The sequence below is a fragment of the Chanodichthys erythropterus genome, chromosome 8 (genome assembly GCF_024489055.1).
Source record: "Chanodichthys erythropterus isolate Z2021 chromosome 8, ASM2448905v1, whole genome shotgun sequence".
Lineage (NCBI taxonomy): Eukaryota > Metazoa > Chordata > Actinopteri > Cypriniformes > Xenocyprididae > Chanodichthys > Chanodichthys erythropterus.
The window spans coordinates 30992133-31064221 of NC_090228.1; the positions used below are offsets into that span (position 1 = coordinate 30992133).

Sequence of the window (72089 nt, forward strand, 5' to 3'; positions counted from 1 at the left end):
TGGCCCACCATCCCTCCCCCTGATCCTCCTCCGGTCCACCTCCCTCCTGAGTTTTTTGTGTTTTTGTTTGTTGTCTGGTGGAGCGTCTGGTAGCCGCTCCTTTGAGGGGGGGTAATGTCACGATCACCTGTGAGAGTTCCCTTCAGCCTCTAGAGGGCACTCCTTCCCGGACTCTCTGTTTCACCCATTTCATGAACTACATTTCCCATACATACTCCTCGGACTAATCACCATTCGTCATTGCACTCAGCTGTTTGTTATTTTGTCATTATTGTCTGTGTATTTAATCTGAGTTGTTTCTGTCTGTTCTTGTGGTTCATTGTTGAATGTCACCCTGGAGTCTGTTCCCTGAATTTCATGTTTCCCAGTTTTGGTTTGTAGTTTCTTGTTTCGTGTTTCTTGTTTTATGTTTGGACTGTTATTTTGGATTATGACCCCTGCCTGTACTCTGGATTACGCCTTATGGAATTGCCCTCAATAAACACCTTTGCTGCACTTGGATCTTCCCTTTGCCTTTACGTTCCGTGACATACTAGTGTTACTTGATCTCAGTGCTGCGTTTGACACTATAGATCATAAAATACTCCTAGATCGACTACAAAATTACACTGGTATTCAGGGACAGGCATTACGGTGGTTTAAGTCATACCTATCAGACCGTCACAATTTTGTTTATATAAACGGGGAAAAATCTAAGATAACGATAGTAAACTATGGAGTGCCGCAAGGATCTGTGTTAGGACCTCTGCTATTTTCAATCTACATGCTGCCACTCGGCAATATTATAAGAAAACATGGGATTAGTTTCCACTGCTATGCCGATGATACTCAGTTATATATATCATCACGACCAGATGAAATCTCTAAATTATCCAATCTGACAGAGTGTGTTAAAGAAGTAAAACATTGGATGACTAGTAATTTTCTTCTATTAAATTCGGATAAGACTGAAGTATTACTTATTGGACCAAAAACCTGTACACAGAATCTCTCAGACTACAATCTGCATTTAGAAGGATGTACTGTTACTCCATCCACGACAGTTAAAGACCTAGGTGTTATATTAGACAGCAACTTGTCCTTTGAAAATCATATTTCATATGTTACAAAAACAGCCTTCTTTCACCTCAGAAACATTGCTAAAATACGGAATATGTTATCTGTTTCTGATGCAGAAAAGTTAGTTCATGCTTTCATGACGTCTCGACTAGATTACTGTAATGCATTATTAGCTGGCTGTCCTGCTTCCTCAATAAACAAGCTACAATTAGTACAAAATGCAGCTGCTAGAGTTCTTACCAGGTCAAGAAAATATGATCATATAACACCAATCTTATCATCTCTACACTGGTTACCCATTAAGTTCTGTATCGATTATAAAGTATTGCTAATGACCTATAAGGCTCTAAATGGTTTAGCTCCTGTATACTTAACCGATCTTCTATCGCCCTACAATCCTTCACGCTCTTTAAGATCACAAAACTCTGGAATTCTGGTTGTACCTAGGATATCTAAGTCCACTAAAGGAGGGAGAGCGTTTTCACATTTGGCTCCTAAAATCTGGAATAGCCTTCCTGATAATGTTCGGGGCTCAGACTCGCTCACCCAGTTTAAATCTAGATTAAAGACGCATCTCTTTAGCCAAGCGTTCACATAACACATCTCATACCAGATCAACTGCACATGACTATCTTTGCTTAAAGTTATGAACACCAGCTACGCTAATTGTTCTCCTTTTGCTTTTCTGTTTTACCTCGGGACACCCGCCCTGAGGTGACTAGAGAGTACATCAGCTTCAGTTTGTATCCAGCCTCTTAAGAAGACCTCAGATGACCATCACCTGTGAAGAGACGGCGCCAGCTCCTGCGAGGACTTCAGGAGACGCAATCATCTAGATCAACATTCACATTGCACAATCTCTATATCCTAATTTATTGTTAATGTAATTCATTTTCCAGGAGCTCATTACTTCTACCTTCAGTTAAACTGCTAACAGTGATTGTAATTACATAAAGTATATTATTTGCTAACTACATTCTTTAAATTGTAATGTTGACATCCATTTTCTGTAAAGCTGCTTTGAAAAGATATGTATCGTGAAAAGCGCTATACAAATAAATTTGAATTGAATTGAATTGAATTGAATGTGTCTGTCCCAGCAAGGCTTCTGGGCCAGATGGCATCTCTGGATGGTTATTGAAATCCTGCAGTGTAGAGCTGGCAGAAGCCTGGTGCCCCATTTACCAGAAGTCTTTAGACACACATACAGTTCCCTCGATTTGGAAGAGTTCTATTATTATCCCTGTACCAAAAAAAGGTTAGCTGTAAGGATAATAATGACTATTGTCCATTGGCACTTACTTCAATAGTAATCAAGTGTTTTGAGAAAATTATGATTAACTTTGTATAAACAGAGGTCAGCTGTCTTTCAGACCCATTTCAATTTGCATATTGGAGCAATAGAAGTACAGTGCTGTAGCCATAACACATTTCATAAACAGGCATCTAGAGGATTCTAGCATGTATGCACGTCTTTTATTTATAGATTTAGGCTTGGCTTTTAATATGCTGCCGCCGGGTTTGTGAATTGGTGTGAGGACAACCATCTAGCTCTGAATGTCAATAAAACAAAGGACATTGTGTTTTACCCTAGATGAGTTGGTGCCCTGCTCTCGGTTATTGAAGCACTGAGATTGGCAAGAGCAGCTTCCAAATCCACAGTACTCATCTTGCTGGATCTGTCTGCTGCTTTTGACACAGTCAACCACCAGATCCTCCTGTCAACCCTTTAGTGGGCATCTCAGGATCTGCACGCCAATGGTTTCAAGTAGGTCCTTCAGAGTGTCTTGGAGAGGAGAGGTTTCTAAGTCACAAATTCTTGCTACTGGCATTCCTCAGGGCTCAGTGCTTAGACCACTTCTCTTCTCCATATACATGTCATCATTAGGATCTGTCATCCAGAAACATGGCTTTTCCTATCACTGCTATGCTGATGACACTTAACTCTACTTCTCATTCCAACGGTAGCTGTTTGCATTCCAGCCCGTCTGACAGACATCTCTGGCTGGATGAAGGACCACCACCTTCAGCTCAACTTTGCGAGCTCAACTTCTTCTAGGACAGCCAGGAACCTTGGAATTGTGATTGGTGATCAGCTAAGCTTCACAGACCATAGTACTACAATGACCTGGTCCTGAAGATTTGCTTTATATAACATTAGGAAGATTAGACCCTTCTTATCACAGTAGTGTAACAGTCCATAGTTCTGTTACTATGGGTTTAGAAGGTTGTAGTACTACTCCTGTCCGCTAGGGGCCGTTAGTGCTCTCCTCCTCTAGCTTAAATCCAGGTGAGGTAGTAGAGGAAGGGAGATTTGTTTGGTGAAAAGGAAGCATGGTTTTCTCTTCCAGTATTCCAATACAGTAGAGTCCAGATTGAGCAACAATTGTTTCAAGCTAAATCACGACTCATTATATACCAATCTAGTATTGGTATTGATGGGAAAATGAAGCCTCATGAAGCACTGAGGCTTCGCAACCCATTGCTTCACCAAAAGGTTCATTACCCGAAGCTTCATTCAGCATTGCTCACTAGTGACACCTAGCTACTGTGCAAAGAAATAGCTTACAAAATTAATCCTGAGCCTATGACCTGAAGAGACATTTGTGCATTGCCTGGGTATAAAATAAAATATGTATCTTTCTCTGTCTGACTTTGTGTGTGTGTGTCTGTGACAGTTGTCTTTGCACAAGCAGAGTTAATTAATTATTCATAAATTGTTTGGATAGTGACAGTATGGAGCGCAGCTGGAAGAAAACAAAACTAAAAGTATTTCGCATTTCATGGAGAGAGAAAATGATTGAGTACAGAAAGGCCTTAAAAACTGCTAGATCTGCCTATTTTTCAAAACTTTTAGAAGAAAATAAACACAACCCTAGGTATTTGATACAGTGGCTAAATTAACAAGAAATAAAGCTTCAACTTCTGATGTTTCCAAAGAGCATAGCAGTAATGACTTTATGAACTTCTTTATTTGCAAGATTGATAATATTAGAGAGAAAATTATAACCATGCAACCGTCTACTACAGTATCATGTCAGACATTGCATTGTAGTGTCCATGAGGAAAAATTCAATTAATTTACTGCTTTAGGAGAGGAAGAATTGTCTAAACTTGCTAAATCATCAAAATCAACAACATGTATGTTAGACCCTATACCGACTAATCTATTGAAAGAGATGCTTCCGGAGGTCATAGATCCTCTTCTTAATATTGTTAATTCATCTTTATCACTAGGATATGTACCAAAAACATTTAAGCTAGCTGTTATTAAACCTCTTATTAAAAAAACACAACTTGATCCTAGAGGATTAGTCAATTACAGGCCGATTTCAAATCTCACTTTTCTATCAAAAATACTAGAAAAGGCAGTTTCATCACAACTATGTTCCTTTTTTAGAAAGAAATAGTATCTGTGAGGATTTCCAGTCAGGATTTAGACCGTACCATAGTACTGAGACTGCTCTCATTAGAGTTACTAATGATTTGCTCTTATCATCAGATCGTGGTTGTATCTCTCTATTAGTGTTACTGGATCTTAGTGCTGCATTTGACACTATTGATCACAATATTCTTCTAAATAGACTCAAAAACTATGTTGGCATTAGTGGAATTGCATTGGCATGGTTCAAATCATACTTATCTGACCGTTTGTAGTAGTAAACGATGAGATGTCATATCAATCACAAGTTAAATATGGAGTACCGCAAGGCTCAGTACTAGGACCGTTGCTTTTCACTCTGTACATGCTACCCTTGGGAGATATCATTAGGAAGCATGGTGTTAGTTTTCATTGTTACGCTGATGATACTCAGCTCTATATTTCTTTGCGCCCTGACGAAACTTACCAATTCGCTAAATTAACAGAATGTATAGCTGATATAAAAAACTGGATGACCAGTAATTTCCTACAATTAAATTCAGAAAAAACAGAGATTCTAATTTTTGGACCAAAAACTTCTTCACGCAGTAACCTAGAATAAGGTCTAACACTTGATGGCTGCTCTGTTAAGTCTTCGTCGTCAGTTAGGAACCTGGGTGTGCTCGTTGATACCAATCTTTCATTTGAAGGCCATGTTACTAGCATCTGCAAAACTGCGTTCTTCCATCTTAAAAATATATCTAAACTACGACATGTGCTCTCAATGACAAATGCAGAACAGTTAGTTCATGCGTTCATGACCTCAAGGCTAGATTACTGTAACGCTCTACTGGGTGGTTGTTCCGCTCGCTTGATAAATAAACTACAGCTCGTACAAAATGCAGCAGCTAGAGTTCTTACTAGAACTAGGAAGGATGACCATATTAGCCCAGTTCTGTCATCACTGCATTGGCTTCCTGTTAAACATCGTATAGATTTTAAAATCTTGCAAATTACTTAAAAGCTCTAAATGGTTTAGCTCCCCAGTACCTGAGCGAGCTCTTAAAGCATTATAGTCCTTCACGTTTATTGCGATCTCAGAATTCAGGCCAGCTGATAATACCTAGAATATCAAAATCAACCGCAGCTGGTAGATCCTTCTCCTATTTGGCACCCAAACTCTGGAACAATCTTCCTAGCATTGTTCGGGATGCAAACACACTCTGTCAGTTTAACTCCCTCGGGTCGGCGGTCACGCCAGCGTGATCACCGCGTTTTTTTTTCTAACCAGTGTGAAAGAGACTCAAAATACTCTGTCAATGTTGCACACACAATTAAGAGCTATACACCATTTTAATCTGTGGAATATCTCCTTTTATTTGTATACACTCAGAGTAAAAACAAAATGTTGTGCTTTTTGTAAAATAAAGAAAACTAACATGATGCGTGATCTCTCGTCTCCCTCTGAACGAAGTCCAATCTGATAGTTCTTAGAAAATGAACTGCAACTTAGTGAATACTTATCACAAAAAAATTTGACTTGTGTCTAAAGAAACGTTGAAATGTCAGGTTTTAAATCGTGTAAGTCAAATCGAAAACAAACCTTCTGTGTTTATGTCATCTGTATGAAAAGAGAGCCATGTCAGAAGTCCTTGATTCAGCTCATTATCCGCTAATGCGGCCACGCCCACGTAGCCAGCGCTATTCAGAGGCAAATTCAGAGGCAATACTTGCATATTCGTCTCAATCGTGTATTTATTGTCTTGAAAAGTGTCTTGAATAGCCATAGTTAGCGATCTCTGGCCTCTGTTAGTTCAGTTATTTCCTGGATTGCCTATTCTTCTTTAGCATTGGCATTTGTGGACTAAAAGTGCACAGAGCACCCTCCGGCTGCAAGTATGAATTGTAAACACAGTGTCCAGCATTCACAGTGACGACAATAAATAATGAATAAATACTCCTCTGTATAGAAAATTGACATAAACATGAGAATCCATCAATATTTCTCCAAATGTGCATGCTTTTAAGCTAAAAGCCTATATGAAATGCCATAGAGGTAACATAACTGTTCAGACACTTTGTATCATAGAAATGCATTATATTTTAATAATAGAATACCATTATTTAATTGTAATAATATTTCACAGTATTGCTGTTTTTTTCTGTATGTTTGATTTACATTATGCTGAGCTTGAGACATGATCAACAGAGGGTTTTTTCACAGCCTATCTGACTGAAAGGCCTCATTATTTATGCAGGTCATTAGAGCTCTTTATCTGATTCTTTTGTCTTCTCGGGTGAGAATCACCCATTATTCATGATTATTCACGCCTCCACGCATACTGTGTTTTTTGACCAAAGATGTTTTAGAAAATTTAAATATCTCTATTGTTTTATATGAAGGAATAGGAATGATAATTTTTACATAATTTTGAAGCAAAAACTCTAGTCTACAACCTCCAATACCCAGAAGTCTTGTGAACACAGATTTAATATATATATTTTGGCTTTATTTCAGTGACTTAAGTTTTTTGTTTTTTCAATAACCACGCATAAACGTTATTCCTTCAAAAATACAAACATGTACATACATGTTCCTCACATATTATGGTAGCCTAGTTTGTGCTGAATACAGTGTAATGACACTTTTTCCATTAATATGTTTATGAATAACTGAAAAAAGCACAAATGTCAGGGCATGTCAAAACTTCTCCAGGCCCCAAATCAGCCTCAGACCCCTGAGGGTTAAATCTAAACTAAAAACACATCCCTTTAACCTGGCATACACATAACACATTATCAATTTATATTTTCAAATCCGTTAAAGGATTATTAAGCTGCATAAATTAGGTCAGCCAGAACCGGGAACACTTCCTATAACACCAGATGTACTCGTTACATCAGAAAAAGAATGGCATCTACGCTAATATTAGTCTTTCTTTTTATCCTGAGGTTTACCGTAGTCAACCGGATCCGGGCCGTATCCAGCTGAGACCAAGGACCTGCGCCTTGACACGGCCACAACGCAGCCCTGAAATATCAGCAGAGATCGAGTCGACTAGATCATCCATTGTGAAGGCCTCATCGGCACGACAGCCAGTGCCACAGTTCCTCAACAGACCGTCCATACCGGCGTAATGAATACGATCCTCAACTGGACACGACCACAACGCAGCCCTGAAGTATCAGCAGAGATCGAGTCAACTAGATCATCCACTGTGAAGGCCTCATCGACACGACAGCCAGTAGCACAGTTCCTCAACAAACCGACCATACCGGCGTGATGAATATGATCCTCAATTGGACACGACCACAACGCAGCCCTGAAGTATCAGCAGAGATCGAGTCGACTAGATCATCCACTGTGAAGGCCTCATCGACACGACAGCCAGTAGCACAGTTCCTCAACAAACCATCCATACCGGCGTGATGAATATGATCCTCAACTGGATGGAACTGAAATAAATACTTTGAATGTTGCGATCCTATCTGACTTATGATTGCAACTTGAGTCGTAACAAAGCACTGTTCGCCAGAGGAGAACTGGCCCCCCGACTAAGCCTGGTTTCTCCCAAGGTTTTTTTTCTCCATTTTAACACCTATTTGCCATTTGTTTGCCACCTGATGTCACCTGTTGGAGTTTGGGTTCCTTGCCGCTGTCGCCTTTGGCTTGCTTAGTTGGGGACACTTGACATTTGACTTGACATTCAATATTCAACAGTATTCTTGACATTTATTCAACAGTGCTTTGATCTGCCTGCATTGACACTATTCTTGAAGAGCTGCTGTGCAGCAAAAACTATGTACCAGTTATCAATGTAAAGCTGCTTTGATACAATCTGCATTGTAAAAAGCGCTATATAAATAAAGGTGACTTGACAGTATGTACAATAAAATTGATGCTGTGCTGAGTGCAGTGATTATTGTGGAGGGAGTGTAATACTGCAAACTGCAACAGAGCAGTTTGGGGTGGGAAAAGGTAAGAATTGTTACAGTTTTTTGGTGCAGCGAACAGTTTTAGTGAAGTGTTGTGCTTATGGGACTGGGGATATGGAGCAAACTGCATCAGAGCGGAAGGATTATAATTTATATTTATTAAGGAACAGAATTTTTTGAAGTGTGTTGGGGTTTAGACAATTCCTCTTCTTGGACAAAACCTCTCCAACCTTGGAAAAGATCCTTTTGCAAGGAACAGAGGATGTAGGGGAACATAAGAATGCCAGTGCCAGCTGGTAAAAGTGAGGATACAGATGCTTCTGTTGAGCCCAATATACTAGTGGATCCTCAGACCTTAAGAGATCCAGCATCTTCCACAATGGAAAAGGGTTGGGAATCCTTGACGACCATGTTCACCAGGGCCTCATTCACCATTTCATTTTTGTAATCTATAATAAAATACAAAGCTGGTGTATTGTAGGAGCCTAACATCTTATTTAAATAAATAAAAATAAATATTATGTATTACTTTGAGTATTGTGTGGATCGTTAGTTTCTGCATGTTCATGCAGTGCTCGATAATGCCTGAGAATGGAGGAGGTGTTATTGCTGTATGTCAGCTCCTTCAGGCACAGCAAGCATTTCACCTTGAAACATGAAATAATAGACATGAAAGATTGTACTGCCATATAGTGAGGATTATAATTATATTAAGACAGGTGAAATATAACAACACATTACACATACCTTATAGTGAGCAATCATTTCAAAATGCTCCCAGACAGGGGAGGATTTCCTCTTTCTCGTTGGCTCCATTAAGAGGTCACAAAAAAATCAAACAAATCCAAAAGGGCAATCCAAATCAACAAAAAAGTCAAGTCCAAGTCCAAAAATCCAAAGCAATCCAATTCATCTTATCTATGTAATATAATAAGAATAATATAACTAATATAAATAATAACAATATACTAACACTAATATAACCCAATATAATTAAATAATATAGCTCTAATAATACAATAACGACAATGACACAACTCTCTAACTCTGACTCACGACACTCTACTACTTCTACTACTCCTGAAACACCCACAAGGTGGCGCGTGTTTCGAACCCCCTTTATCTGGAAGTGACACTCAAACTGAACCGATGACGTATTCCACACAAACCGAGGCCTCGTTTGTCATCGGTCAAGTGATTTCTACATTCCCAACACAAGCCTCGAATCGACACTTCATCTGGCACACCCATTTATGCTCGACACAAGCTCTGAAGCCTCAGTTCAAATGTCACATCACTAAGTATTGGTAGTTAAATACTACTAATATGTACAAAAGGGATGTGAGGAGCATTTCCACTTCATTCACAACAAAAAAACTTCCCACACAAAAGCTTCAATGTCAAATTGTAAAATCAAATCATAATAAGAGAAAACTAATTTCACACAAAGGATCAATGCAAATAAAAAAAATCAAACAAAGTCTTTTGATGTGGTGCGTCGTGTACCTAAAGTAATTATTGATTCATGGGGTTAAGAGTGTTTCTCAACAAAAGATCAAAAGAAAGACACTCAAAATCAGACAATTATATAATCCCCTCATTTGAATTGCTACCTGATTGCCTAATCCTAACCCTACACCTACTATTAAACCTACCAATACTAGGGGGTATTCATTTGGTGGGGATGCATAATTTGGCACAACAGGCGGTGTTGGAAACACATGAACAACACGCTCAGCATACAATCTCGGAATTGTTAGTAACCGACAACACTCCATCATCCGTGCCAGGCAACACTCTGCAGTCTGTGTCAGGAATGATCGCTCTGTAGTCTGTGCCAGGAATATCCCAAAGTGTGGCAAGTAATCCCTCCTTTGGTGCTGTACTACTCAGTTTAACAAAACTGGCTTGTATTTGATTTAAAACTTCCCGTAACTCGACTCAGCTTGTAAGCAGTTAGAAAAGGAAATATTCAATAAAACGCAAAGTGCATTATGTTAGCAATAATTATCTAAGAATGTAGAAATATCTCAGCATCTTCTTTCTTCAGTTTAAATAACACTTGAATTTATCCACTAATTAAACAATGGTTTGTAACCAAAAATTCACATCAAACTTTAATCAACTCTTATGAATTTCTTAACTGTAGGCAGAGAGTATGGATACACAATATCAGGCCAGCAGACCTCAAAAAACAAGACTTTCGTTCTTCAGAACACAAATGAAGATCTTTTTGATGACAAAATGCTGTCAGTTCCCTTTCAGTCAGTCACGTTCGACGTACGTCAGTAGTGACCGACGAATTGGAATATCGCTAGAGAGCCCTATCAGCTTCAAGAGAACTAAAACAAGCCAATGGAGATTGGCATGCGATATTTGCATAATGCGCACCGCCCCCCAACAGGTGGATATAAATAGGAAGCAGATGCAGTCGCACTCTGTCTTTCGCTTCGGAGCCAACACTTTGGTGTCCTGCAGCTTCTAAAGAAGACTATTCAAGCCTCTTCATCGGCCTTTGGTGTTGGAGTGATGGCACAGCAGCGAGTGGAGCCTAATCCTGGAGAACTACATCTGTTCCGCTGTAAATCCACGCTGTTTGGTTTGCGATTTGGGCCAGTTCCTCCCATGTTTGTCACGCTCCCTGCGTGCCTCAGCACTAAAGAGCTGAAATTTCCTCTGTGTATGTGACTCAGGGAGTGAAAAGAGCTTCACAGACAGACGCTGCATCTTTTTCAAGACGTCATTCAGTCTGTGCGTTTGTGGAGGTAGTCGTTTCCTATCCTCACTGATGGCCACAATCACTTTATCTCATGTCTGCTTAGCATGCTGAGATATTCGTGTGCCGTCTCCCATACGCACTGCTACCTTGCAGAGTCTGATCACACTCTGGGCCGCTACCATGGCGTCCGAGTGGGGTCCCCGTACTCTGCTTCGCTGCCCCACTCCCGGTACGTCTGTGGTGCGTTTGGTCCTGCTGGCTCAGAGTCTGGAAGCCTGGATAGTGCTCCCCAGCCCATCCCATTGGCTCATTCATACTATCAGACTCGGCTATGCGGGCGTAGATTGCTGTCCTCCTGTGAAGGACGCAATCGAGCCGGTCCCTCCAGCTGATATGAAGTCAGGATTTACAGCCGCTACTTCATTGTACCCAAAAAGGGCGGTGGGCTATGGCCAATCCTGGGTCTGAACAAACTCGCCCCCGGGCAGAGGAACTCTTATCTCGGTCTCAAGCTAGACTCGGTCGCCCGGACTGCGCGCCTCACCAAAGAGCATGTCCAGTCGGTGTTGAACTGCCTGAGTTCGCTCAAGCACAGGACAGCAGCCCCACTGAAAGCAGCCGCGGTCACGCCACTCGGATTGATCCATATGTGGCCGTTTGAACACTGGCTCCGCGGCTGGGTCCCATAGTGGGCGTGGCAGCGCAGCACGCTCCGTGTCCCGGTGACACCGAGCTGTCGTCGCACCCTTGTCCGGTGGTCGGACCCTTCGTTCTTGCGGGCGGATTGCCCCTCGAACAAGTGTCCAGGCACGCTGTGGTTTACACAGATGCCCCTGCCACCATGTGGGGGGCCACGTACAACGGGCACACAGTGTTGGGTCTTTGGACGGGGCCTCAACTGCATTGGCATGCCTGGAGTTGCTAGCAGTACGTCTTGCACTGGGCCGCTTCAAGGAGCTGTTGTCAGACAAGCACATACTGTCCGCTCGGACAGCACTGCGGCCGTTGCGTACATCAACCATCAGGGTGGTCTACACTCCCGTCGCATGTCGCAACTCGCCCGCCATCTCTTGCTATGGAGTCAGAAGCATCTGAGGTCGCTTCATGCCATTCATGTCCCAGGTGTGCTTAACCGTGCAGCCGACGAGCTCTCACGGCAGCCTCCACTTGCGGCCTCTCACGGCAGCCTCCCCAAGAAACTGCCCACTGCTAGTAGTTTTATTCCCTGTCCGGCGGCACGCTCGGCACGGGTGCCCTGGCACACAGCTGGCCCCAGGGCCTACAGCCCCTCCATGGCCAACTCCTCTGAGGAAGGACCCCCTGACTCAGAGACGGGGCACCCTATGGCACTATGCGTTGAAGTGAAACCTGTTTGTTGTATGGTGCTCCTCTCACCGAGAGGACCCCCGATCATGCTCTTTCAGATCTGTGCTTTCCTTCCTGCAAGAGGGCTTGGAGTGAAGGCTGTCTCCCTCCACCCTCAAGGTGTATGTTGCTGCTATTGCCGCACATCACCATGCAGTTGATGGCAAGTCCCAGTGGAAACACGATCTGATCGTCAGGTTCCTGAGGGGGCAAGGAGATTGAATCGTCCTTGCCATCCCTCCATACCCTCTTGGGTTCTGACCCTGGTTCTTACATGTCTCTGGGGTCATCCCTTCGAACCTTTGCAATCAGTCGAGTTAAAATTACTGTCTCTTAGACCGTCCTTCTAGTTGCATTGGCTTCACTTAAGAGAGTAGGGAATCTGCACGCATTTTCGGTCGATGAATCATGCCTAGAATTCGGGCACGGTGACTCTGACATCATCCTGAGACCCCGGCCTGGATATTTGCCCAAGGTTCCTACCACTCCCTTCAGAGTTCAGGTAGTGAACCTGCAAGCACACTCCACCAGATGAGTGGCCTCTTCCTGGGCTCTGGCTCATGGCTCGCTGACAGATATCTGTAGAGCTGCGGGCGACGGGTGGCTAGAGCTTGCGCTGGGCACTGGAAGGGTTTTCATAACTGTGGCGCTTTATTTGGGATCCCAATTCGTCGGTCACTACTGACGTACGTCGAACGTGACCGACTGAAAGGGAACGTCTCGGTTACGTATGCAAGGTAAGCAAGGAGGCTTCCTGAGGAGTCATGAGCAAAGATACACAGGTGTATCCTTCTCTCGCATCCTAAGGGGATCTGAGAGATGAGGAAAGGAAGCAAGGATGCACGGACCCCCTGCAGTACTATTGCAGACCCCTGGTTGAAGACCCTTGATTTACAAAAAAACAAAATTTGGGGAATTTTCAGCATCAAGACTGGAGTAGTGCATTGCACTTGGCGATGTAAAAACAACCCGAACAACCATCAGTGCCTTGGTAAAAAGGGGTTATACAAGCTTATATTAAACCTCTGTTTAGTTTAGGTAAATACAGTACCTGCATTGCTTTTGCTGTTAAACGAGTGTCTGGATGCAGTCTCAGATGTTATTCTGACTCAGTTTTTGTTGGAAGAATGCTCTCTCCTGGGTTGAAAGTTACAACATAGCTTGTGGTGATGCCACGGGACATCTCCAATTCAAAATGAAGTCCTGCAGCATCGTGGTAGGACTGGATGTCTCCATTTCTCTTAGCTCTTTCCCAAATAACAACAACTCACAGAGATAGTGGCTTTTAACTTCTACAGAGATCACAACCCTAGAGTTTGGCTTGACCAATGTAAAGGTATCATTTCAATTGGGAAAAAGTTTCTTTGTTCCTCGCTGCAGCTTATTTGCTGAAATGCAGCCAGCTTCTCGTGGTGATGATGTGATGACGATGTCATCGATCCATAGTGTGCGGCTGGGACACGGTGGCTCAGAAAATGGCCTGTGCATTTTTCACATCCCACAGACTGCTTGCCGATTCATTTTGGGACCTGTACACACCGGCCAGAATCAGCAGTCCTATTTATGCCTGCATGTCAGTGACATCTACATCAATCCAAACTGTGACGACTGCCGGAATTATCCAGCAAAAGCTAGCAGATCTCTTCTGTAATGAAGAGATTGAAGCAGGACTTCACAGTGGGGATGCAGGCAGTGGTGTACTGCGTAGGTCCTGGGATCAATCGCATGGCAGGCGTGTAGCGCAGCGTCTCACAATCCATTGAGGATCTGCTGTATCCTCACTCTCATCAGAGGAACAAGAATAGAGGTCTTCACGGTGGACCCGGGACCCGGTCTACACAGGTTTGGGTCTATAGTTTAAATCATCAGCCGAGTCTAGGTTGGGTGCCAATCTTTTACTTTGGGTCCCAGGTCTGTTTAACATTTTGTGTAATAAACCTGGCTGTGATCAGATTCAGTCAGCACTGTGTGTTTTTTAAACTTGCAACTTGTAAAATTAGGAAAAGTGTGAGTCAGAAAATAAAATTAAAAAACACGAGCGACCCCAACCATCTGAAGCAAAGTGGGCAGAGTTAATGCAAACGCATGGTGATCATGGATACCTTCGTGACTGATGTGAAAAAAAAGCTCAAAGGAAATGAGTATAAAGAGGTTAAACCTACCGGTACCTCTTCTGTCTGGGCCTTGTGGACAAAGACGATAAAAAATAAGCACCGTTAAGTGTATTAAGTGTGACACATTGTTAAAGTTTGATTCAGCAAAAACAGGCACGTCAGTGACGCAATGACATTACCAATTGAGGATTGGCTATTTTATTTTGAGGTATGACTTATTCTGCCATACCATGCTTTGCAAATTCTTTCTCCTGTTTTTATAATGACATTGTGAATGAACTGTCTAAAATTTTTGGTCAGACTCGACTCTAACATCAGCAGAATGCTAACATCAGCGGCTATGGAACTGAAGGAGCAATTCTTATTGTAGTTCTAAAGTGAGAACAGTCGATTTATCTTATTATGTAAGTTGAATTGAGATACAAAAAAATGCAAAACTGCAAAGTTGCATGTGTCATCCATCAGCAAGTGGACTTTTGAAGCTGGAATAATGAGTGGATTAAACATGCTCTTTCAATCAGCAAGAGAGGAATAACATGGATGAAACTTTCTTGGAAAGAAGGATTGTATACATCACAGGGAGAAGGCTACTGACATTAGGTAATTTTTACATCTTGTATATTGACTTGTTAATAGCAAATTTCTGTGGAATTTGTGCCGATCGAGTTTCCTTCTGGTAATTTCAGTAAATATTTCAATGGTCCACATTAGACACTCTACTAACTATAAATAACTTTGCAACTACATCAACTAGCAGTCATTAGAGTATTAGTGTACATATTTAAATAGATGTCAGGAATTCAGTGAAATACATATTTAAAATACATTTTTAAATTTGTGTTTTCCAATGACATGCTGAACAAGGGTAATGTTTAGGAGGAAAATATTAATTCCAGATATCATTATTATTAAAATGCAAATAATGACAAATGTGTTAAAAACATGTAAAAAATAAATAAATAAAATACATAAAAATAGAGTTTGAAACATAAAGGTCAGTGTTTTTTTTCTTCCTATTTTTAAAATGTGGACATACAATTAATTTTTATCAAAAAATACCCCACAAATTGGTATAAAATTAAAAAAAATATATATGATCTCACAAGAATTAGATGATTAATAAATGTCAAATATAAATATGATTCATTCAATACAAATAAATAGTAAGTCTAGTCTTCAGTGTCATGTGTGAGTTGCTGCCTATGTAGAGTGATTCAAATCACTCACTAACGATCTTATCATTTGAATGTGTTTTCTGTATGTTCATTTCCATTATTTTTTTAGCACGTGAACAGGACTTTTATTTTGGCGTGGGAAATATGACGTCATAAGTCTGCGCCAAGCTCCTGCATCTGTTGTGATTCTGCTGAAGAAAGGTTTGTATTTTTAATCATTTAAAGTGTTTAAATCCATACAACCTGTGCATATAATTATATAGAGATCTTGGGAAGGAATTCATTATTTTTTTAATGTAATATTGTAATGTAGCATTAATGAACAGTTTTTTTCTTCATACATGTCCATAAATGAATAAAAGAAAAGCTGGGTCTCACTGAGCTCCCTTTAACATGAACAGTTTATCCTAAAAATTATGGATATATCTGATGGAAATTTATCAACAAAATTTCTCCAGTGTCAACACAATCTTTTTCCTTTTAACTTTAAGATAGATAAATTCTATATTGATACTTCAAATGTTACAAAAATTAGTTTGGAAATAGTTTTTATCAAGAAAAACTTCTTTAATGCAAATAAATGTGGTGTGACGTAACAGAATTAGTCTACGCGAAGTGTCCATGTTCGTGGTGTTGCTCCTGTTAAAGCACCGTTTCTTTGTAATATTCAAAGATGCATAAAGTAAAATTCTTAATTAGGCTACACACAGTCTTGGGGGTAACGAGTTACAAAGTAACGGATTACAGTAACGATATTACTTTTTTGGGTAACGAAGTAACGTAACGCATTACACTAATAATATTGGTAACTACACTACTTTACTAGACTATAGGAACGCGCTTTCCTTCGTTACCCAAGCCGTGTTTGCCTGTGTGTAAAGTTCTGTCTGTTTAAGTGGTGCGTGCATGCGTGTGCCTGTATGTGTGCCGTTGCCATAGAGATCGATTTGACGTAGCTGCTGGAGCTGGAAATGGAGATGGAGACAGGGGGTTTCGGCAGGCCCGGCGCCCCCTCAGATCTGATTTTTGCCCCCTCAGTTTCAATTTGTCCCCTTTCACCCGATCGATTTTAACTTTTTTAACGTGTACGATAACACCGGTGTGATGAGAACGTTCAATACGCTAAATTCAAACCTGCTTTCCCGCTGCTGGCGCTGAGCCAGACACTGACGCTTTTCATATTTCACATCTAAGTTTTCAACCACATGTTTATTTGAGGTTTCAGACGTTTGAATGAGGACAAGACTATATATAAAAAAGACATTTATTTGTTAAATGCAGATTCCATACACTCATATGGAAGCTGCGATAATCATTTAAATTATAATTTGACGAAGTTGTTTATTCATATCAGATACAATGCGTATGAAACAAAGTTTACTCTCTTATCCCAGTTCACCAGCCACTTACGTTTATTTAGGGAAAAATTGATGAATTTATGTAATGTAAATCCGACAGATCCTCTGTTTCATCAACATGATCATTAGGTGTTTAAACAAAACGCATTCACTTCCACATATATGGCAATCGGAAAATATCATATAATTTATGATATAGCCTAGTTAACAAGTTTGTGAATATTTTTAATAAAAAAGAAAAACAAAATAAACGCGATACCTGTAGCTTTGCTGCATGACGCGTCGCCAAGGAATGAATGTAAATAATGTTCTAAAAAAACAGGGTTTCCCAAACGGGGGTTCGCAAGGGAATTGCAAGTTGATGACAAGCAATTAATTAAATTATAATTAAATCATTACAAATCAAACAAATAGACTAAATAATATTCAAATAAAAAAAAATCTAAATTTGGTTAACAAAACTTAATATTTTATTTCTTTCCCTGATAGCACACGTACATCTCAGAGACGTCTATTTGATGTGCGTGTTTACGTCTGGAAGACGTATTATTTAGGGTGTTTGCTCATCTGGAATACGTCTATAGGACGTATCCTGTCAGATGTCAAATAGACGTTTAGAAGACGTCTTTAAGATGTTTATGATTTAGAATGTATGTAAAACTGACATCTTAAAGACGTCTATTAGATGTTTGTAAACAGCAGATGCTTTCCAGATGAAGTGATCTTTAACAGACGTCTTGCAGACGTACGTGTGCTATCTGGGTTTATTTTGCATGTGACCATTCAGTTACAGAACTGAACGCGTACTCAATTCAAAGTGGGCTGAACGAGAGTCGGACCTAATTTTGCCCATTTCGCCTCACCTTTGACTGAGCGCCTATTTAAGCGAGTTTGTCATTGATTGTATTGTTTTGTTGTTGTTGTTTTTTATTAAGAATAATAATAAACTCATCATTAATGAACCCATCATTAAAATGCATTCACGGTCGTTCATAACGTGCTTTTCCACTGGCGCGGTGCCGTTATGAATGCCCGTGCGGCCGTGAGCATTATACTTTCACTTTTGAATTAGCGATTCAAAGCCTGTTTTTTGAAACTTGTGTGTTGACACCATTTTAAAATGACCCCACCATAGCCTTCTTTATTTCTGTTGTTTACGGTGAGGCATATTTCTTTGTGCAGATGGGGTTATTGTTCTTTCATATGGTTCAATATTTATACAATAAACTCTATGCAGAAAGGTTAAGTGATGATAGGGCTATTATGTTTGTCCATGTATCTACACGGTAAATTAAGAAAAAGTAAAGTAAAGTAATAAGTAGTGAAGTTACTTTTCAAATGCAGTAACTAGTAAAGTAATCTCATTACAATTTACAGAAGTAACTAGTAACTAATTACATTTTTTGAGTAACTACCCCAACACTGGCTACACATCTTACTTTGAAATTAAAATATGAAAAAGACATGAAGAGTTGAGTTATATCAACAAGTTAAATCCAGGAAAGTTATTCTAACACATTTTTTTTTTTTTTTAAGTTGAGATGGCTAATTGCAACCATATTTTTTACAGTGTATAATTTCTGAATAGGCAGTTGTTTGTCACATTTACAGTTTTTTTCCTGAATTGCTAAAACTCTAAATTCAGTTCTGTTCAATTCACATTTATTTGTAAAGCGCTTTTCACAATACATATCGTTTCAAAGCAGCTTTACAGAGAATGCATGTCAACATTACAATCTAGAGAATGCAGTTAGCTAATAATGTAATTTGGGTAATTAATTTACAATCACTGTTTGCAGTTTAATTGAAGGTAGAAATGAGCTCCTGGAAATAATCAATTACACATTAACAATAATTAGGATATATAGAAATTTGGGAATGTGCATATGAATCCTATCTCTGAACCTAATTTTCAAAAGCCTAAACCAAATCGAATCTTTCTGTAAAATTTTAAACAAGTTTCAGTCAGTTAGACACCATTTGCAAATCTCAAGCACTTTTTTTTTTTTTTTTTTTGCAAAACTCGACACATTCGCACTTACTAAAACATTTCTCACTGTGTTGCACTTGTGTTGTAAAATACTAAACACAGGCAGGTTAATGCTGAGCACAACTACAGCACAGTTGTCACGGCTTACACACAATGACTCACATTGTTCAGACATGTTTCTAATGATGTGATCAAACCAGCTGTACAAAATAAGCCAGTTCATAGTACTGAATGATGATACCAGCAATAGATGGAAAAAATATGAGAAGGAGTGGAGGAGGATGAGAAAGAGATGTGATTATGTGATTATACTTGCAGTGCATACAGTTTATAATATCGACTCGCTGTGTGTAAGATCTGAAAGCATTGATTTTGAGCACATATAAAATGGTTTTGAGGCAATTGCTTGATTTTGCCAAAAGAGTCAGATGTTCTCTGAATGTAGTTTGAAGATTGTATGATTAAGGTTTTAAGGAAAGTGGGTGATGGTTTCATTGAATGTGTTTAAGCAGTTCAGAAATAACTGTAAGATCCTTAAATATCATTCTGACTCCCTTATCATTGCGCTGACTACTGAACAAAGGAGCTGATTGAGACGCACCCAGAGATTTAGTTTGGATGTGTTTTTCTTTCTGTTAATTTTTCTCATCTTGATCATGACAGAGTGTCCAAACACACAGAAAAACTCCTGGTGAAGCAACTGAGATCCACGTGACACACTATTATAAAGATGGAGTTTATTAAAGAGGAGAGTGAAGACGTGGAGATTGAAGAATCATTCAGAGTCAAACATGAAGAAACTGAGGAACAAACAGGTTGGTTTCATTCTCAAATCTAAATTTTATCCACATTAAAGTAAGCTCTAGGGAAATTAATGATATTCTTGAAGAATCGCTTGCTGTTCCATAGCTTGTTGAATGAAATGTCTTTCTATGGTCCCCACCTACACTTGAGTTTGATGTATTGACATACATATTAATTCCTAAACCGTGTCAGATTACCTTTTTATTTTTGTTACCATTATCATACCAGTCTTAGGCCATCCAATATGTAGTAGAATTTTTCTTCAGTAGAACAGTAAAGAGTAAATCTGAGAGTTAAAAAAACACAAAACAGGCAAAACAAAATGAACACCTGTGGTCACACTGCATGTTTAGAGCTCAGAGCGAGACGTAGTAGCAGCTGTTGTAGGTTATTTCTTTTTAATCCATTTTCAAATGCCCATGTTAAAACGAGATAATGCAATGCAACCTTGAAATTATGGCATGTTCATAGCCTTCATGTGTGCTTTCGGTAGTGCAAATTTAAAGTGAAATTAGGGTGGGAGCATGCTTAAACAATCAAAAATGTGTATATAGCAGATTCATATGCAGTACTCTAATCATCTAATGCAATAAATTCCAGGACTTTCTTTGTAATGGCTTGTACTTTTTGACTGTTTCAGCTGTAACTCCAGCTTTTTTTAAACAAATAGGAAGTTTTTGCCTGTTTGTCATCATCAGCATATTTGTAATGCTCATCGTGTTCTGCTGCATTTTCAAATGTCGGATCAAGTTTGTTGTGCTGAATGTCTTAGCTGTTGTTCCTCCACAATAAACTTTTCCTTAAAGTGGTGTTCACAGATTTTGAAATGCAAACGTATAGCTGCACAATTGACCATCAAAAGATTGCGATCTCGATTTAAACACTCATGTGATCTCATTCCTAAATGACAACAATCTGCCAGTGTCTATTAAAACGTACAAAATCACACCAGAACATTCATATCTGCATATCTGTCATGTATAAGTATGAAACAGCTTTTCAACCACACAGTAATGTTATTTCGTTTAACTTCAACCCAACATACTCAGTTCTTTCCGATACCTTGTTAAACCTTTGGTCATGCTGTTCCATGGTGTCTCCAAATACTAATGGTGTTTCCATAAAGTAATATATTGTCTATACTAATTTTCCTTCAAGCCATTGTAGATGTTCCGTCATCTTTCATTGAAATATTTCTGGGGCACTGAAGATGCCAAAAGGAAGACTTTGAAAGTTTGCCCACAAATTCAAACATCTCTGTGTTCCCCAAAGTCACAGTGTTCTTAAAAATCATATAAAGTTCTAATACATTAATTTAGGACACATTGTCAAAACTCTTCTTGTCACCCTCATTAAAGGTGAATGATTAGGTAAGAAAAGCAGAGGACCTAATATTGAGCCCTGTGGTAATCCATAATTGTGTTTTATAATATTTTACAGTGGGTACGGAAAGGATTCAGACCCCCTTAAATTTTTCAATCTTTGTTATATTGCAGCCATTTGCTAAAATCATTTAAGTTTATTTTTTTTCCTCATTAATGTACACACAGCACCCCATATTGACAGAAAAACACAGAATTGTTGACATTTTTTGCAGATTTATTAAAAAAGAAAAACTGAAATATCACATGGTCCTAAGTATTCAGACCCTTTGCTCAGTATTTAGTAGAAGCACCCTTTTGATCTAATACAGCCATGAGTCTTTTTGGGAAAGATGCAACAAGTTTTTCACACCTGGATTTGGGGATCCTCTGCCATTCCTCCTTGCAGATCCTCTCCAGTTCTGTCAGGTTGGATGGTAAACGTTGGTGGACAGCCATTTTTAGGTCTCTCCGGAGATGCTCAATTGGGTTTAAGTCAGGGCTCTGGCTGGGCCATTCAAGAACAGTCACGGAGTTGTTGTGAAGCCACTCCTTCGTTATTTTAGCTGTGTGCTTAGGGTCATTGTCTTGTTGGAAGGTAAACCTTCGGCCCAGTCTGAGGTCCTGAGCACTCTGGAGAAGGTTTTCATCCAGGATATCCCTGTACTTGGCCGCATTCATCCTCGATTGCAACCAGTCGTCCTGTCCCTGCAGCTGAAAAACACCCCCACAGCATGATGCTGCCACCACCATGCTTCACTGTTGGGACTGTATTGGACAGGTGATGAGCAGTGCCTGTTTTTCTCCACACATACAGCTAAAAATTAAGGCCAAAAAGTTCTATCTTGGTCTCATCAGACCAGAGAATCTTATTTCTCACCATCTTGGCAAACTCCATGCGGGCTTTCATGTGTCTTGCACTGAGGAGAGGCTTCCGCCGGGCCACTCTGCCATAAAGCCTTGACTGCTGGAGGGCTGCAGTGATGGTTGACTTTCTACAACTTTCTCCCATCTCCCGACTGCATCTCTGGAGCTCAGCCACAGTGATCTTTGGGCTCTTCTTTACCTCTCTCACCAAGGCTCTTTTCCCCCGATAGCTCAGTTTGGCCGGACGGCCAGATCTAGGAAGGGTTCTGGTCATCCCAAACATCTTCCATTTAAGGATTATGGAGGCCACTGTGCTCTTAGGAACATTAAGTGCAGCAGATATTTTTTTGTAAGCTTGGCCAGATCTGTGCCTTGCCACAATTCTGTCTCTGAGCTCTTCAGGCAGTTCCTTTGACCTCATGATTCTCATTTGCTCTGACATGCACTGTGAGCTGTAAGGTCTTATATGGACAGGTGTGTGGCTTTCCTAATCAAGTCCAATCAGTATAATCAAACACAGCTGGACTCAAATGAAGGTGTAGAACCATCTCAAGGATGATCAGAAGAAATGGACAGCACCTGAGTTAAATATATGAGTGGCACAGCAAAGGGTCTGAATACTTAGGACCATGTGATATTTCAGTTTTTCTTTTTTAATAAATCTGCAAAAATGTCAACAATTCTGTGTTTTTCTGTCAATATGGGGTGCTGTGTGTACATTAATGAGGAAAAAATTAACTTAAATGATTTTAGCAAATGGCTGCAATATAACAAAGAGTGAAAAAATTTAAGGGGTCTGAATACTTTCCGTACCCACTGTATATAATATTTTAGACATCTATTGTATGTAACTAACTTCTAGGCAAGTGTTTTTTTTTTTTTTTTTTGATAACTGACAGTTTGGACATTTTTTGGGGACGTGTCCTAAAGAAAGTGAAGATTTTACACTATTGTGGTTTTGAGATTGTATGTAATGTCTATCTTAGCAGCTTAGTGTGTATAGTATCTAACATACATGTGTTGTTTTGATACTTGATGTTGGTTTTGATGTTTGTTGCTTTGTGCCCTTAAACTGGGGTTAACTTGTATTTGTCTTTTTTGCCTTAGACCTGATGGCATTAAAAGAGGAGAGTCAAGACCTGAATGAAATAGAAGAGAAAGACCAGTATGAGAAACATCATGATCTTATTACTGGAGAAAAGTCATTTGGTTGCTCACATACTAAAAAGACTTCACAAAAAAGAGCAAATGGACGTTATTTCACCTGCCAACAGTGTGGAAAAAGTTTCAACAGAAAAGAATGTCTTAAAAACCACATTAGGCTTCATACTGGAGAGAAGCCTTACACCTGCCCTCAGTGTGGAAAGAGTTTCACTGAAAAAGTAACCCTTAACAGGCACATGAAAATTCACACGGGAGAAAAGCCTTTTACCTGCCAACAGTGTGGAAAGAGTTTCAACAGAAAAGAACATCTTAAAGGCCACATTAGGCTTCATACTGGAGAGAAGCCTTATACCTGCTCTCAGTGTGGAAAGAGCTTCACTGAAAAAGTAGCCCTTAACGGGCACATGAGAATTCACACTGGAGAAAAGCCTTTTACCTGCCAACAGTGTGGAATGAGTTTCACTCATAAAGGAAACCTTACAAAACACATGAGAATTCACACTGGAGAGCAGCCTTACACATGCTCTCAGTGTGGAAGGAGCTTTAGACAAAGAGCAACTTTTAATGTCCACATGAGAATTCACACTGGAGAAAAGCCTTTCACATGCCCTCAGTGTGGAAAGAGCTTTGCTGAAAAAGGAAAGCTTAAAAAACATATGAACATTCACACCGGAGAGAAGCCTTTCACCTGCAAACTGTGTGGAAAGAGTTTCAATCGAAAAGTAAACCTTAATAACCATGTGAGAACTCATACTGGAGAGCAGCCTTTCACATGCCCTCAATGTGGGAAGAGTTTTACATATAAAACAACTTTTATTGTCCACATGAGAATTCACACTGGAGAGCAGCCTTACACATGCTCTCAGTGTGGAAGGAGTTTTAGACAAAGAGCAACTTTTAATGTCCACATGAGAATTCACACTGGAGAAAAGCCTTTCACATGCCCTCAGTGTGGAAAGAGCTTTGCTGAAAAAGGAAAGCTTAAAAAACATATGAACATTCACACCGGAGAGAAGCCTTTCACCTGCAAACTGTGTGGAAAGAGTTTCAATCGAAAAGTAAACCTTAATAACCATGTGAGAACTCATACTGGAGAGCAGCCTTTCACATGCCCTCAATGTGGGAAGAGTTTTACATATAAAACAACTTTTAATGTCCACATGAGAACTCACACTGGAGAAAGGCCTTACACATGCCCTCAGTGTGGAAAGAGCTTCGCTGAAAAAGGAAAGCTTAAAAAACACATGAACATTCACACCGGAGAGAAGCCTTTCACCTGCCGACAGTGTGGGAAGAGCTTCACAACAGAAATAAACCTTAGGAATCACATGATCAGTCACACTAGAGAGAAGCTGTTCACATGTGATCAGTGTGGAAAGAGTTTCACTCGGAAAGGAACACTTAATTCCCACATGAAGGTTCACAGTTAATTGTGATCAATGTGATTAAAACAATCTTTGTCACACCAAACTCACAGATCCATGTCTTTATGGACCTATCTTTGTGCACTGGTGCACAGTTGTGATGCCCACTAAAGTGTTATCACATTTGTGGTAGTTTCTGTAATTTTATAGTTAATGTTTTTGAATATTTGTTCAGGGATAATGAACCTGGTTCCACCATCCTTTCACTAAAATATGTTATATAGAGGTCAGGAGTAATTGTGGAGTTCGCCAGCAGGGGGTAGTGTGGCACTTATTGTGCTCCAGGGGGCTTTACGTCAGTTTTGTCCGCTTTGCGGTTTTCCTCTTTCTGCTGAGCGAGATGAAAAACGGACGCAGAGTTTGCCCTGTCTCATTTATTTCTCCTGTTTCCAGGTTGGTGGAATAGTAAATTAAGCTAAGTGCCTGAAGTGTAATATGTTGACATGTCGCTGAATGTTTTAATGTCCGCTATTAAGGCTGTTTTATGAATATGTGGACTTATATGTATATATAGCAGTAGCCACATTTTCGCGCCTATTAACGTCACCTGTTGCTACCAAAGTCACTTCAGACAGTTTTATTTTTAGCTCCTTGAACATTTTTGTAAAGATTTAATACTTTTGAAATGTATGATATTGTGTAAAATGTTAAAAGCTAATGTTAAAAACAAATGTGATATATTTTAAAAGTGGTTAAAAATAAGTTTAAAATCTGTCAGCTCATGCATTTTGGGAAGAGTAAAAATGACTTTAGCTGGAAATGGAAAATGCATTTAGGAACCATATGTGATAACATAAACTGTTTTATTTTGAGTTGCAAAGAGACAACTTACAGGGTAACTGGTTGTCATTTTGATTTATGTAGTCACACAAAACTTATAACTCAGTATTTGCTGAAAGATGAAAAAAAGACAAATTGTATTTAATTTTGAAGTCGTGTTTATTTCATAATGAACATTGAGTGTTTGTAACAGAGGAGGATTTAAATTGTGAATGTCTAATAAATCCTCTTTCTGCTGAGCGAGATGAAAAATGGACACAGAGTTTTCCCTGTCTCATTTATTTCTCCTGTTTCCAGAGAGAGCATATAAGCTGTTTACGTGGTGCCAACCGGTATCTGTAACACAGTCATGTTGGAACAGGAAGGGGCCATCCCCAAACTGTTCCCACAAAGTTGGGAGCATGAAATTGTCCAAAATGTCTTGGTATGCTGAAGCATTAAGAGTTCCTTTCACTGGAACTAAAGGTCCAAGCCCAACCCCTGAAAAACAACCCCACACCATAATCCCCCTCCACCAAACTTTACACTTGGCACAATGCAGTCAGGCAAGTACCGCTCTCCTGGCAACAGCCAAACCCAGACTCATCCATCGGATTGCCAGACAGAGAAGCGTGATTGGTCACTCCAGAGAACATGTCTCCACTGCTCTAGATGCTTTACACCATTGCATCCGACGCTTTGCACTGCACTTGGTGATGTAAGGCTTGGATGCAGCTGCTCGGCCATGGAAACCCATTCCATGAAGCTAATCTTGAGCTAATCTGAAGGCCACATGAAGTTTGGAGCGGCTGACTCTGCAGAAAGTTGGCGACTTATGCGCACTGTGCACCTTAGCATGTGCTGACCCCGCTCTGTGATTTTACGTGGTCTAACACTTAATGGCTGAGTTGCTGTTGTTCCCAATTGCTTTCACTTTGTTACAATATCACTAACAGTTGACCGTGGAATATCTAGTAGTGAGTAAATTTCACAAATGGACTTATTGCACAGGTGGCCACCTATCACGGCACAACACTTGAATTCATTGAGCTCTTGAGAGCAACCCATTCTTTCACAAATATTTGTAGAAGCAGTCTGCATGCCTAGGTAGTTGATTTTACACACTTGTAGCAATGGAAGTGATTGGTATACCTGAACTCAATGATTTGGAGGAGTGTCCCAATACTTTTGGCAATATAGTGTATGTATTTGTGTGAAATTTAGGCTACACTCAAAAATAACATGATCACATGCAATGGGTCTGAGGTCACTCTTCGGCTAGAACTAGACTCGCATACGGCCGTTAACAGAAGCCAGTGATTATAGTTTATAAAGTTATAAATATGGACATTTTTCTTACAAAACCAAAAGGCCTTTATTAACCCCCTGGAGTGTACATGTTCATCCTTAATGATAATTTCACGAGTTCGTTTCCTCATAAAATCTTTAAGCTAATAAGGTTAAGCGTATTTGGCTTGCTGTCCGCTGTGGAGGGGCTCGAGGAAGCAGCTTCAACTCGAGCTTGGATATACCCCCCAGGGACTACTAGTGCATGGAAGAGGAGTACGATAGATGGGATGGCTAAATTATGTGGTGGAGTTGGGAGGTGGAGGGATATCGAAACAACTGATGCCAGAGCAGGGTGAGTAGCTGCTCTGGATGTAATTGAAAGATTAGGGTTCCCTCCTCTTGAGATTATGTTGGAGTTTCACTAATTGAAAGATTAGATGGGTTCACTCCTCCCGAAATTACATTGTGAACTTCACTTAAGTTGGGGTTAGAATTAAATGAATTCAGCATTTTGTCTGCTTACCCGAGTTTAGGTATTAACTGCATTAGAGCATTTGAGTGTTTTAAAAAAAAATTCTGCTGATGTGTACATTACTGCTCTAATTGAAAAATAATTATAAAATTGTATGAAGAAATCACAGGGATAGTTCACCCAAATATGAAAATTCTGTCAATACATATTATGACAACAACATAGTCTATATTGGTTCAGTAGGAGGGGTAAATCCTGTCCAAAAAACGATTAAACCATTGATTTTAATTTACTGAAGTAATGTCTGGGAAGTGTCCATCTGTACTTGTTTTTTTGGCAATGTAATGTCTCTTTTTTTTCCCTCTTATTTTTACTTATAGAATAGGTGAAACTGTTCATAATTGATGTGTAACTATAAATATGTACTCCAAAATACAGACTTGAAATACTGAAATGTTTTCTTACAAATTACATTTATTTATATAAGTAAGTGTTTTATGTTTTTCACAGAACAAGGACTAAGAGTAAAGGAAATTTGTACACGCTCTACAGATACTGTTTGTGAGCCACTGGAAGGATTCTACTGCATTGAGCGAAAGAAAGACTGTAGATGTACAAGCTGTATATTTGCTGAGAAACACTCTGAATGTCACCCTGGACAATATATCAGACAAGCAGGTGAGGTATTTTAGAACTGACAATGGCCACAAACTGGAAAGACAGCTAGCTTTAAAAAAAAAAAGACACAAGAACAATATCAGTAATGAAAGACTCTCATTAAGTCAGTCATTATTTTAATATATTACAGGCACATCATTTACTGATACTAATTGTGGTAACTGTACTGAAGGCACTTACTCTAATGGCTCCTTCACTACCTGTCGACCACATTCAAAGTGAGTGATTAACACAAGATTCACAAATGTTGAAACATGATTCCACTACGACCAGATATTCTAACATTGCTTACATTTAAAGATGTGAGGCTGAAGGCTCTAAAGAAATAAAACCAGGAACAATGTCATCTGATGTGGAATGTGAGAAGTTCAGTCCAGTTAGTATTGCTGGAGTCATTGTTGGAGTCAGTGTTGGAGTCATTGTTGGAGTCAATGTTGGAGTCATTGTTGGTGTTTTGGTGACTACCGTTGGGATCAAATTAAAACAGAAAAGACAAACCCCTGACAAAGGTAAAACTACTTATTTTTACAGTATGTGTATATATGAGTACAGAAAACAAAATACAGAAATTTGTGAAAACAATGCAAACATCTTACTTATAATTTTTTTATAATGTTCTGGTAATGGTTCAATTTTAAATGTGGATACTAAGTATATACAAAAAATGTTTCTTTTTTTAAAGACATTACCAGAACCTGCAACTTCTCATATATAGAAACAGTAGGTAAGAGCCATTGATGGATCATTAGGAGCTGATTTTTACAGTATGAAAAAAATGGTATTGAAAAAAAATTCAAATGAACTTGGTTTTGTTTTTAATTTTCAGTGATACTGTAAACCCTGTAACTTCTACAACCTTGCAACCTTCTAGACCATTCTTCAATTTATATTCAGAACAGGAGGAGGAGAAAAAATAATAAATAACAACATAGCAGATTAAAAAAAGATTAAAAAAAAAACTCTCACAAGTGGACTGAAGAAAAGATGCCTGGCTATTTTGAGATTTTACAAACCGTCGAACAATCCAAACCACATATCAGGGAATTACCTTTCACATGTAAGTCTGAACAATTGTTTCTGGTTGTGCTATTTGGTCATTATAACATTATTTTGACTGTCCTACACCTTCCCATATTCTACGTATGGAAAAATGGAACTGGCGCTGCCTTTGTTCCGTAAGCAGAATAGGGAATGTGTAGGACAGCATAAGCTTTTTGAAGAATACGGAAAGCGGAAGCACTTCATTTGTTTGGCGATCATTTGTTTATATAAAGCATATACATTTACATTTTTTCCAAAAATGACCGATTTCGCCAAGACCCTTATTCCTCGTCTGGTATCATTTAAAGCCCTCTGAAGCTGCACTGAAACTGTCATTTTGACTGTACAGATTTTATTTGTAAGTGGACTAATCCTTTAATCAAACACAGAGCGTGTAGAACCAAATTCACCACATCCCCCTTTTTATACTTATATGTAACTTATATTCAATCTGTTTCAGTCAAGTCTACTCATGTACATATTCAAGCCTATCAAACAGAAACTTTAATTAAACATTTGACTAACCAGAACACCATACTAAATATTTACTCACAAGTGTTCTCTGTAAACATCAGTAGTCCCTTCAAATTTCTTTGAGAATATTTTGATTAATCTGTTACAGTTTACTGCTGTCCTTTTTTTTTTTTTTCTTTTTTTTTAAGACACTGCCACATCACATGCCCATAATCAATTTTTCAGTTCAATTCAAAGTGTGCTTTATTGGCATGACAATTGTTACAAAGTATTGCCAAAGCATTTCTATCATCAACATACAGTGAATCACATGTACATATAGAAACATAAAAAGCAGAACGATTAATCAATCAACATTTAGAATTCTATGAACAATTTAGAATTCTCTCTCTCTGTGTGAGACTCCTCCCTCTTCTTGTGACAGGTATCAATGCATCTTGCTGCTAGTAGGATACAATCTCTTTTTTCACCTAATAAATGTTGAAGTTGTGTTTTATTGTTTACTTTTATGAAGTTAGGGCAAAGCATTTCAAATTTTGGATCAAATGTCTTTCTGATTTCCTCATAGTTGGGGCAGCTGGTGAGGAAGTGTTGCTCTGTCTCCAGTATGGACAGATGCGTCTCTCTCTGGGCAGCAGTTCTGCCTATGGGCCTTATAATACACCCGGCGCAATGCGACGCAAGTGTGTTTGCTAGTTTGCGTCCGGCGCCGTTCGCGTTTTCCCGTTCAGCGCCACGTCCTTAAATTAGTAAATGCATTTGCACCAGTTAGTGCGCCCATGGGCGTGCTGGTCTAAAAAAGAGGTGTGTTCAGGCGCATTGCCGGCGCATTGCTATTTTAAGGAGCTGAAAATAGACTGCGCCATAGACCAACTCAAACCTGGTCTAAAGTTTAAAGTCAGTGGCGCAATATTTTTTTGTTAGAGCGCGTTGGTAGAAACTGCGCCTCTGGGCAGTGCGCGTTGACTTTGCTTATTACACAAAGGGATGCGCATCACACAAACATGCCAAATATTAAAAACAAAAGGATTACAGTGTAAAAGAATATTATATAATTATAGAATATTATATAATATATAGAATAATATTACAAAAATGTAATGATGAATAGTCATTACGTGTATTAGAATTAGGCTACCTATTTTCAATTCAGCCTATTACTACTTATAATGATGAACGAAATTGGCTAATTAATTGAACAATCGTGCCAATACACACACATATATATTAACTGACTCATCGCGTGTACGCCATGTAAATAGCAATCCGCCATGGCGCGAGCGCATCTCGCTCTTAAAGGGAATGGGAGATGACACTCTGATTGGTTTATTGAACGTTACGCCCATTACTCATTAAGAGAATAGGGACAACCCATTTCAAAAATGTGCCCCGGCGCACGGACCGTTTTTCCGTCGTTAAAATAGCAAAAGTGGATTTGGACACGCCCTGAGTGCACCTGCGCCGTGCGCTTCACACTTTGCGTTTAGATCGTTAAAATAGGGCCCTATATCTGCCCATCTCTACAGTCTGCATGTGATTGCTCAGTCTGTACCTCGTCATTATTCTTCTTAATTTACAGTCTTTCACTGTAGTTTACTTTGTTTTTCTGTTGTTTCAATAGGTCAGGTAATTGTCTTTTTGTGCTTTTGTAATTCTGTGTTTGAGGGTGTCAGTGTCCTGAGGCTGGCTGTTGTTAGTCGTGTTAGTTTGTTTTTGCAGCCTCAGGACCATCTGAATCAGGGGGCTTTTTTCACTGTTCATTTCATGATTTTTAAGGGCTTTAGATGTTTCCAAAATTTGATGGCTCATTTCTCAATGTGGATTAATAGAGGGTATTGTCCTAATTCTGCCCTGCATGCGTTGTTCAGTGTGTTCCTCTGGACTTTCAGGATACTCTTACAGAACTCGGCATGCAGGGGTTTTGTCCTATTTGTCAAATTTGTGGCTTCACTGCCATATAGTGCAATCGGTTCTATATTTTGAGACAGATTCTGATTGGTATTTCAAATTGGATTGATTTTTGGATGGCATAAAATGCCCTTCTTGCTTTCTCCTTCAGTTCATTCATGGCCAAATTTAGCTTTCCAGTTGTACTTATTTTTAGCCCGAGGTATGTGTAGCTTGTGGCATGATCAATTGTGGTCGTACTAAAGGTGAAATTGTGTTTCTTTCCCTGACATCTAGGTCTTTTTTGAAACTGAATTTTTGTTTTAGTTGGGTTAATAGTCAGTATGTTCATCCACTCTCACCGGAGAATTCTCAGGTGGATGGTCGTGTGATCTTAGTGTCTGTTTGGATATCTCATCCGAATGTTCATCAGACTCGGATTTCTCAAGTGCCGTCGATTCCTCCTGAATGTCTTTCTCTCTCTGGTGAGAGTGGATGTAGGCTGTGGCTTGACTGGGCCAGGGAACTTCTGGACAACGGATAGAGGTAGCAAAGTTGCCTCTGCACCTGTGTCTAGTTTTATCTCCATGCCTCAGATGATGGCTGTTGTGTACCACGAATTGTCCTTTATCTGTTCCATCTCGTGCACTTGAGTGCATCTTAAAGTGCCAATGTTCATTGAATGCATTTCATTCAATATGATACGTACTGTCTTCGCTCTGCTATCATTGCCCCTCAGACGAGACACTTATTTTGGCTAAGTCGTTTTTAAATACTATACTAAAAAAACATTTTCTCCCAAACTCGTGAATCATATCGAGTTGGTACGCGAGAGGGCTCTCTTCTCCTTCTGTTCCCGCTATAGTTTAGGCTTATGCTAAATAGCAGGATAACTTAACTAAATGGATATTTATTCATCGTTTTTACAATAAACTAAAGGAGAGGGGGCTCTAACTCTGATACTTCCACTATCAACATCTACGCAACTCAGAAAAGAGGTGGCTTCCTCTGCATTAGGAAGGCCGATGTGTTTTTGACTCTTTGCATGGCAGTTGTTCATTCTAAATTTTAAATGTAGAAGATATGATACATATCTTTTATGAAATGAGGAGTATATGTTAGATATAGCCACCATAGACATTTAGAGGGACTCCCCAAAAATTAAAAAATGGCAAATTGTCCCTCAATATTTTATATTCAGAATCAGAAAGAGCTTTATTGCCAGGTATGTTGTTTACACATACTAGGAATTTGTTTTAGTGACAGAAGCTCCACAGTGCACCAGAGTGACAGCGACAAGACAAGACACATAATAAAATAATAATATACAAATATACAAGATAGACAAAGCAGACAATTTGTATGTACAGTTATGATGTGTGCAAATTTGAAATATAATGTATAATAGTGTTGTGTGTTCTGTGTTTGTCAAGTGTTCATGAGATGGATTGCCTGAGAAAAGAAACTGTGCCTGTGTCTGGTCGTTCTGGTGCTCAGGGCTCTGTAGCGTCGACCAGTTCAGAGAGGGAGTGTGCTGGATGTGACGGGTCCAGAGGGATTTTCTGTTCCCTTTTTCTCACTCTGGATAAGTACAGTTCGTGGATCACACTAGCTTCCTGTAAATGTTGTGTTAACTTGTAAAGATTATCTTGATAGACAAATCGTGTAAGTGTCATAACCCTTTGTTACACACAGAGCTTATTTTCTGCGATTTTTCAAAAGTCTATGGGAAAAATGAATAGGTTTTCGATCGAGGGAATCCATGCGCTGCTAACTTCCGGGTTGGCCTACAAAAACACGTCATCTCTGAGGTGTTAAGTTGTGACGTAAGGAACGCCATTTCCGGGTCCAAGCCTCGATCGTTCACTAGAGAATGCCATCTCGATGTCCGTTTATGAGCGCTATTTATTCATAATAAACATTTAACATTTTAAAGTTAAACATTTAAAATACTTACAGTCTACACAACAGTCTCCATGGTCACAGCATTACAGATATTAATATTTTAATGATTTATAAAAGATGAATCACTGTCTGGCCATCTGGGATTTTGGTAAGGAGATAGGTTATGATTATAATATTTTTGGTAGCATCGTGTGTGTATATTAGCACCGTTTGTTGTTTTCTTGTGGTATGAGATAGAGCGTTAGGACTCGGAAGCGCGGCCGCGTGACATCAGACTTAACAACCGAATATATCCCTTAAAAGCAGACGTAACAATTAAGTTTTGCAGCTGCGCGCATAGTGGTTGCAGAAAAATAGTGATAACAAGTGGAGGAAAATGTGCAAAATCCACAGAATAAGAGAAAAATGTTTTGTTGTGCCTCTGGATGTTGGAATCGGAATGCAAAAAAAAATATAGTCTTCATTTTTAAAGAAAACCATCGTTGAAAACGTCCTTTGAAGCTAAACGGAGACGTTTCACAGACTGGACTGATGACACCTGCAAGGATTAGTCTACTATTAAAGCAGGAATTTGATGTAAACAGTTAGTCTACATAATATTCACATATGCAGTTCAGAGAACATACATAGCAGTTACAGCATGAAATAATATTTAAACCTATAACATTTTACATTGATAACTTTTAAACATATAGTCTATAAATTTTTTTATTTCACAATTCAGACTTTTTTTCTTGCCTTTGCGTGTTTATTACTCCCAGTTCGGACTTTATAACTCGCAATTGTGAGTTTATTTCACGATTCTGAGGGGGAAAAAGTCAGAACTGCGGGATAAATTGCAATTCAGAAAAGACAGAATAACGAGTATATCTCACAATTCTGTTTTTCTTTGTAAGAAATGTGAGATATAAACTCAGATTTGCGAGAAATAAAAGTCAGAACTGTGAGATATAAACTCGTCATTAACTTTTTTTTATTCTTTTATTTCGTGGCTTCCATAGACTGATACTGCTCAACTCATTTTCTGCAACCAGCTAGGCCCCGCCCACAAAAAAACCCGTCATCGCTGTTTGCAAACACAATAATTATAATAATTATGGGGCAACTGCAACGCTTTTTAGTGCATGGAAATTAGCAGCTAAACATGCTGAACGACCGAGAGTAATATCCAGGGACGCAAGCAATTCAACTTTTCAAAATTGAATGTAAAATATGGTATAATTTACATTTGATTCATATAACTCATAACTGAATGTGATAAGACAGTAACGTTTTGCATTTGCAGCATATCATATATCAGTAGAGTGAAAGTGTGTATATTGTAAAACAAAATATTATTTGCAAATAATATTTTGTTTTAAAAGCGCAAATGTGAAACTCCGCTTGTGGGCGTGGCCTAATCTCTCCGCGCAGCGCTACAACAAGCCCACTCTTGACTGTAAACAAGTGCTTTTGAGAAAGACGCACAAGAGGACTAACCTGTTTCTTCACGTGATTCAAATTCAGATCACTTTAGGTGAGACCTTTTGAGCTGAAAATGTCTAATTCGTTGATTGTTCATGTGTTGATGTCAGTGTGACATTGTTTCGTTAGCATATGATTTAGAGTAGCCTAGAAATAATGATGTTTGACGCAACAACTAGTTCTTGAAAATGGTTATGCATATTTTTAAAACATCGTCTGTTGTCACTTTTCAAAGTAGGCTACTCGTTCAACGTTTTGCTGAAATACAAAAGTAAATTGGCCGTTTCATGAACACACACAGGCTTATAAAATTATATAACATAATTTTACTGCGAGGCGTCATTTTGATTTCAGCAGATAAACCTGCATAACTCTAAATGGCTGTTTGATCTTTGATCTTTTTGGTTTCACTTAGTAGGCTATAGGGACTTTCCAGGCAACAAAAATGCAAAAGTGAAACTAACACATTAGCTACTTGAAAAAGCAGCGTCTATAACACTTGGACGCTGTAAACCTTTGCCCGATTCACGAGTTCGCCTGCCCATCCAGTCAGTTAAAGGCACAATATGTAAGATTTGTGGATTCAAATATCTGTGTAAATCGTGCACAGACCTACTGTAGGCTCGTTTGGGATGCACCTCGCCTCACCTGAAATGTAGGCGACTGTAATTAGGGGAGGAGTGAAAAAGTGCAAACAAGTTTATATATTGTTTTTTGAAAATATGACAACAATCACATGACCCATAAAGAGATCACACTGTCAGAGACTATTTTACGAATAATTTATACACATAAAAACAGTATATTATACAATACTTTTTATATTGTATTCAACAATACATTTAAATAAAGTCACTTTTCTGTTCATATAGGCCTATTATGCATAAGATATCATGATGTACAAAGAGCAAAACTGTAAAATTTTAAGATTTACAGTGAATACCATGTTTTACCATGACTAATGTCAATCTAATATGTTTGGTACTTCTTAATGCTCTCTTGGTTTAGACCTACTTTAAGTTTTGATTTACTGTAAGCATGACTGAATCTGTTTTAACATGTTCATTTGTTGTAAGCCTTGAAATGAAAGCACGCTCAGAACAAGTCAGACACAATAGCTGTTAATGTTAATAGAATATCTCACCGCTTAATTCCCCTTTAATCAAAAATGGAAAACCCAACCCTGCAATGCATATCCAATTTCTGCCTAATTAAATGCATATGTTTGTTATTTTTTTATTCTGTTCTCTGAGGCCAAGGTTTCTCACATGAGTTTTACATGACCATTTTCACCCCCTCTGACCTGGGCCTTTCTTTGCTGATCAACCTCTTTGCATGTGGAATGAGTATGTATTTGCTGTTTGTGCTGATCAGATGGTCATTTTGGACTAGTGACATTTTTAGTTTTTTTACTTTGTCGAATATGAACCCTTTAACAATTTAACAAGTGACACTTTTAAAGCAGGACTCATAATGGTGCATTAACATAGAACATTAGTTGTAACCATTTTATTTCAACTCTTCACAGAATTCATCTGATTGCTCTGCTTAATCAAGAGGAGTCATGCCAGTTGTGAGGAGGAAGAAGTGTTTGGAGTGTTCTGCCAAACTATCTAAAGACTACATCAAGCTGCTGATCGTCTAAAGGCATAAAGCCAGCCATCAGGATCTGCGATAGCCTTTATATTGATATAAACAGAAAAGGAATGCCAAAGTACATTATTTAATGTGAAGTTGTGAAGAAATAGGTTCATGAAGTCTGAGGGTGAAACATTTTCCTTTGAAAAGGACTAAATAAACCTCCCTTGCAATGTTTATGGACATGTTATTGCTAAGGACCATCATATCAACTGTTGGCATCGTCATCGCTGTTCATTTTGAACTCTGTTTCTGTGGATGTTCCCGTGCTGAATATGAGATAAATGGAGAATGCTGCCCCATGTGTGGTCCCGGTACAGTAAAAATGTTTATTTTGGGTGCTATACAATAAACGGGGTTCCCACACTTCTTGAAAGTACTTAAATTTCAGACAGATGGATTCAAGGCCTGGAAACTCTGTGAAAACAAACATAGGCTTTGAAAGTTCTTAAAATAAACTTTGTTAGAGTGTGTGATGCTATTACAAAAATGAGCCTTTATGCGCTGCTAAAGCCAGAATGAAACCGCACTATTGACTGAGGGGAAAGCAGATGGGTCGTGACTCGTGATCAAGTGCCGGCAGCCCTGCATGATGAACCCATGAGAAGCGTGAAGCTGTTTAACTTTTAATGTTTTAATCAAGTCATGATTAATAAAACATAAATCTAAAACCAGTGTGAAATAAATGAGAAGGAATAAGCAGGAATAAGAAAGCTACACTGCCTCTCTGGTTCAAACCCAGTCTCTCTTTCTCACACTGTACCAGCCCTCTCTCCTCGTTTAAATAATGGCCCTTTAAATTAGATTTTAGCTGTCAGTATATCCCTTAAAGGGTTAGTTCACCCAAAAATTAAAATTATGTCATTAATAAAAACGTCATCAAAATAGTCCATGTGACATCAGTGGGTTAGTTAGAAGTTTTTGAAGCATCAAAAATACATTTTGGTCCAAAAATAACAAAAACTACGACTTTATTCAGCATGGTTTTCTCTTCCGGGTCTGTTGACAATCCGCGTTCACGACTCCGCAGTGATGATGCTGCTTCTTCTTTCCTGTTTTACGGCGGTTGGCATCCAGCTTATTGGTGCATTACCGCCCCTTTCTGCTCCGGACAGTGACGCTGCTGACAGGGTTCATGCACACTTACGCACCATTTTAAAAAATATAGTAATACCAAAATACAAACAATGTAGAATAGCTTGAATACAGTGTGTGTCTCCCTCAGACTGTGAACGAAGCTTGGGCGCACCGGATAACACGTCAGCAGCGTCACTGTCCGGAGCAGAAGGGGGCGGTAATGCACCAATAAGCTGGATGCCATAAAACAGGAAAGAAGGAGAAGCAGCGTCACTGCAGAGTCGTGAACGCGGATTGACAACAGACCCGGAAGAGAAAACAATGCTGAATAAAGTCGTAGTTTTTGTTATTTTTGGACCAAAATGTATTTTAGATGCTTCAAAAACTTCTAACTAACCCACTGATGTCACATGGACGACTTTGATGATGTTTTTAGTACCTTTCTGGACATGGACAGTCTACCGTACATACACTTTCAATGGAGGGACAGAAAGCTCTCGGACTAAATCTAAAATATCTTAAACTGTGTTCTGAAGATGAATGAAGGTCTTATGGGTGTGGAACGACATGAGGGTGAGTCATTAATGACATAATTTTCATTTTTGGGTGAACTAACCCTTTAACATTACTGCAGTAACAGGTACTGTAGGTCTTTGATACCGCTCAATTTGTCAGTAACAAACCCACATTTATTGTGCTTGATATAAAATAAAAGGTGCTTTAAGTCCTTGAATCTGGTGTTCATGAAAGAGTGGGAACCCTGAGTAAAGGCTAGAACACACTACACAACTTTGCACAGATTTTTTCCCCCCAATTTGCAGTCTGGATTCCAACCAGTTTGGAAGATATCAAACCTTATTGTTATTTTTATTATTTTTCATTTGTCATGCATCTCCTAGCAACAAGATGCATGTTTCTGTGTATGTTGGTTGTGCTTAAAACACCTACAATTCTTGTAGTGTGTGATTCTCAGTCATTTAGTGTATGATGTCCAGTATTTCCTCAGTAACAATTTACAAAGTTGTCAAGTGTATGATGCCCTGTGTGTTAAAAATCTGCTCATATTTTAAGTCCTGTATATAAACTACACCAGGGATTCTCAAACCTGTCCTGTGGGACATTCCAGAAAGCAAGGTTAGCTTACCATCATAAATACCTTTTAATTTTGAATCAGTTTTTTTTTCTTTCTGTGAACAAGAATTATATTGTGTATTTGATGTTAATTATAAACTTAATGGGCCAGTTGTTCAAAAAGTTTAACCTGGATCAGAATGATCTGGATTTGGAAATCCCATGTTTTGCTATCCAGGATCAGGTAATCCATCTTACTTTTGTGCTGGTTTTTCATACACACTTTTCCAGATTACCAAATCTGGATTACCAGTGCTCTACGGAGGCCCTAAAGGACATGTTGATAGAAAGAATATTGATTTTGAATTAAATATGATATTTTTGTTGGATATTTTACAGGTGTTTGGGGATTGTTTTATGGCACAAAAATCTCTTTTTTAACTTTACAGTTAGTTACCGAAAGGCTAAATATGAAGCCTAATGTCTACTAATTTATTACTTTAACAGTTACTAATCAAGAGCAAAATAAAAAAAAAATATGTGTGTATGTATGTTACATGATAAAAATGTTGTATGTTTTGACCAGTTTTAGAAGTTTTATCACATTTTTGTTCCTTAAATCCACCCTTCTGATGGGATCAGTATAATCCTGTTTATTTGGATCAAAGTTATCCAAATCCTACTGACAAGTTTTGAACAACACAAACTGAAGAAAACTAGGATTGTATTCCGTGATCTAATCTGATTTCAGAATCCCTTTTTCCTTTTGAACAACCCATTTTCAAGATTTGATCCAATCCAATGGCCAAAATCCAATCAGATTACTTTTGAACAACTGGCCCAAGAAGATTGAACTAAAATCAGGTTTGCAAAGACATTATAGCTGTATAAGTTTATTTTTTATTTAGCCATTTTGCTTCCACATTTGTTGTAAGATGAGATGCATTACATATGTAATTTTATTATAAAAAATACATATAAAAAAATATAACATAATATTGTGCGAAATCTGTCACACCCACTAGAATCTCATCAATAGGCCACTCATGCGCAGAATATCTCTGAAGTGAACTAAACCTGGAACAGAACCTGCTACTTACATACCCTGAAAGATCCCTCAGGATTTGGAACCAAATATTGAGGTTGTCCACTTAGTAAACTTACCATGGTATGTTGCATAACCTGTTTTCTGGAATACCCCCCTGGAGCTCCCCCAGAACTGCACGTTTTGTATGTGTTCCTTTATCTGACACACGCTGATGAGTTGAATCAAGTATGTTAGCTAATTTAAAATACAAAATGTCTTGTGGTACATAAGGACAGGTTTGAGAACCCCTGCAGTAGTGTATTCCAAAATGAAAATTCTGTCATTAATTCCTCACCCTCGTGTCGTTCCGCACTTGTAAGACCTTTGTTCATCTTCGGGACATAAAAAAAATAAGCTATTTTTGATAAAACCCGATGGCTCAGTGAGGCCTGCATCACCAGCAAGACAATCAGTGCCGTTTCTAGGCATAGGCAAACTGGGCAGTCGCCTAGGGCGCAAACAGCTGGGGGACTCCAGTGTGAGCCCACGCCACACCAAGAGATTTATATATATAAACACTAATAAAATAAAAATAATTATTATTATTATTTCATACTTTTGCCATTTCGAGGCATTATGATTACTTGCGTATTATCTGAGTGACAAGTCTCCAGAGCCCAGTTTTTCAAAAAATGTACACTGGATCAAATTTATCTGGATTTGGAAATCCCATGTTATGCTATCCAGGATCGCCTGATCCATCTTACTTTATGCCAGTTTTTTAAAGGAATATTGGATTGGTTCACTGTGATCCAAATACCAAATTTCAGGATGACCAAATCCTGTGTACCAGAACCTTAAATGGAACTAACAGTGTAGCCTATTGGCTTAGCAAAGAACAACAGGTACGCAAAATACCTTTGGCCACAAATAGCCATTGTAATTGTAATAAACAAACATTTTACATTCCTTATTTTGTTATAATGTTAAATAACAAAACAAAAACAATAATATCCAATAGTCAAAAATCATTTACAGGACAGATACCTGCTCTTTCCATCTCTGTATCTTCAATCTGCACTTTTTTCTGATGAGGTTGGGTAAGCAAGATTTGTTCTTTACCCAGTTCAATTTGTACTTCTGCTCTACTCATAGCTGGTTTGTAGCTGAGGAACGTCCATATATGCTTCAAATATGAAGAAATGTATATATCATCAGTAAACATTGATTTTGTGATCATTAACTTAAAAAAACCTCTCTGATTTTATTTGGTTCAAAAATCACAACAGAATCCACCTTTCTGAGGGGATCAGGATAATCCTGTTTTTTGTATCAAATAGATCCCAAACTTAGTTCAAAGTTTTGAAAAACCCAAAGGGCAGGTTTGATCCAGATCAAATGTAAAATCAGATTACATGCTCTGATCTTAGTTCGGAATCCCTCTTTTGCTTTTGAAAAACCAATTTCCAAGATTTAATCCAATCCATGATCTGAAATCCCACTGGATTACTTTTGAAAAACTGGGCCCTGGTGATAGTGACCGCTGCTGTTAGGAAAAGAATAGAGAAACGAGATGTAGAAGGCGGCAGGTAACGTCATCATTCGTGCTTACCTCGATTAAGTGTTTTAGTTTCATCATCATGAAAAGGTCAAAGCCATCAGGGGCTCAATATCATAAAAATAAAAAAAGAGGATGAGGAAAAAGAAAGTGAAATATACAGGTATGTTACGAATTGGTTAATTGTTCTGTTCTACTAGTCGCTCCATCATCACGAGCAAAACATGACACTGCATATTAGCACATGACGGATAAGTCACGCAGCAGAATCCCAGTAAACACAGAATGTTCCCCTAACATTTCAATACGGTTCCCGTTTGGTTATACTTTCTGGGAACATTCTCTATTGGTTCCTCTTTTTATTTTTTTGTATCGTTCTATTTACATAAAGATAACTTTCCTGGCTAACGAACAGGGAACGTTAGAATCTTTGTTCTGGGAATGTTTGGGAACCATAAACAACGTTCCTGGAACTATAGTATATAATATCAAATAAATGCATTTCTTTATGCTGTAATAGTGCAGTTGAAGTCACAGACAGACGTGTGATCTGGGCGTGAAGATTATGAGAATCTGTTTGTTTATGCTAGAGTTTTGTATTCGCACCTATAGGGTGCCAAAAAGGCTAGAAACGGCCCTGAAGACTATTAACACTTATGTTACCCAGAAAGCTACAAAAAGATGCTTTTAAAATAGTTCATGTAATGGGAATACTTTATGTGAAGCTTCAAATCTTCACAAATCTTTTGTTTTGTATCAGAGGTTGGGAGTGTGAAAGTCATGTTTCCATAGTTCACTTGAATTTGGCAGTTTGATTCATGCTCCCAACCTCTGATGAATGACAGAATTTGTGGGTGAACTAACCCTTTAAGTAATGTTGTTAACCAATATAACATAGTAGGAATGTGTGGATCCTAAAGAGTTAAACTTAGTCCAAGTCCAAGTATGCATTAAAGGCTAGAAGCCCAAAGATGCACTGTTTTCAAAACTGTATTACAAAATGAACTCATTTAAACTATTGATTCTGTAAAAAGGTAAAGAAGCAGCAGCAGTAGCTGTTTTGGCCATGTCATATCTGTCTAAATGTTTTTGGCTATATCCACACATTTATATTACTAGAATTCAGCTGATCAGACACATTTTACTTTTCTTTTTTTTAGGAAACCGTGTTTATTGGCATTGCACTGTAGATACCAGTACATCTTGTATTCCATGTCCTGCAGCAACTTACACAGATGAACCCAATGGACTCATAACATGTTTCTCCTGCACTGTGTGTGCTGCAGGTGTGTGCCCAGTGTTAAGCGCTTTAACTTGAGATAAAGAGATGTAAAACTGTAATAATGAAGTGCTGTCTAATGCATTACACTTCAGATAGGATTAGGTGCTTTGTTTTTGTGCCCACAGTCCAAGGATTAAGGGTGAGGAAGGCCTGCACACGCTCTGCTGACACAATTTGTGAGCCACAGGAAGGATTCCATTGCATCGCACTAAATAAAGGCAACTGTAAATCAGCGGTGGAACATGCTAAATGTAAACCTGGACAATATATTAAACAAAAAGGTGAGTGTGTGTGTATATACTCAATTGTAGATTTTTTTAAAACTAATGCAAATAATAGTTTTTTTTACTTTAATTATATTATATTTCGTACAAGCTTTTTTTCTGTATTGAATAATTCTAAATAAATTACTGAGGTAATCTCTATTTTTGATAACCGCAATAATTAAAGGATTAGTCCACTTTTAAATACACTTTTCCTGATAATTTACTCCCCCTAATGTCATCCAAGATGTTCATGTCTTTCTTTCGTCAGTCGAAAATAAATGAAGGTTTTTGATGAAAACATTCCAGGATTTTTCTCCATATAGTGGATTTCAATGGACTCCATACGGTCGAAGGTCAAAATGTCAGTTTCAGTGCAGCTTCAAAGAGTTTTAAACGATACCAGACGAGGAATAAGAGTCTAATCTAGAGAAACGATCGGTCATTTACGGAAAAAATACCGTTTTTGCTTTATAAACAAAATATCGCCTTGAGCGTACTTTCCACTTCCGCATTCTTCCCTATTCTACTTACGGAAAGGAACGTGGCGGCAGTTTCGTTTTTTCCGTAAGTAGAATAGGGAAGGCGTAGGACTAGACTTATGCGATAATGAATATGCACGATATTGTTATCGTGGGCATTTCAGAATACCGTAAATAATAATTTATTACCAATTATTACAATTTTTATAATGCATTTAAGAATACTTTCTCAATCAACCGTATAAAATGTACAACACCACTGTATTCTGCGTCAAAAGAACACACGCTCAGATGTAAACAAGCCCAACAAAGAAGCACATGGCGGAACGAGTGAAGGAGATGCGCTGAATGAAAGTGCGCGTTCACTCTCTGACAGCAGAGGGCGCTGATGGAACAGCAGAAATGCAGCGGTTACCCCGGAAATCCCGCAAACAAAGCAACTGCGCTGGTGAAGTTTTTAAAATGCTTCAAACATATATTTTAATCTGGACTACAACATGCCTTAATGATTAGAAATGTTCTGATTATTTGTTATTGCGGCTTCATTAGTAAACATGTTAATTCATTATTACCAAACTGACAATATAAAATACAATAAAGCATTAATTATTCTTAGTTAATGTTAATTTCTAAGTTACTGTTTAATAACATTACTAAAATCAAAAGAACTTATTTAATGGACCTGAGATAAAACTAACAATGATCAGTTGTGTTTCTAAACTAACATTAACAAAAAATAAAACTTTCTGTAACAAATGTAGCTGTTGCTCAATCTTAGTTAATGCATTAAATAATGAGATCTTATTGTAAAGTGTTTCCTGTTGTTCTTTATAGCCTCTTTTGCACTTTAATCTATTTGAAAAATTGACTTTATATTTATATTTATTCAGAGTTATTTTTGTTATTACAAAAAGAAAAAGAGTTCTTAAACCTGTTATACTGACAACACTTTTTTTGCAACTTATTTCAATATCGTGATAATACCATATACCGTGATAAAAGCTTCAGCAAATAATCTCAACATGAAAAAATGCCTACGTAGAACACACAGTGTAAGCGTTATGAAGAATGTGGAAACGGAAAGTACGTTCAAGAAGATATTTTGTTTATAAAGCATAAACAGTTGTATTTTTTTCATAAATGACCCATCGTTTCACTAGATTAGACTCTTATTCCTCATCTGGTATCATTTAAAGCTCTTTGAAGCTGCACTGAACCTTCATCCTGTTGGTAGCCATTGAAATCCACTATAAGGAGAAAAATCCTGGAATGTTTTCCTCAAAAACCTTCATTTCTTTTCGACTGACGAAAGAAAGACATGAACATCTTGGATGACATGGGGGTGAGTAAATTTATCAGGAAAAGTATCCTTTAAAAAACAACATTAGTATTATCTTTGTTGATGTTATATCTCATTCACTCTCTCAATATTTTTACAGGAACAGCATTTACTGATACTGTATGTGCTAACTGCACAGATGGCACTTATTCAAATGGCTCTCTGATGGCCTGCCAACCACATTCAAAGTGAGTAGTGACCCACAGATTTACAAAATATTAATTAAAGATTATCAGACTGGACATTCTAATATTCTTGAGTTACACATTTTCAGATGTGAGATTAAGGGACTTACAGAAATAAAAGCAGGAACATCATCTTCTGATGCTGAATGCAAGAAAGTGACTTCAGTTAAACTTATAGTTGGAGTCACAGTTCCAGTTCTTGTTACTGTTTTGGTGGCATTAATAGGATACATCATATACAGAAAACATAAAGCACAGCCCTCTAACAAACGTAAGAACTAAAGTAATAAAATAATAAAAGTACTCATTTTAATGATAATATTCCAAGCATTAGCATTGTTATTACTTTTTATATTGTAGGTGTCAAACCACAACAAGCAACTGAGGATGATTCAGAGCTAGTAAGTGAATATCTGACCTGTTCTTTTATGTCAAACATTTAAAATAGGATTATAATAGGAAACACCTTGCTAAAATCTTGATGTAGTCTTCAGTCTAAAGGTTGCACATAAAGCTTTATTTTGCTGAAATAATTACTCTTTTTGTACAGAAAGTGGAGACCCTGCTGAACTAACTTTGAGAAACCAGGATTAGGTAAGAACCAACAGCTGACCATTAGGGCCTGTATATTTTCACCTAATAAAGGTCCCTACATTCTTGAATCTATGTCCCACAATCTCTAAATAACATCCAGTTACTTTTTAGCACTATAAACCTGTATGTTGCTGACAGTTTAAAACTTCCATACTGATGGTATTCTTTACCTGCTTCTTTATGAACAGATACAATTTTTTCTTTTCAGTGTGTATTGTGTCAAAATGAAATGCATGCTTTGAAAGAAGTGTTTGTTTTTGTGTTTTTGAGAGGGTTTGGCTAAGCACTTGACTCATTAATACTGAACCTAAATTATAAAACTGAGATCAATTTAAACCAGACTCTGGTTCGTGGGTTCACCAGGGGTCCGTTTCAATAAGGAGGATCAAACAACTCTGAGTTAAAACCTGAGGTAACGTACTCTGAGATGGGAAAGTCTGAGTTTTCTGTTTCAGAGCAGCTGAATTGAGCTAGTTTAGTCGACTCTGAGTTAAGCGTGTGCACCATGACTATGAAAAGCCATCATTAATGGAGCTCCGATATTACGATTCACCATGGCAACAGCATGTGACAAAATGACGTCTGCATACTTCTGAGTCAATAGAGTACCTCAGGGATGACGCATTTTTGTAGGCAAAATCCGAAAGCGAGTTAGCATTTTAGGGCTTCCGGTTCCAACGCTGTAAAGTCTATGGGTTTTTTTAATGGGTTTTTGCTAAATCGCCTGAAATAAGGTCTGTGGTTAACAAAGCCTCTAAGTCGAGGGATCGAGGGAACCTGTGCGCCGCTAATTTCCGGGTTGGCCTACAAAAACACATCATCCCTGGGGTACTCTATACAGTTTAATTGTTGTCACTGTTATAATATCAAAGGTTAAAACTGGCAGAACGGTAAGTTATTGAACAAATATTAATTTTCATGGTATCCCAAATGCACTACCAAAAATGCACTACCAAATTTTCATGGTATCCCAAATGCACCTACCAAATTTGTAGAAGTTTCGCCATGACAGCAGCAACTTCTTGGTCTTTAAATATGATTGAAAAATGAAAATAAGCACTCTTATGGAAATATGATATTTTGTAATTATCATTTAAATCGGATTCATTTTCAAATTGTTTGTTATAAATCAACATCTCAGGAAAATGTTATGTGTGATACACTGTAGAGATATTGTACAAAGTGTATAGATACATTGTATTGAATGGGAAAACCCACATGTTGCATAAAGTAAAATGGTATATCAATTCCCCTTTGACGCGTAGGATCACACCGGTGTGATCAGTCTTGGCTGGTCCCTGGAGCGTATGATCACAGAACGTTAAGCCTCAGGTATACTTCGGCCGGGTATACTTCCGTGGTGTAGTATACTTTAAAAGACGTGACTGCGCACGTGACGCGTCCGGCCACGGAAAGTGAAGTATACCCGGGGCATGCACTAAAACTAGAGCATCTGAATGTTTCAAAAACGTACCTAATCTCTCTGTATCTTCTAAATTCTGATGATGTGTACATTACTGCTCTAACTAAAAAATAATTACACAGTTGAATGAAGAAATTAAAGGCCTATATCTGCTTAGTAGAAAAGTAAAAGTAAAGTAAAAAAAAGTAAAGTAAAACTCTGCCCTGTATTCAATATTCCCTTTCACTCAGAAAAACACTGGAGAAAAGACGTTTGCAACTTCCGGTTCACAGGGACTTTAAAATATACACATTTTAATAACAGATGTTTAGTAAAAATGTTAGGAATCATATTTGTTTCAAGTGCTTTTTATTAGGAGGGGTGTTTATCGGAGGGCCTCCAGATGTCTAGAAACGGCCCTGGAAATGCTATAATGTAAATGAAATATTATACATAGAATGATATGAAATTTACAATGCAATCAAATAATACAGTGAAAAAATGCTGCCTGCTGTGCTGTCAAACTTTAATGCTGTCACATAAATCTGCCGCACAGGTAAAATTAAATAAATTGCTAATTACAACATTAAAAATAAAAATAAAGTCTGAACAAATAGAAATCAAGAAATAATGGAAATAATTAAAAACACATTTTATTTATCTATTTTAACTTTTGTATGGTTTTGGTCACTTGGCTGTTTACTTATAAAGGTCCAGAAATTCATCAAGTTTTTCATCAGGTGTGTGATGTTCTTTTTTAATATGATGTCATTACATTGCTGTCTTGCCACCAGCTAATTGCTCCATTGCTAATCATGGGTCCGAGTATCGATATATCTGCCCTTTCCAATAATCACAAGAGTATGCAGTAATCTCAGACAACTTAATCCAGATATTTTAATCAAATCTGCTAATTAATTTGAAGAACCAAATTATTCAGAGATTAATTATCATGGTTACAAGGATCTGGCATCTGTCAAATCATCTTAGATGTATTAAAAGTGCCCTAGAATGTTTTTTCACAAGATGTAATATAAGTCTAAGGTGTCCCCTGAATGTGTTCAGCTCAAAATACCCCACATATTATTTTTTTATTATTTTTTTTTAACTGCCTATTTTGGGGCATCATTAACTATGCACTGATTCAGCGTGCGGCCCCTTTAAATTTCGTGCACACTGCCCACTGAGCTTGCGGCTGTAATATGGTAAATAACGACGGCTCTTGTCTCTGTGAATATAGTCAGAAACAATGGTAACTTTAACCACATTTAACAGTACATTAGCAACATGCTAACGAAACATTTAGAAAGACAATTTACAAATATCACTAAAAATATCATGCTATCATGGATCATGTCAGTTATTATTGCTCCATCTGCCATTTTTCGCTGTTTTTATTGCTTGCTTACCTAGTCTGTTGATTCAGCTGTGCTGCTCCAGACGTTAATACTGCCTTTCCTTGTCTAATGCGTTGAACATGGGCTGGCATATGCAAATATTGGGCGCGTACATATTAATGATCCCGACTGTTACGTAACGTGTTATGTTACGTGTTATGTTGAGATTCGCTTCACCATAATCACTTATTATAAATCAGTTTGGCTTTATTTCTTTGGTACATGTACAAAGGTTGTTAAGTCTGTTCAGTGTTCACTTTAGATGGACACTTGACTATTGACTTGGGAAGAATTAATTTTCTCAGCAATTGTTAAAAAGTGTATGTCATCAGTATTGTCAACAATATTTCATGCTCCTGACTATAATGACATTTGTGCACTTTTTGGAATCAGTGACTGAATGGCAGCTGGAAAAAATAGCAACTTTTGTCATTATTAAGTTGTTAATAACTTTACCATTGAAAAAGATCTTCTCATAACCACTATTATTGAACAAACTGCTTTCATTGCATGTAGGACGAGGTCTGCTGCTGTGCGCAGTTCCTGCAAAACACCTGGGTCAGAACTACCCTCGTGCAGTTCCTTTAGCACTTTAGCCTGGTAGACCTACAGCACCACCATGGCATGCAGGCCAGAGGCAGCCTCACCACAATCTCTGAAAGCCTTGGCACCAAGTGAGGATAAGAACATACAGGCCCGGGAGAGGAGACGTGGATTACCCCACCAGGAAGTAGCGGACTTTGGACACCGCTGAATCGCAACAGACCGATCCACTGGGGGGATCTCCATGTACCCATTGACCGCCTTGCCATTTAGGGTAGTGAGGGCAGAAGTGGCAAGGCACCAGACCAGATTTGGGCATTTGCCGCCCATGATCTGGTAAACTCTGGGGTGCTGAGAACTAGCATGGTCATGCCTCGAGGGTTCAGGACACGGTGGAGGACTCCATTCAAGCCCGGGAAAGTATAGCTGTCAGCTCCAGGTCAGGTTTGGTCAATGTTACAGTCCCCGAAGGGGGTAACGCAGGTGAATATTCATCCCCAGAAGAACCAAGCTCACCCTCCGATGCAGCAATCGACATCTGCCACAGCCCCAAAGGTAACAACTGGTACCCCACGAGAGGGACCAAAGCGCTCCTGAGGAAGCTCTACAGCTTGCGGATTGCTGGAGGAGTGAGGGACCCACAGAGATTGGTTACTCAACAGGGAAGCCCTTACTGTGATCCTTAGGTCACCTGGGCTCTTAGCCGAAATAGTCCTCTTCTGGTGTCCACCAGAAGCAGAACTAGATTGGGGACTCCACCTTGTTTGAGGTATTGGAGTCTCAACCGCAAAACCACGATGGTCATCTTCGCACAGTGGGTGCATGATTCGTGCCTAATTCCCAGACACATCGTGACTGTCAGACGGAGCCAGGTAACAACCGCATCCAGAAATACGCAAGTAGAATGCCATCTTTACAAAAGCGCTCTTTTAGGGAAATAAGCGCTCTCTCTGGTGCTGAAGCGCAGAGGGGAAATGGCCGTGGCACAACAAATAGGAATAAGGACATCCTGTTGTGTGCTCTCACTCATAGAAGACACAACCTCACTCAGGCTGATCGAACAGTGATCTCATTAAGGTTCACCTCTCTGAAAAATGCTGCGATATCAGCTGTTTGTTTGAATGGAGAGATTGTGACCACCACTGCTTCCCAAAAAGAAGACTTGTTAAAGAACACACAAAATAAATTGCGGAGCTGGAACAATAGAACCGCTCGGCTCTGAAGTGAAAAGCTGTGCAATGCACCTGCTGTTCATTAAATACCCACACTGCAGCGTAGCGCAACTGATGCATATCTCGCATGCTAATGTACACTGGCTCGTTTTAGATGCATTCAAAGTAGACAGGTCTCTCTAGCAAGATCTCAATTTGTCGGTTCAGTGATGAGTCTCGACAGCAGCTGAGAATAATGATAATTCGTTCATACTGTGCCGGTTTGTTTCGTTAGAGTAGAGTAGAGTAGAGTAGGCCTGAAGTAATTTAATGCTTCAAATAAAGATTGTATCAATTACATGATTACACCCAGAGCCGTCGCAAGTGCTGTACGAAGCGTGCAACTGCACAGGATCTTGCGCTTTAGGGGGCCTCGCGAAATTTGATGAAGTTATCACAAATTGATCGCTGCCCAGGATTGAAAAGGATTTCAGAGAATAGAATTTATTGTAATGCATTTGCAAATTATACTTTTTATTTTTAAATATGCACACATTCACTCTTAATTATATGCCTAATATGCTGAAAACAGCTCTGCTTTTCTTACATTCAAACGAATAACATTAAACAGAGTCACGTAAATTATATAAATTAAGTTCAAAATCAAAAGGGCAACATTTGACAAAAAAGTTGTGGATTGCTGTTGGTCATTTAACATTTTTGTTGTAAAACAGTTGACATTTATTATGTTATTCATTATGTTTAGCTAGCATTTACCTTACCTTGAACTCTTGCTATATTTTAAAGTATCATGCTGGAATTCACACTGTTAGACAACCGAAACACACCAGCCTAAAAATGTAACATTTAAATTTTTTCAACATGCAGAGCGATACAGTGCAACAGAGCAGCATCAAGAATATCAAATATTGTCCCCCTCAATGTCTATTGATAAGTCTATTGCATTAATTGAAACAGCATAGCATCAAACAACGATTTCATTCAAAAACGTTCAATTCAAGAGTAAAATCTCCATCCATTACTAAAATTTCATACTTAAAAACAATTATCCTGCCTATCTTAAAAAAGTTTAAACCACTTACAGCACTGCATAGATGTGATAATTAGGATGCCTTTACTGCAGTTATTAATGGTGTTGTCCTGATTCTCTGTAACTCTTATTCTTGAGTCTGTCTGAGACTGACATCTAGTGGACGTTTTATGATCTGTGACTTTACAGACTAGCAGAGATCTGCACACGTCACCCAAACACAGAACCAGGAAGCAGGAATCACACAAGTTCAGAGAAACTGAAACTGAAGTGAAGTTAAGCTGTTGTGTCTTTGTATTGATCCAGTAAAATGGCAGAAGCTAGAATTTCTCTGGATGAGTTCACGTGTCCAGTGTGTCTGGATCTCCTGAAGGATCCAGTGGCCATTCCCTGTGGGCACAGTTACTGTAAGATCCGTATTACAGGCTGCTGGGATCAGGAGGATCAGATGAGAGTCTACAGCTGCCCTCAGTGCAGACAGACCTTCAGTCCAAGACCTGCTTTAGCTAAAAACACCATGCTGGCTGAAGTGGTGGAGAAACTGAAGAACATTAAAATTTCTGCTGACTGTTACGCTGGAGCTGGAGATGTGCAGTGTGACGTCTGTATTGGAAGAAAACACAAAGCTGTCAAGGCCTGTCTGGTGTGTCTGAACTCTTACTGTCAAAATCACCTTGAACAACATGAGAGTTTATTTAAAGTAAAGAGACACAATCTGACTGAAGCCACTGGACGACTGCAGGAGATGATCTGCCAGAAACATGAAAAGATCCTTGAGGTTTTCTGTCGCACTGACCAGAAGTGTATATGTGTGCTGTGTACGATGGATGAACATAAAAACCACAACACTGTATCAGCTGCAGCACAGAGGACAGAGAAACAGGTATGAAATATATAAACCCGATTCCAAAAAAGTTGGGACACTGTACAAATCGTGAATAAAAAAGGAATGCAATAATTTACAAATCTCATAAACTTATATTTTATTCACAATAGAATATAGATAACATATAAAATGTTGAAAGTGAGACATTTTGAAATGTCATACAAAATATTGGCTCATTTTGGATTTCATAAGAGCTACACATTCCAAAAAGGTTGGGACAGGTAGCAATAAGAGGCCGGAAAAGTTAAATGTACATATAAGGAACAGCTGGAGGACCAATTTGCAACTTATTAGGTCAATTGGCAACATGATTGGGTATGAAAAGAGCCTCTCAGAGTGGCAGTGTCTCTCAGAAGTCAAGATGGGCAGAGGATCACCAATTCCCCCAATGCTGCGGTGAAAAATAGTGGAGCAATATCAGAAAGGAGTTTCTTAGAGAAAAAATGCAAAGAGTTTGAAGTTATCATCATCTACAGTGCATAATATCATCCAAAGATTCAGAGAATCTGGAACAATCTCTGTGTGTAAGGGTCAAGGCCGGAAAACCATACTGGATGCCCGTGGTCTTCGGGCCCTTAGACGGCACTGCATCACATACAGGAATGCTACTGTAATGGAAATCACAACATGGGCTCAGGAATACTTCCAGAAAACATTGTCGGTGAACACAATCCACTGTGCCATTCACCGTTGCCGGCTAAAACTCTATAGGTCAAAAAAGAAGCCTTATCTAAACATGATCCAGAAGCGCAGGCATTTTCTCTGGTCCATTTAAAATGGACTGTGGAAAAGTGGAAAACTGTTCTGTGGTCAGATAAATCAAATTTGAAGTTCTTTTTGGAAAACTGAGACGCCATGTCATCCGGACTAAAGAGGACAAGGACAACCCAAGTTGTTATCAGCGCTCAGTTCAGAAGCCTGCATCTCTGATGGTATGGGGTTGCATGAGTGCGTGTGGCATGGGCAGCTTACACATCTGGAAAGGCACCATCAATGCTGAAAGGTATATCCAAGTTCTAGAACAACATATGCTCCCATCCAGACGTCGTCTCTTTCAGGGAAGACCTTGCATTTTCCAACATGACAATGCCAGACCACATACTGCATCAATTACAACATCATGGCTGCGTAGAAGAAGGATCTGGGTACTGAAATGGCCAGCCTGCAGTCCAGATCTTTCACCCATAGAAAACATTTGGCGCATCATAAAGAGGAAGATGCGACAAAGAAGACCTAAGACAGTTGAGCAACTAGAAGCCTGTATTAGACAAGAATGGGACAACATTCCTATTCCTAAACTTGAGCAACTTGTCTCCTCAGTCCCCAGATATTTGCAGACTGTTATAAAAAGAAGAGGTGATGCCACACAGTGGTAAACATGGCCTTGTCCCAACTTTTGTGTGATGTCCTTAAATTTAAAATCAACTTATTTTTCCCTTAAAATAATACATTTTCTCAGTTTAAACATTTGATATGTCATCTATGTTGTATTCTGAATAAAATATTGAAATTTGAAACTTCCACATCATTGCATTCTGTTTTTATTCACAATTTGTACAGTGTCCCAACTTTTTTGGAATCAGGTTTGTAAACTAGACACTGATGAAATAATGTTGATATTATTTATACTGGCACCTATATGATCAGATAACATCATTCACACTGCAGGCTTCAGCAGAAATGAACAGTAGCTGCTGGACTTTCACTGCTGAGTGTATCTGTGCTCCATATTGAACTTAACAGAAAATATGGTGAAATGCACCGTAAACATTTATCAATCCAAACCTTTTTACAAATCTCTTCACATGATGATATAGTGACAGCTGTATAAATTGACATCTCTGTTATTGGTTTGTGCTGCAGAAGCAGCTGAAGAAGACGCAGAAGTCATTCCAGCAGAGGATCCAGCAGAGAGAGAAAGATCTTCAGCAGCTGAGAGAGGCTGTGGAGTCTCATAAGGTGAGTCTGGAGAAGAAGAGAAATTTGAGAAGTCTCAGTCATGACTCACTGAAGCCACTGTGTGATTGTGATGTGTGTCCTAACAGCGCTCTGCACAGACAGCAGTGAAGGACAGTGAGAGGATCTTCACTGAGCTCATCCGCTCCATTGAGAGAAGCCGCTCTGAGGCCACACAGCGGATCAGAGATCAGGAAAAGACTGCAGTGAGTCGAGCTGAAGGACGACTGGAGCGACTGGAGCAGGAGATCAATGATCTGAGGAGGAGAGACGCTGAGCTGGAGCAACTTTTACACACACAGGATCACATCCATTTCCTGCAGGTAAGAGATCTAGAAGAACAGGATCATAGTGGACTTAAGAGACTCACAGAGAAACATTTGACAGAGACACACTTACAAATGCAGTTCAGTACAAATTGCAAATTTTGAGTAATGTTCACTAAAGTTGCATCAGATGATCTTTAAACCTGATAAAATTTATATCTATTTCTATAATTGTTTTTATTTTAATACTTAAATTGTTTTATTGAAAATTAAATTATCCCAACTCCAAGCATATGTTAAATTGTTTAGTAATACTACTTCACATTCTAAATTAAATGAATGAAAACAAAAATATTACATATTAATGCCTTTTTGTCATGAAAATATGAATTTAGCAAATTTTAGAAATATTTTTAAAATGTGGTCGTAACCAACCAAACATTTGTGTAATTTTGCTGTTGCTGTCCTTTATTTTTTAAATATATCATTTCAAAACACACAAAATATTTGGATTTATGTTAATATTTCTAATATGTTTTAAAAAAAAACATGTCTTTTTTTAAGCTTATATTGATCTTAAATGTTCTTAGCCTGTGGTAAATGTTTGAATCAAACGCAGCTTATTTATGTTACCATGGTAACGGGCATTGAGGCACTCACTGGCGCCCCCTCCAGCAAGTGTTTTATTAAAAATTAAATTAACCCAAGTCCAAGCATATGTTAAATTATTGATTAGTAATACTACTTCACATTCTAAGTAAATTAAATTAATGAAAACAAAAATATCACATATTAATGCCTTTTTGTCATGCAAATATGAATTTAGCAAACTTTGCCCTATAATTCTGTGAATAAAACAAAGTCTTGACTAATAACATTACCAGTATTTTTCAAACTTTTTTAGAGTCCAATTTACACAATATAATTCAGCTAAGATTGCGATTGATGTATTAGATCAGGATAATGATATGATTATTTAAAATAGTTCATGAGACCTCTAGATTTTATTTCAACGTGATTGAATCACTTTAATGGTTTCTGGACAAATGTTTTTAAAATGTGGTCATAACCAACCAAACACTTGTGTAATTTTGCTTTTGCTGTCCTTCATTTTTTAAATATATAATTGCAAAACTCAAAATATTTGGATTTATGATCAGTTTCTAATATGTTTAAAAAAAAAACATGTTTTTCTTAAATTAATATTGAGCTTAAATGTTCTTAGTCTGTGGAGAATGTTTGCCTAAGCGCAGCTTGATTATGTTACCATGGTAATGGGTGTTGAGGGGCTCACTGGTGCCCCCTCTAGCTGGTGGGACCCTAGACAAACGCCTAGTTCACCTGTGCCTCGAAACGGCCCTGAATGTCAACATTAATCTGTTACATTTATGTTACTTTCAGATGTTTGATCATCAGGTGTTTTCTAGAAAATTCACATACAGTGTAAGTGTCAAACGCTAGAACTTACAGCTCTAACAAGATATAATGAATATAAGAAGAATGAAGCTGATGCTGTGAAAATGCAGGATTGAGGAGAGTTACTAAAGATCAACAAGAGCTGCTCAAATCTGACAGTAGTGCAGGTTATTGGCTGAAGTGTGGAGGTGATGAGCTTTGATTTCTGTTTTCTGTAGAGTTTCCAGTCTCTCTCAGCTCCTCCTGGATCTACAGATGTAAATGACAATCCCTTCAGTTCTTTCTCCTCTCTTGATGTCGTGAGAGAATCTGTCCGTCAGCTGAGAGACAAACTGGAGGATTTCTGCAAAGAGGAGTTCAAGAAGATCTCTGACAGAGGTAAAGTCCTGGAGATTCATCTGTTCTCAGAAATGATCCTCCATCATCTCATATCATGTAGATCAGGCATGGGCATGGACTGTCCTGCAGAGTTTAGCTCCAACCCTAATCAAACACCTGAACAAGCTAATCAACTTCTTAGGATTACTAGAAAGCTGCAGACAGGTGAGTTTTATCATGGTTGGATCTAAACCCTGCCGGACAGTGGCCCTTCAGGACCGAAATTGCCCATCCCTTGTAGATCATCCAATTAGAATTGTCTTAGAACGGATGCAGGGAACATTTTCCCTTGACATGATAATCACACTCTTTATGTCTGTTGATTTCCAGGCACTTTCCCCAACATTGTTCCCAGGACCAGGAACGACTTCCTACAATGTAAGTCACTAAGAAAACAAGCAGAAAAACTCACTGAGTGTGTTCATGTTCTCCCTGTAGAAGGAGAAAGAAAACATGACTGAAGAGTTTTATAGTTGATCATGTAAATGATGATTTGCACAGGATATCTGGTAAACTTTACTGAGACACTGCTGATATATTGAACATGAAGAGTTCAGATACATAAAAAGATAAGATTGATCATTCCTGATTCGGATGTGTTTTATCTCCATCAGATTCTCATCAGTTCATTCTGGATCTGAACACAGTGAATAAACGCCTCCGTCTGTCTGAGAGAAACAGAGTGATTACTGTCACTGACACAGATCAGTCATATCCTGATCATCCAGACAGATTTGATATGTCAGGTGTTGTGTAGAGAGAATGTAAGTAATCAACACTGTTACTGGGAGGTTGAGTGGAGTGGAGATGTGTCTATATCAGTGTCATATAAGAGCATCAGCAGGAAGGGACAGGGTCGTGACTGTTTGTTTTGATATAATGATCAGTCCTGGAGTTTGATCTGCTCTTCCTCCAGTTACTCATTCTGGCACAATAACATAGTGACTAAATTCCCTGTAGAGTCCATCAGCAGTAGAATAGGAGTGTATGTGGATCACAGTGCAGGAACTCTGTCCTTCTACAGCGTCTCTGGAGACACAATGATCCTCATCCACACAGTCCAGACCACATTCACTCAACCGCTCTATCCTGGGTTTAGGGTTGGTTATAAATCATCAGTAAAACTGTGTTGATAAATTAGAAAAGACTATTGTAGGACCAAAATCAGTTCAAATGGAATAATTAATTTATAGTAATTTAGTTCACGACCGACCAATCGAATCATCCAGCGTTCATCTGCTCGGGCCTTAATAAGCTCTTGTAGTGGATATGAATATCTACTATTGTGAAAACACTAATTAGAGTGCGGTAACTTTAAGATCGACAGTTTAAGACATTTAAATTTTACTTTTTTGTTACTAGTTCTTGTGATGCGACTATTTATACTTAGGTGTTTGTCCTACCTCTGAGAGCCGTTCTGGCCAATCAGATATCGTCTTGGTTCAAAAGGTGGCTTTTCTCCGCCCCAAATCATAAAATAAGCGTTATTTCCCTGGAATTGCCGGCTTTGGCAGAGAGTACTGTTTAGGCATAATTTCTATTAAATGGAATATGATACATTTTACACAGATTGTTTGGAACAAAATGATGCAGTCGTAAAAACAGTCTCTGTGAGTTTTTCTGTAATGTTAGGTCACTCAGAAAAACAACATGGTCTGAATTGTCTCTGTCTCTTTTAAACTGGAGATCAAAGACACTTTATCTTCTGGTGACCATTTGGTTTCTACAAATGGCTAAAAAGTTTGCCACCTCTCCTTCAGTCAGGAAGCATGGGGGTCATAAAAGTACCTAGCAGGGGTTTTCTGTAGACAGACTGGAGCCAAAAATTAGATTCTCTGAGCTTGGGTTTCTGGAATTATGATTTGAAAGAATCAACTGAATGATTAATTTGACTGGTTTGTCCACAGTTCCTACACTGTAGAGAGGTTATACCCATAATACTTTCATTATTTCATTACATTAAGTCTTCATTCCTGGGTGGTAGTGGTCAATGCTACAACACATCCGAGATCCGAGTTCGAGACCTGGCTTGAACTAGGCTAAACAGTATTGCTATTTTTAAGGTAAAGTCTTGGGACAATAGTCCTAGCCTATTTATTTATTACAGGTGTTTATTACAGGTGTTTATTGGTGAAATTTTATGTAAAATGAGGAATATAGAATCTTATTCTTGCAATATTTTACATTTGTTTTGCCAAATAGGTTGCTTTGTATGATTTAAAAAAATGGAACTAGTTCAAGTTAAGAACAGAAGTTTTTCTTTTCGTCTCTCTCGCCAACACGTTAGATTTCAATTTCCTTGTCAAGTCAAGTCACCTTTATTTATATAGAGCTTTTTACAATGAAGATTGTGTCAAAGCAGCTTTACAGTGATAACTGGTAAATAATTTTGGCTGCACAGTTAATTTAGTTCATTCATCTATACATCCGACTCTGAAGAAAACAGTGATGTCATCGTCCAGCTCAGTTCAGTTCTCATACAATGGTGTCGATGCAGGGAGATCAAAACATTGTTGAATATCAAGTGTCCCCAACTAAGCAAGCCAGAGGCGACAGCAGCAATGAAACCAAACTCCATCAGGTGACAAAAAGGAGAAAAAAAACAACCAGAATCAGTCGGGGGGGGGCCAGTTCTCCTCTGGCCTTTAGTGAACAGTGCTTGATTATGATTCAGGCAGCTCTACAGGTCATAAGTCAGACTGGGATTACAACAGTCAAAATATTTAATCTAGTTCCATCTAGTTAAAGATCGTATTCATCACGCCGTTATGGGACGACGGTATCTGTCTTCCTCGCTAACGCACGATTCACACCTTTAGCTATTGTCCTGCACCCCCACCGTGAAGCTACTTAACTCTCCCAACCCCAATATCTGAGCATCCGAGACTACAAACAAGAGTCTCAAAAGAACAATTCAGACTTAAATGACTATTCTATTAGCCTAATTAAATATTTTAAAGTGTATAGATAATGAAGGAATTAGTCTAAATCATTTACATGTTGTTGTATTTTTTTCATAAAAGTTTATTAATTGTTAAATATTTCATTATTCAATAATTAAAGAATTCAAACAGAATCAGATGCATTACCTGATCAGTTTACTCCGCTTTACTATGCCAGCTTTTCCCAAACAAAACGAAATGGTACAGACCCACTCATGTCCTTTATCACCCTAGGAAAACACTTCACAAACTCACCGTGAACAACATTTTCGACCCAATAAATAGCCTGAATTTTAGAGGGATCATGGGATTCTTCCAATTCTGTGAAAGTTTTTTTTTTTATGGATTACAAAAATAAAATGCTGAAATACAATTAATTATTAATTGAACATATTTAATAAAAGTTTTCATAGAAATTGATAATCATGGGATGCCAACCCAGGTGAAAAAAGTACATTTTTATAATATACTTAAATTGCTCTATTTTCATGCACTAATTTTGTACTTAATATACAAAAAGCTCTTCTTTAGTACTACCTAATATAATCTTAAGAACATCAAAGTGTACTCAACTGTGGTATTTTGAGACAGCATGAAATATGCTGCAGAAAATAACAGTTCCCAACACAATAATGTTTATGTTGAATTTTATTTATTTAACTCCTTGCTATCCGCAACACAACAACATTTTAAACATGTTACAGTATGTCTGATGAAAAATGAAGGGGGAAAGGGGAAAAAATATATATATAAAGGGGGAAAAAAAGGATTTTAATAAATAAAATATATTCTTTCTGTGGCTTCCTGATTTCAATTTACAATTATATTTTAGTGACTACAAGCTGTTTTATTTTAATTAACAAATTCAAATCTAATTTATGGGTATGTTTACATGACAACATTGTACTAAATATTGTGTAACAGTCACTTTACGGTCACCAGCATTTACAGTAATTCTGGGTAGAATGAGAACTGTGCAAGTGCATAGATAATGCATAGAAGTGAAAGGTGAGCAAGAGAACTCTTTCTTACTCTTTCTTGGTGTATTTGTGTACTTTCTCTCACTCAATCATGTGGATGAGTGTGACATTTAAGTCATTTTATTAAATCTGGGGAAAATACACCAACTCTTTTCTCTTGTGTATTTTTTCTTCCAACACCACATATAGTTTTTCTCTCTGGGCAGCAGAATATTTCAACTTTACATTACAAATTACACTGTTCAGATTGCAGCCATATCACCCTGTAGACCAAGACTGGTTGTCCACTGAAGCTAAGCAGGGTTGAGCCTGGTGGTCAATACCTGGATAGGAGACCTCCTGTGAAAATGTTGCGGGTTACTGGTGTAACCCTTGTTCCCTGAATAAGGGAACGAGACACTACGTCGAATGACGTTATGGGAACACTCTGCGTGATTGCATCATGAAGCACTTCTGTATCCAACCAATGATGAGACGCTATCCCAACTACACCGTATCACCAAGTGCCTGTATGTGATCTTGTAGACAGAAACAAGGAACGTGTGCTGGGATGACCATCCAGCTGCATCACATATATCATTCAATGACACTCCTGACATTAGTGCCTTAGAAGCCGCCATACCCCTGGTGGAATAAGCACGGACAGCTAAAGGACATGGCTGTCCAGACACTTGCTCATCCTCTGCTTAGATGCTGGGCCCCCCTTCTTAGGGGACCCATAACATACTAACAATTGATCTGTTTTCCACCACAGGGCAGCTCTGTGGTCATATGCATCAAAAACCCTAACTGGGCAAAGCAGATTACGTTTCTCTTGATCCGAATTTACAAAAGGAGGAGGACAGAAAGCCTGAAGTACTATAGGACGTGAGACGTTGGTGGGGACCTTTGGCACATAGCCAGGTCTAGTGTGTAGGAAAGCCTTCACCATACCAGGCACAAATTCCAGACACGAAGGAGCAACCGACAATGCTTGTTAATCTCCTATTCTTTTAAGAGACGAGATTGCCAACAGAAATATCGTTTTTAGAGTAAGGAACTTCTCCGATACCTATTCTAGTGGTTCGAAGGGAGCCTCAGCTAAACCTTTTAAAACTATAGCCAAGTCCCAAGTAGGAGTTCTTGTACGCACTACAGGCCTCAGCCTCCGCGTGCCACGAAGGAGGCAAATGACAAGGGGGTCTCGACCCACCGAGGAGTCCCCTATAGGAACATGATAAGCAGAAATGGCTGCTATATAAACCTTCAAAGTTGAAGGAGATAAACCTTCCAAGAATTTCTCTTGGAGGAACTGAAGCACAACGCTGATAGATGACTGGACAGGGTCCACATTACGTTGACTACACCATGTAGAAAACAATTTCTATTTATAGGTATACAGCTTCCTTGTTGAGGGAGCTCTGGAATGAAGAATGGTCTCCACAACCTCGGTTGGAAGACTGGAATCTATGAGCCTTGCCCCCTCAGAGGCCAGGCCCACAGCTTCCATAATTCTGGGCGGGGATGGAGTATCGTGCTGCCTGCTTGAGACAGGAGATCCTGCCTGAGAGGAAGCTCCATAGGAGAGCCGTCTAATAGAGATATTAGGTTTGCAAACCAAATCCTCGTTGGCCAGTACGGGGCCACCAATATTAAGCTGACCCCTTCCTTGCATACTTTTTCCAGAACTGGGAGCAGAGCGACCGGGGGAAATGCATACAGATGTACCCTCGGCCACGTCTGCAGCATAGCATCCAGACCCAGGGGTGCTGGATGCGAGAGGGAGTACCACAGTGGATACTGAGTTGTCTCTCCCGAAGCAAATAGGTCTACTTCCGCTTGACCAAAATTTTTCCATATGAGCTCCACCTCTGTGTGGAGTCTCCATTCCCCGGGCCTTGGCCCCTGCCTCGACAGGGCGTCTGCTCCCACATTTAGATGCCCAGGAATATATGCTGCTCTCAGTGAGAAGAGCTTTCCCTGGGCCCACAGGAGGATCCGACGGGCCAAGTTGCAAAGTCAGGGAGACCGCAGACCCCCCGATGGTTTATATATGAGACCACCGTCGTGTTGTCCGTGTGGACCAACACGTGATGGTCCCTCAGGTCTGGGAGGAAGTGATTCAATGAAAGAAATACCGCCATCATCTCCAGATGATCCTCCCATAGACCCTGCGCTGAGCGACCACTCATGATCGCCCCCCAGCCCGTGAGGGAAGCATCTGTCGTAAGCATTATGTGACGACAAGAAGTCCCCAACACAGGTCCCTGGGACAGGAACCAAGGATTTTTCCACATGACCAGAGCACGAAGGCATCGCCACGTGACTTTGATCATGTGAAAAGGATTTCCCCTCGGAGAAAACCCCTGGGTCCTGAGCCTCCACTGTAAAGGTCTCATGTGCAGAAGGCCAAAAGGTATCACGTTGGACGCAGCTGCCATAAGACCCAACAGTCTCTGAAACTGTTTTACAGTGAGTGACTGGCCTAACTTTACCCCATTCACGGCCCCGAGAATGGAACTCACACAAGCAGGGGATAGATATGCCTGCATCGTGGTGGAGTCCCAAACTACCCCTAAGTAGTTGGTAATTTGACTTGGAGCCAGCACACTTTTCTTGGCATTGAGCCTCAACCCAAGCCTCTTCATGTGCGACAGACTTCGTGAACGTGCGGGGTGATAGAGACAGGCCGAAGAAACTTGTATTGGTAAGCTTCGCCCCCTAAAAGCAAACCTGAGGAACTTCCTATGAGAAGGATGGATGGATACATGAAAGTATGCGTCTTTCAGGTCTATCGCCACAAACCAGTCCTCGGACCTGATTTGTGGAATAATCTGTCTGAGTGTAAGCATTTTGAACTTCAACTTTCGTAAAGATCGATTTAACACATGTAAATCTATGATTGGACACAACTCTCCATCCTTCTTTGGAGCAATGAAGTAGCGGCTGTAAAAGCCTGACATTTTGCTGGGAGGAGGAACCCTTTCTATAGCTCCTTTTTACAAAAGCGTCATAACCTCTTGTTCCATAACCAGAGACTGCTCTGGGGCCACCACTGTGGGAAGAACCCCATTGAATCTGGGCGGTCAAGAACCGAACTATATTCTGTATCTTCTTTGAAGCCTTCCGTGAAATAATGACGGTCCTCAGATCTGTCTTACCCCCAGAAGGCTTCACGGCCCCGGTCCCCAAGCTCTCTGCGGGGGAGCACGGGTGGCCACACTGGCTTTCTGCTGCGCTCTGTGTGCCGAGGAGCCGGCCGAGACTGCTCCTGCTCAGCAGCCTTGGGGGGATGAGTGCGGCGGGGAAGAAATCTTTGGAAGGCCGCTGATTGTTTACGTGTCTCCTGGAACCTATCGACGACAGAGGATACTGCGTCACAGAATAGGCCCACAGGAGACAGCGGTGCATCCATGAGGATGTTTTTGTCTTTCTCCTTTATATCTTACAAATTGAGCCACAGGTGTCTCTCTGTGGCCACCATAGAGCGGCCGATTGATTTGGCCGTCTCCTTGGTGGCCCGAAGAGCTAGATCTGTCGCTTTTCTGAGCTCCTGTATGGACTCAAATGTTGCTTCCCCGCTTTCATCAGTTTCCCCCAGCAGGTCAGCCTGGTAAGCTTGCAATATTGACGTAGTATGGAGGCAAGCTGCAGCCTGACCTGCTGCCGAATAAGCCTTGCCCACCAAGCCCGAAGTTGTTTTCAGAGCTTAGTGGGCAATGTCGGGGTCTTGAGGGACGATGCAGACTCAGGCGAGAGATAACTCGCAAGCGTCTCTTCAACCCGAGGCATCGCCCCATAGCCGTAGTGTTTCAGCCCCATGATGTTACTATATGTTGATGTTTGGGGGCTGAAAACACGGTACTGTACAGGTCTAATCCACGACCTCAACACCTCAGTGTGGAGGTCGGGAAAGAACGGCAGACCCCGACGCTGGGGTAGTGACCGTGCGGGGAGAAACTGCTCATCAAGTTTACTCTTTGGTTTCGTGTCGCTTCTCTCTGTGGGCCAGTCTATTTTTAACTTGTCAACTGCCCTAGTCACCACCTCCAGCAGCTCCTCATAGGCTGGAGACGAGGATGGCGGGTCCTCATCTCCAGTCTCAACGCTCACCACGTCCACCTCCTCGGAGGAAGATATGTTGAGCACTGGTGTCTCCCTCCAGGGGGAAGAAACCGCAGCGCTTGCTCCCGCCTCTGTCAGATCCATTTGTGATCCCCACGAATGCAGCTTCCACTGTGCCTCAGCAGCAGCGGGACCTGATCTGCGGGGGAACACTCATCGCGGCACCCTCCTCAAAGAGCGCCCGGTGTGATCTTAGCACTCTGAGTGTGAGCCGCTCACAATGTACACAGACAGCTCCTTCAAGAGCTGCCTGTGCATGCTCAACAACCATACAAACAACACACATCTCATGTGTGTTCCCACCCAAAATAAATCACGTGCAGTGAGGCACACACTTGGTGAACTGCTGTTTGCTAAGTTTGTCTTTTTCCGCCATTTTATATATATATATCGTGTTGGTGTTTGAAACTCTTGTCCTCATATGAAGAGATCACTGTGATAGCAACAGACAAACAACTTTAAATAAGACAAACAAGATACAGATAGCGCTTGCTGAAGACAACAGAAGCTAGCGTTCTTTGTTCTGGGCATGCATTATAGTTTCCTGGTCCGTGACGTCACCCGCCTCTGACGTCTCATCTCATCATTGCTTGGATACAGAAGTGCTTCATGACGCAATCACGCAGAGTGTTCCCATAACGTCATTCGACGTAGCGTCGATAGTTCCCATGAAAGGGAACTAGGTTGCTGCTGGGAGAGGTGTTAGTGAAGCCAGCAGGGGGTGCACACCTTGTGGTCTGTGTGGGGAAACTATACTATACGCTCCATAGTGATGGGGAAACTATACTGTCCAAAAGCACCATACTTCGGATGAGACGTTAAACCGAGGTCCTGACTCTCTGTGCTCATTAAAAATCCCAGGTTGTCCTTCGAAAAAAAGAGTAGTGGTTTGTAACGGTGGTACCATAACTATAGGGATTTAATTGAAAAAAACATTAGGCAGAATTAAATCCATCAAAAGGATTTAAATTAACAGTTTAAAATATACTATATTGCCAAAGGTTTTGGGACGCCTGCCTTTACATGCATATGAACATATGACATTCCATTCTTAATACGTAGGGTTTAATATAGAGTTGGCCCACCCTTTGCAGCTATGACAGCCTCAACTCTTCTGGGAAGGCTTTTCACTTTCTCTGATCTAATTCATCCCAAAGGTGTTCTGTCGGGTTGAAGTCAGGACTTGTCAAGTTCCTTCACACCAAACTCACTCATCCATGTCTTAATGGACCTTGCTTTGTGCACTTGCTTTTGTTCCTGTTCCAGGAAGGGGCCATCCCCAAACTGTTCCCACAAAGTTGGGAGCATGAAATTGTCTAAAATATCTTGGTATGCTGAAGCATTAAGAGTTCCTTTCACTGGAACTAAGGGTTCAAGCCCAACACCTGAAAAACAACCCCACACCATAATCCCCCTCCACCAAACTTTACACTTGGCACAATGCAGTCAGGCAAGTACCGTTCTCCTAGCAACCACCAAACCCAGACTCATCCATCGGATTGCCAGACAGAGAAGTGTGATTGGTCACTCCAGAGAACATGTCTTCACTGCGTCCAGTGGTGGCATGATTTACACCACTGCATCCGACACTTTGCATTGCACTTGGTGATGTAAAAACTACCTGAACAATCATCAGTGCCTTGGTAAAAAGGGGTTATACAAGCTTATATTTAACCTCTGTTTAGTTTAGGTAAATACAGTACCTGCATTGCTTTTTGCTGTTAAACGAGTGTCTGGAAGCAGTCTCAGATGTTATTATGGTTTTTGTTGGAAGAATGCTCTCTCTCCTGGGTGGAAAGTTACAACATAGCTTGATGTAGTTGTGGCGATGCCACGGGACATCTCCAATCCAAAATGAAGTCCTGCAGCATTGTGGTAGGACTGGATGTCTCCATTTCTCTTTAGCTCTTTTCCAGATAACAACAACACAGAGATAGTGTCTTTTAACTTCCACAGAGGTCACACCCTTAGAGTTTGACTTGACCAATGCAAAGGTATAATTTCAATTGGGAAAAAGTTGCTTTGTTCCTCGCTGCAGCTTATTTGCTAAAATGCAGCCAGCTTCTCGTGCTAATGATGTGCAGGCTGCATCAGCCTGTCATCGAACCATAGTGTAGGGGTGGGACACGGTGGTTCAGAAAATGGCCTGTGCATTTTTCACATCCCACAGGCTGCTTGTCGATTCATTTTGGGACCTGTACACATCAGCCAGAATCAGCAGTCCTATGTATGCCTGCATGTCAGTGACATCTACATCAATCCAAACTGTGACGACCCCCCACACCCCCACACTGTTGTCCCGAATCCCGAATCTGGTCTTAATTGTCCCGAAAATTATACTAAAGCAAAATCTTGAATAGTTATTGTCTGCTAAACATTAAAAACTGTCTGCGGAGGTTGAGTCATCCTGCAACTAGCCCTTGCCGGCTGTGCATTAATGGCTGCAGCATCTTTTTTCTAAGTTCTTAAAAAAATACCGTAGGCAGCTAGGCGCGAATTTAGATATGCATTGATAAGCTAATTTTAATTCATTCCGTTGGCATGGCTGGTGTACCGGAACCCCGTTGATAAAGAGAGCGCAAGTTGCTGCAGTCGTGAGGAGGACAGTGATGTACGCGTAAAGGAGTGATTGATTGTTCGCGGCACTGTGCGCAAAAAAAATACTTCACTACACAATTATTTATTTTCATTTAATTTCATTTCGTTTTGCTACTTACAACAGTCATTGTTTTTTTTCTTTTCACAATGACATTTGAGTTCATGAGTTTAATGTTGTTTTTTTGTGGCAGACTAAAGACTAATGACAGACTGTTGATCTTTGAATAAAAATAGGCCTATGTTTGGTTCAGGTTTGAAATTCATTATCTTTTATTATAGGCTACGCAGTCTAATATCATAGAAGCCATCATGTTTGTTCCGGGTAGTACATTTATGGCATTTCTCAGTTCGTCACGGTTCCGTGTCTAGCTTTAACATAATAGATGGGTCCACATAGACATTCGACACATGCACCGTTTGAGCAATCTTTCACCATGAGTTACATCCCATGTAAATATCTTAGTATACAGTGGGTATTGAAAGTATTCAGACCCCCTTACATTTTTCGCTCTTTGTTATATTTCAGCGATTTGCTAAAATCATTTACACACAGCACCCCATATTGACAGAAAAACACAGAATTGTTGACATTTTTGCAGATTTATTAAAAAAGAAAAACTGAAATATCACATGGTCCTAAGTATTCAGACCCTTTGCTGTGACACTCATATATTTAACTCAGGTGCTGTCCATTTCTTCTGATCATTCTTGAGATGGTTCTACACCTTCATTTGAGTCCAGCTGTGTTTGATTATACTGATTGGACTTGATTAGAAAAGCCACACACCTGTCTATATTAGACCTTACAGCTCACAGTGCATGTCAGAGCAAATGAGAATCATGAGGTCAAAGGAACAGCCTGAAGAGCTCAGAGACAGAATTGTGGCAAGGCACAGATCTGACCAAGGTTACAAAATAATTCCTGTTGCACTTAAGATTCCTAAGAGCACAGTGGCCTCCATAATCCTTAAATGGAAGATGTTTGGGACGACCAGAACCCTTCCTAGAGCTGGCCATCCGGCCAAACTGAGCTATCGGGGGAGAAGAGCCTTGGTGAGAGAGGTAAAGAAGAACCCAAAGATCACTGTGGCTTAGCTCCAGAGATGCAGTCGGGAGATGGGAGAAAGTTGTAGAAAGTCAACCATCACTGCAGCCCTCCACCAGTCTGGGCTTTATGGCAGAGTGGCCCAACAGAAGCATCATGCTGTGGAGGTGTTTTTCAGCTGCAGGGACAGGACGACTGCAAACAACTTGCAATTGAGGGAAAGATGAATGTGGCCACGTACAGGGATATCCTGGATGAAAATCTTCTCCAGAGAGCTCAGGACTTCAAACTGGGCTGAAGGTTTACCTTTTAGCAAATGGCTACAATATAACAAAGAGTGAAAAATTTAAGGGGGTCTGAATACTTTCCATACCTACTGTACTTTCATACTAGAGTTGTACAAATGATGGTACTTTCTAACCTCTTTGCACAATCTCTCATCTATGTAGGCCTCCGTTTTCACTGTAGCTTAAATGGGTTCTTGTCTGTTCTGTTTATGCAGTTTTTCTTTGACTACCTTGTGAATCGACGCCCCCAGGGCATGGTTAACACTATGTGGATAAACTACGTACTGCAAAAAATAAAATGCGCATATGCGATCTGACCATACAAGTTCGTGCGGTTGCAAAAATCCAGCGGTGCGTGTACAGTACATGCATATACTCTTCTGATGACAGAATGTAGTTTTGAGTTGACTAAACCTTTTTTCTTTAAAATAAATAAATAAAAATTCATAAGGTAGCTTTTTACATGGCTGTTGTTGGCAGGAGAGTAAAACTGTTTTCCTTCTGATCATTTCAGTAACTATTTCAATGGTCCATTTTAGAAACTCTACTAACTATAAATAACTTTGCAACTGCGTCAACTAGCAGTCATTGAGTATTAGTGTACATATTTAAATAGATGTCAGGAATTCAGTGAAATACATATTTAAAATACATTTTTAAATTTGTGTTTTCCAATAACGTGCTGAACAAGGGTAATGTTTAGGAGGAAAATATTAATTCCAGATATCATTATTATTAAAATGCAAATAATGACAAATGTGTTAAAAACATGTAAAAATAAAATAAAATAAAATAAAAATAGAGTTTGAAACATAAAGGTGAGTGTTTTTTTTTCTTCTATTTTTAAAATGTGGACATACAATTAATTTTTATCAAAAAATACCCACAAATTGGTATAAATTTAAAAAAATTATGATCTCACAAGAATAAGATGATTAATAAATGTCAAATATAAATGTGATTCAATACAAAAAAATAACAAGTCAAGTCTTCAATATCATGTGTCTGCCTATTCAAATCACTCACTAACAAGTTTGAAATATTTAATCATTCTTTCCAATCCTTTGTAATATTAATACTTGACTTTATCCTTGCTCGAGACAATCACAAATGCTCTGTAGTTGGTATTATATTTGTGATTACTTAACACTTGCTTACATTTACAGATAAATCAATCCTTTATCTTATCATTTGAATGTGTTTTCTGTATGTTCATTTCCATTATTTTTTTTTAGCAAGTTAACAGGACTTTTATTTTGGTGTGGGGATATGATGTCATAAGTATGTGCCAAGCTCCTGCATCTGTTGTGATTCTGCTGAAGAAAGGTTTGTGGTTTTAATCATTTAAAGAGTTTAAATCCATACAACCCGTTCATATAATTATATAGAGATCTTGGGAAGGAATTCATTTTTTTTTTTTTTTTATGTAACATTGTAATGTAGAATTAATTAACAGTTTTTTTATGATTCCATACATGAATAACAGAAAAGCTGGGTCTCACATAGCTCCCTTTATTAAGAACAGTTTATCGTAAAAATTATGGATATAGCTGATGGAAATGCCATTTATCGACAAAATTTCTCCAGTGTCAACACAATCTTTTTCCTTTTAACATTAGCAGATAAATTCTATATCGAATGCAAAAATTGGTTTGGAAATAATTTTCATCAAGAAAAACGTCTTTAATGCAAATAAATGTGGTGTCACATAACAGAATTAGTGTTTGTGTCCATGTTCGTGGTGTTGCTGTTGCTGTGTTGCGTGTGTTAAAGCACTGTTTCTTTGTAATATTCAAAGATGCATTAAAATTTTATTAAATAAAACTCTTAATTAGGCTACACATCTTACTTTTAAATTAAAATGTGAAAGAGACAACATGGATAGTTGAGTTATACCAACAAGTTAAATCCAGGAAAGTTATTCTAACAATTTTTTTTAAGTTGAGATGGCTAATTGCAACAATATTCAAACAGTGTATAAATTCTGAATAGGCAGTTGTTTGTCACATTTTAAAAACATTAGGCCAATAATCAGTATGATTCATTTCAATCACCAGTCTAATGAAAGTTATCATGCTATATATAACCTACACTGTAAATCATTTGTCTACAATGGATATTGTTTGTGTAATATATGTTTTTATGGCTAATCAGGTCATTTACAGTTTTTTTTCCTGAATTGCTAAAACACTAAACCCGATTTTCTGAACCAAATTATCAATAGCCTAAACCAATTTGTCAAATAAATCACTGTTTCTTTAAAACCTTAAACAAGTGTCAGTTAGTTACACAAAATTTGCAAAACTTTAGACACATTCGCACTTACTAAAACATTTCTCACTGAGATGCAAAATGCTAAACACAGGCAGGTAAATGCTGAACACAACTACAGCACAGTTGTCACAGTTTACACACAATGACTCAAAATTGTTCACACTTGTTCCTAATGATGTGATCACACCAACTGTACAAAATAAGCCAGTTCATAGTACACAGGTGCTGAATGATGATACCAGCAATAGATGGAAAAAAATATGAGAAAGAGTGGAAGAAGAGGATGAGAAAGAGCATGGTGTGATTATACTTGCATTGCATACAGTTTACAATATTGAATCGCTGTGTAAGATCTAAAAGCATTGGTTTTGAGCACAGATAAAATGGTTTTGAGGCAATTGTTTGATTTTGCCAAAAGAGTCAGATGTTCTCTGAATGTAGTTTGAAGATTTTATGTTTAAGGTTTTATGCTTATGGTTTTATTTTGTTGTTTCATTGAATGTGTTTAAGCAATTCAGAAAAACTGTAAGTTCCTTAAATATCATTCTGACTCCCTTATCATTGCGCTGACTACTGAACAAAGGAGCTGATTGAGATGCACCCAGAGATTTAATTTGGATTTGTTTTTCTTTCTGTTAATTATTCTCATCTTAATCATGACAGAGTGTCCAAACACACAGTAAAACTCCTGGTGAAGCGACTGAGATCCACGTGACACACTATTATAAAGATGGAGTTTATTAAAGAGGAGAGTGAAGACGTGGAGATTGAAGAAACATTCAGAGTCAAACATGAAGAAACTGAGGAACAAAAAGGTTGGTTTCATTCTCAAATCTAAATTTTATCCTTATCCTTAAAGTAAGCAGCTCTAGGGAAATTAGTTAAACAATTTGCCAGTGTCTATTAAAACTTACAAAATCACACTGGAACATTCAAATCTGCATTAGTGCTGCCGATGAGCAGTTGACATGTATAAGTATGAAACAACTTTTCAACCACACAGTAATGTTATTTTGTTTATCTTCAACCCAACATACTCAGTTCTTTACAATACCTTGTTAAGCCTTTGGTCATGCTGTTCCATGGTGTCTCCATACACTAATGGTGTTTCAATAAAGTAATATATTGTCTATACTAATTTTCCTTTAAGCCATTGTAGATGTTCCGTCATCTTTCATTGAAAAATTTCTGGGGCACTGAAGATGCCAAAAGGAAGTCGTTGAAAGTTTGCCCACAAATTCAAACATCTCTGTGTTTCCTAAAGTCAGAGCATTGTTATAAATCATTAAAAGTTCTTATACATTCATTTAGGACACATTCCATTTAGGAAACATTGTCAAATCTCTTCTTGTCACCATCCTCATTAAAGGTGAATGATTAGGGAAGAAAAGCAGAGGACCTAATACCGAGCCCTGTGGTACTCCAATATTGTTTTTTTATAATATTTTATATATTTTAGACATCTATGATCTATAATTAACTTCTAGGCAAGTGTTTTTTTGTTTTGTTTTTTGATAACTTTTTTTTTTTTTTTACTTTTTTTGGGATGTGTCCTAAAGAAAGTGAAGATTTGACAATATTGTGGTTTTGGAGATTGCATGTAACGCCTATCTTAGTACCTTGGTGTGTATAGTATCTAACATACATGTTGTTTTGATACTTTATGTTGGTTTTGATGTTTGCTGCTTTGTGTCCTTAAACTGGGCTAAACTTGTATTTGTCTGTTTTGCCTTAGACCTGATGGCATTGAAAGAGGAGAGTCAAGACCTGAATGAAATAGAAGAGAAAGACCAGTATGAGGATCATCATGATCTTATTACTGGAGTAAAGACATTTGGTTGCTCACAGACTGAAAAGACTTCACAAAAAAGAGCAAATGGAAGTTATTTCACCTGCCAACAGTGTGGAAAAAGTTTCAACAGAAAAGAACGTCTTAAAGGCCACAAGAGAATTCACACTGGAGAGAAGCCTTACACCTGCCCTCAGTGTGGAAAGAGCTTTTTTGAAAAAGGAAACCTTACAAAACACATGAGAATTCACACTGGAGAGAAGCCTTTCTCCTGCCAACAGTGTGGAGTAAGTTTTACTCGAAAAGAAATCCTTAACAGGCATGTTAGAATTCACACTAAAAAGAAGTCTTTCACCTGCAAACTGTGTGGAAATATTTTCATTACAAAAGGGAGCCTCAAAAGCCACATGAGGATTCACACTGAAGAAAAGCCTTACATCT

General features: G+C 39.0%; 3 protein-coding genes and 1 pseudogene across 16 annotated transcripts in view; all 4 read left to right on the plus strand.

The window, feature by feature from the left end:
- The first annotated feature begins 19807 nt into the window (after positions 1–19807).
- On the plus strand, positions 19808–24703 carry LOC137024742 (gastrula zinc finger protein XlCGF57.1-like). Of its 9 annotated transcripts, XM_067392603.1 has the most exons (4): positions 19808–19892; positions 23217–23598; positions 23683–23966; positions 24387–24703. In XM_067392603.1, exons 1-4 carry the CDS (start codon positions 19808–19810, stop codon positions 24701–24703), a joined length of 1068 nt encoding a protein of 355 aa, XP_067248704.1. The 9 variants fall into 9 exon arrangements, with proteins under 9 accessions (XP_067248704.1, XP_067248696.1, XP_067248703.1 ...); XM_067392595.1 differs by adding an exon at positions 21322–21324 and having other exon boundaries at positions 23217–24703; XM_067392602.1 differs by having other exon boundaries at positions 23217–24091; positions 24506–24703.
- A 2199-nt stretch (positions 24704–26902) lies between these two features.
- Positions 26903–48629, plus strand: LOC137024772 (tumor necrosis factor receptor superfamily member 14-like). Of its 6 annotated transcripts, XM_067392652.1 has the most exons (11): positions 28729–28953; positions 32732–34719; positions 35921–36013; positions 36196–36619; positions 42199–42324; positions 42446–42601; positions 44505–44592; positions 44679–44860; positions 44950–44990; positions 45140–45183; positions 48499–48629. In XM_067392652.1, exons 4-10 carry the CDS (start codon positions 36478–36480, stop codon positions 45161–45163), a joined length of 759 nt encoding a protein of 252 aa, XP_067248753.1. In that variant the 5' UTR covers positions 28729–28953; positions 32732–34719; positions 35921–36013; positions 36196–36477; the 3' UTR covers positions 45164–45183; positions 48499–48629. The 6 variants fall into 6 exon arrangements, 4 of the variants coding, with proteins under 4 accessions (XP_067248753.1, XP_067248752.1, XP_067248755.1 ...); XM_067392651.1 differs by lacking the exon at positions 35921–36013; XM_067392654.1 differs by lacking the exons at positions 35921–36013; positions 42199–42324.
- Positions 48630–49256: 627 nt separating this feature from the next.
- On the plus strand, positions 49257–59828 carry LOC137024735 (tripartite motif-containing protein 16-like; annotated as a pseudogene).
- Positions 59829–68883: 9055 nt separating this feature from the next.
- The window catches only part of LOC137024743 (oocyte zinc finger protein XlCOF6-like), a 4533-nt gene continuing 1327 nt past the window's right edge, over positions 68884–72089 (plus strand). The window contains exons 1-3 of the mRNA XM_067392604.1: positions 68884–68911; positions 70523–70674; positions 71595–72089. The exon at positions 71595–72089 is cut by the window's right edge and continues 1327 nt beyond it. Of these exons, the coding sequence (XP_067248705.1) occupies positions 70590–70674; positions 71595–72089 (580 nt within the window). The 5' untranslated portion in view covers positions 68884–68911; positions 70523–70589. The remainder of the gene's footprint in view (positions 68912–70522; positions 70675–71594) is intronic.

Bases quoted from the DNA above. Each gene is read 5' to 3' on its own strand.
- LOC137024742 (XM_067392595.1), top strand. From the start codon at position 19,808: ATGGAGTTTATTAAAGAGGAGAGTGAAGACGTGGAGATTGAAGAATCA.
- LOC137024772 (XM_067392652.1), top strand. From the start codon at position 36,478: ATGTTTATGGACATGTTATTGCTAAGGACCATCATATCAACTGTTGGC. The intron at 36,620-42,198 runs GTACAGTAAAAA...TCTTTTTTTTAG, and splicing joins CTGCCCCATGTGTGGTCCCG to GAAACCGTGTTTATTGGCAT. The intron at 44,991-45,139 runs GTAAGTGAATAT...CTTTTTGTACAG, and splicing joins CTGAGGATGATTCAGAGCTA to AAAGTGGAGACCCTGCTGAA.